We start from the raw sequence: 61227 nt of genomic DNA on the forward strand, positions 1-61227 counted from the left end.
GGGAAGCGCAATGGGCGGAGCCATGGGCGGGGCGATAGGGGCTACGGGGGGAGTCGCAGAGTGGAGCGGGGGAAGGTGGGCGGCGCTGGCCCCGTGGAAAACAAGACCCCTGTTCCTGTTTTCCGGGACTCTATTAGGGGTATGGAGAGTTTAGGGCTTTAGAGACTCGTAAATGGGGAAATTCTGAAAGATGATGCTTTTTGACTGAAGGAAGAAATGAGTTGTTATAAGTTGCTAACCTATTATGTATTTGAATATTATGTAGGATGAGCTTGAATAGTAACTTTTAGCCAACCTGTGCCTGGATACGTAGGCTTAACTAAGGACTTTTAACAAGGCCGTAGTTAGAAAGAATGGGAAAGAATGTGACTGCATCTAACTAAGCCAGGTAACAGGGACTAGCGCAATGATAAGATCAAGAAGAACCAGCTAGGATCAGATGTAACCTTGAAGAGGTGCCCAAGGAGTCTAAGAGCATGTGCGAGAAGGAGAGTTGAAAGTTCAGCTGTGAGGAAGACCTTTTGCCTTCGTGCAGAGACCCCTGAAGGAAACCCCCAGAGGGCAGAGTGCATGCTTACGAAAATAAATTTTGGGAACTGATTATAATAAACACACCTGTTCCCGGAAAAAATGATGAATATGTATGCTTTGACTGTGTATTGCCTTTCTGAATTGGACTGGAAGTTGCATGCATGTTAGGTGGAGCAGTTCCCTGCATGCATGGCATCGCACTGAAGAATACCTTACTTAATCAAATCACCATTGATTATTGAGTGTTTTTTCATGGCGTCAGTATCACAGAGGGGTTGAGGTGGGAAGGAACCTCTGGAGGTACCTAGGTCCAACTGTGCTTAACCAGGGCCACTGAGAGCCAGTTGCCCAGGAACATTTCCCTGTGGTTTTTTAATATCACCAAGGACACAGGGCACCACTTCTCTGGGCAACCTGTGCCAGTGCTCAGTCAGTCTCATAGTAAAAAAGTGTTTCCAGCTGTTCAGACAAAGCCTCCTGTGTTTCAGTTTGTGGCTTTAGCCGCCGGTCCTGTCATTCGGCACCACTGGGAAGACTCTGACTTTGTCCTTGTAGCACTCTCCCTTCAGCTATTTTTAAGATCCCACTCAGCTTTCTCTTTTCCTGGTTGAATAGTCCCAGCGCTCAGCCTTTCCTCACAGGAGAGGTGCACTAGTCAAGGATGCAAAGGTGTGGCCTCACCAGTGCTGAGCAGAGGGGAAGGATCACCTCTCTCAGGCTGCTACTTGCTTGATGCAGCCCAGATACCATTCACTTCCTTTGTGGCAAGGGCCTATAGCTGGCTTATGTTCAGCTTGGTGTCCACCAGGACTCCCAGGTTCTTTTTGGACAAGGTGCTTTCTAGCTGAGTGAGCTCCGGCTTATACTAGTGCATGGGGTTGTTCTGCCCCAGGTGCGGGTCTTAGCACCTTTGTTGGAATTGATGAGGTCCCTCTGGCTGGCAGCACAACCCCCTTGTGTATCAAGCACTCCTCTCAGTTTGGTATCATCCAAAAACTTGCTGAGATTATGTTCTGCCCCATCATCCAGGTCACTAATGAAGATGTTAAACAGGACCGGATCCAGTACTGACCCCTGGGTCGCTACTGTCCTCCAACAAAACTTAGTGCCACTGGTCACTCCTCTGTGGCCCTGGCCGTTCAGACAGGTCTCAGTCCAGCTCTCTGCTCATCCAGGCCCTACGTCAACTGCTTCTCTGTGAGGATCTTATGGGAGACAGTCAAAGGCCCTCTCACTGATGTAAGAACTGGCAAAAGCGTGTTGGGGTTGTTCAGAGTTTTTAGGCTGTACAAGAACAAAGTAACAAGCTGCGCAGAACAGTGACTCATTGGTGCTGTAGTTGTGTGGGTGCCAGGGCACAAAAATTGTGTGCTGTACAGTCGTTTAGAGGCGTGGTAAAACTTAGCTTAAAGGTTGCAGAATGGGCTATGTAAGTCTTGCTGTTTTCATGATTATTATCTAAATTAGAAACATTTCAGTATGATAGTTTTTATACAAAACTAACCTCTTTCGCTAACATATAGGCTTCATGATCTTGAACCTAAATATTTTGAGCAGTGACATTCATGGACTGTCCCAAGTCATTAAAACCCTACTACAAAGACATCACTCTCTCTGTGACAGATGCCTTATTTTGTTATGCCAATGTATCTTGTCACTTTGTGGCCTGCCAGGTCAGAATTTTGTTGACAACTGACTCTGGAAATCACTCTATACACACCATTTAACATGTCACAGTTTGTGGGCTTTCATTTTTTTTGGGATATTCAAAGACAGGCGTGTGTATGCAATACCTAAGTAAACAGGGACTAAACATCACAATTACATTTACCTATATGCCTGAAGCTCTGCCTGGTGTAAATGACAGCTATCTAATCACCCACAAATAATCTCAAAGGTCTTTTCAGTGACTATCTGTCTGCCATCCATAGTCTTCAGCAATCACAGCACTGAGCAGCAGAACATTGAGTCATTTGCCTTGTTTGGGATGCTTTGAGACACTGTGGAGGTAATCATATAAAACCTCTCATAGCACTACAGTTCATCTAGACTGTCAGGTAGATTTAAAACAAAAGTCTAGTAATGCATTTTCCTGAGTGAACGGGTCATGTGGGATACCCTGGGAAATGCCCCTGCCTTTCAGCACCAGCTTCTTACAGTTCCTCGGTGTTACATGAGAGATGCATCAAGATCCAGTAACCAGACAGGGCAGGACCATTTATGCAGCTTCATGCAATGCCTGGGGCATACGTGCAAAGCACAGCCTGGCAGGGAAAATACTTGTGCAGTAAGTGTGGGCAGTAATTAGTAATGGAGTTTGTGACATCCAGGTGCTGCAGTTTGTACAAGTGTTAAAAAATGATGGGTTCTCAGAGAGGCAGACAAGAGCTATGTGCAGCTGTACTGGTTGTGAGACCAGGTGCAGCCAAATATTAAGTGGGTTTTGGGGTTTTCATGGATTCCGAGTTGAATTTTGAGCTGGTTTCTTGCTTCCTGGCCGGTCACCAGGAGATAAATCTTTGAGGTACCACAGCTTGTCCTGTCCGGCCATCAACAGCTGTGGGGACTGGTGGTGGCTGGGTGGCAAGCAGGTGTCGGGGCCAGCAAACTGCATCACAGAATCTTCAGAGAGGCTGCAGAGTCAACATTCCCATAGATGCAGGGCTTTGGGGGCTCCTGCCAGGCATATCACTGAGAAAGGATCTACATTACCTTTGTCTCTTCTGTGAGGACCCAGGCCTGCAGCCCCCAGGACCTTGCCCAGTGGCACCTGAAAAGCCTCTGGGCATTGGAGTCATAGAATCATTAAAGCTGGAAAAGACCTCTAAGATCATAGACTCCAACCGTCAGTCCAACACCACCATGCCTACCAACCATCTCCCAAAGCACGACATCTACACGCTTTTTGAACATTTCCAGGGATGGAGACTCCACCACTGCCCTGGGCAGCCTGGTCCAGTGCTTCACCACTGAAATACATTTTTCCTAATATCCAATTTAAAACTCCCCTGATGCAACCTATGGCTATTTCCTCTTGTCTGATGAGAAGAGACCAGCACCCACCTTGCTACAACCTCCTTTCAGGCAGCTGTAGAGAGCCACAAAGCCTCCATTCAGCCTCCTCTGGACGGAAGATCCTCAGCAACCTCAGCGGCTCCCATAACCCCTGTGCTCCAGACCCTTCCCCAGCTTTCATCGCCCTCCTCTGGATGCTCATCCTTCTTGCAGCGAGGGAGTAACACACAACACACACAAAAACCCCACACCCACGCACACAAACACCCACAACACACTCACATCCACTCTCACACACTCACTCTCAGTCACAGTCATACAAACACACCCCCACACTACACACGCTCATTCGCTCTTGCTCACACCCCACTCACATACACACACCGGCACACACATTCACTACACACACTCACTCTCACCACACACCGCACACGCACGCACTCACTCTCTCACAACACACTCAAACACTGTCGTGCACACTCACCACACAAACTCTCACACCACTCACACCCCCCACGCTCACTCTCACACTAACTCGCACTCACACACAGACACACACACACCCCGCCCTGCCTGCGGCTGCGCCTTACGGGCGGTCGGCGCGCGCCGGCCCGTGATGCACCGCGGCGGGGCGCGTGGCCGGGCCCGCGCACTCGCAGCCGCCGCCGTGTTCGAAGTTGGAGTCGCGCGCGATGCGGCGCTGAGGAGGCCGCGCCGCCGCCGCTGCCACCCCTGAGGCCGCTGCCACCCCTGAGGCCGCTGCCACCCGGCCCCGCTCGCTCCCGCCATGTCTGCCGGCTTCTCCTTCGGCGCGGGGACCCTGGGCTCCGCGGCTGCCGCCGCCGCCGCCGGGACCGGAGGAGGGGGCGGAGGCTTTTCCTTCGGAGCCGCCGCGCCGAGGTAACACTGCCGCTTCCTCTCGTGCTCGGGTCCCGCGTGGGGGGCGGGCTTGGCCCGAAGGCCTTCGGGGCGCGGGGCGAGCGGGGCCGCGGCCCTTCCTGCCGCGGCCCGTATGTGGGTACCGGCGCGGGGATCGGCCCGGTGGTGAGGGGAGCTGCTCCGCTAGCGCTGCCTTGGGCTTCGTGGGAGCAGCGGCTCGGCTGTTTCTAACGTTCCGAAAGGAGAACGTGGGTGGTGCGTGCCCAGGTTTCAACCCTCAGCCTGGGTTACAGCCCAAATGTTTAAAGTTCGAATGTGAAATTGCTTTTCTTTTCTCCGAGTTGCAACCTGATCCTTTCTGACGCAGATAGTAAAAAAATCTTAAAACTGTTTGGATTGGAAGGGAACTTAAAGACCATCCAGTTCCAACATCCACCATGGGCAGGGACACCTCCCACTGGATCAGGTTGCCCAAGGACCCATCCAACCTGGCCTTGAACACCTCCAGGCATGGAGCATCCATGGCTTCCCTGGACAACCTATGCCAGTGCCTCACCGCTTTCATGGTGAAGAAATTCTTCCTTATGTCTAATGTAAATCTGCCTCTCTGCAGTTTATACCCATTGGCTCTAGTCGTATCACTGCAAACCTTTGTGAACAGTCCCTCCCCAGCTTTCTTGTAGGCCCCTTTCAGGTACTGGAAGGTTGCTAAACCATAGAATGGGCTGGGTTGAAAGAGACCTTAAAGATGTCCAGTTCCAACCCTCTGCCATGGGCAGGGCCACCTCCCACTAGACCTGGTTGCTATATTTGTGATTTCAAAGTAGTGGTTGTTTATACACTGTTGATATCTATTTTTACATGTGTATATATTAAGTAATTGATATATAGAATCATAGAGTGGTTTGAGTTGGAAGTCACCTTAAAGATCATATAGTTCCAACCTGCCTGCTATGCGCAGGGGCACTTTCCACTGGATCTGGTTGCTCAAAGCCTTCTCCAATCTGCTCTTGAATACTTCCAGGAGTGGGGCATCCATGACTTCTCTGGGCAACCTGTTCCAGTTCCTTGCCGCTCTCATAGTAAAAAACTTCTTCCTAAAAATAACCTTGCATTTGGTGTGTAGTGTCTTGCAGTAAAAGTTTTGCCATGCTTTGTGCATGTGACCTGCAGCAGGCACTTTACTAAGGACATTATTAGTATTTAGGTTTCTCAGGTAAGTCTTTTTTTACTGCTGGAGGGGGGGTTCCCCTTTTTTTTTTCCTTTGCAGATAACTTTACTAGCAGAGATTGTTTCTTTTTTTCCTGACCCCTGTTGAAGAGTAGGGCTGTTGTAGTGGAGCTTTGTATCAGATTTTTTCCCAAATCTGATCAAAGTTGACCACTGTAACGTAAGCTAGATGGGCATGGTGAACTACTCAGGGGAAGTTCACCTAAAGCAGATGCTGGAAGGTACTTACACTGCTAATTTCCAACAATTCTGACAGCTAAGGGAGAAGGAACAATATCTGTATCTGAAAGAATATCTCTGGATTTAGGCTATTTAGGCAGTATTGCTTTTTAGAAGAACAAGTTTTCTGAGTCTGTTCTGTTACTCTTAATTTTGTGGTCATAACACATCGATGACATTCTTGTGTTGTCTGTGTTTGGTTTTTGGTTTGAGTGGTTGTGTTGTGTTGGTTTTTTTTTTTTTTTTTACCCTAACAGCGATGCTTATATGGAGTTGGCAAAACTTAAGTTTCTTTTGCCTCATACCTGTCTAATGCAGGTTGCCTGTGATTCAAATGAGCAGGTTAAAATAGTATTACTTTATTCAAAACATTTTTCTGAAGGTACTGCCTGAAACAAGGGAAACTTTTCTCTTGTTTATCTGCACTTGTTGAAAACCGGCAATTGAACACAAATAGTTTTGTTTGGCTTTTTTTGCTGTTCTACCTGGCTTTTTAATCTCTTAAATCTCTTCTATAAGAAGAAACTGTTCTTCTGAGCTGCATCTAAGACAGTATTGCCAGGTGTTGGGAGAAAAGGGACTTTATTGTATAGTCCAAGCATACATATTATTGGTCAGTTTGGCCAGCCAAAGGTGATATTCTGGTGAGCGAAAGCCTGTGTGATAGGCACCGTTAGCCATTCAGGAACTTACACTCCTTCTTTTTGTTAATAAGCGTTCTTTGCAGTATTCTTTAGCCGAGTGCAATGCTTTGTTCTTCATATAAAACTCCAGTGACCTGAGCTTCTCTTCTTTCTGTCTTTAGGGAGTAGATAGTCCTGGCACATGCTTTCTCCTGCTGGTGAGAAGGCTGCATTGCTGTATTTCTGTGGTTTGATTTCTTTCTCTCTTAAAAAACAAACAAACAAAATGCCACTTTATTTTATTTTGGGGTTATGTTTGGGTATTTTTTTTTTTATTTTGTCCTGTAGTGCTGAACTGCGTATTTTGTACATTAGCTTTCTTCTACTAGAATGTGAAACACGAAAAATCTTCGTAGAAGAATAATCTTTGTACTGGAAAAAAGATGATGAATATAAACTCCTCACTAGTGAGAGAAGCACTATGTTGTATGTTTAAGTTTACAAGCAGTTAGGTTGTGGTGCTGTCGTTGACATTTTGAGAGTAAAGAAGGTTTAAATGCTTTGGCCTCTGTGGAATTGGACAGTAAGTGGGCCCTTCTAATCTTCTTGGCCACTCTGCTTCCTGAATTGCTACTTTAAGAGTAACTCACACCTAGATTTTGAAATTGCAGCCAACTTTTGCTGGGCTTGCCATTATCAGTTTTGTAGATGTTTATTTAGACTAGACATAAGGAGGAATTTCTTCACCACGAGAGTGTTGAGGCACTGGCACAGGTTGCCCAGGGAAGTTGTGGCTGCCCCATCCCTGGAGGGGTTCAAGGCCAGGTTGGATGGGGCCTTGGGCACCCTGATCTAGTGGGAGGTGTCCCTGCCCATGGTGGAGGGGTGGAACTGGATGATCTTTAAGGTCCCTTCCAACCCAAACTGTTCTATGATATTTTGAAGACTTTTAATGTAAAAGCTAATTCTACCTAATTATCCTTTGCTTTTTTTTAAGGATTTACTTTTGTGTTCAATTTGTTACGCCTAGGAGTTGCTTTCATACAAAAAGAGAGGACATAAGGGAACAGAGAATACTGAACACGTGAAACATAAAATACATCTTGGCAACTGTTACCTTGAAGCCTAAATTCCATTTCATTTCACTGCAACTGTTGTACTTATGCAAAATGTTAAGTCACAGAAAACATACCTAGTTTCCGAAAAAGGCTCGCAGACAGGAGCAAGAATTTACTACAAGTAAATTACTCTCCTGATCTTTTGTCAATTTAATAACAATTTTGAAAATCATGCTCACTTGGCTGCTAGTACCTCTAATTTCACTGGTTAGAGAGAATAATGGTTATTATATTCCCCTATGTTTCGTACAATAATTTAATGTGTCGTCTGCTAAATGTAAAGTTAAATGCAAAGTAACAGTAGTTATCCAAAATAAAAAAGGCTTAATTTTCCTGGTGATGACAAATCTTTGATTCTGTCTTTCTTCTGCTTCGTCAGTGAAAATAGCTCTTGGAAGTTTATTTCTGTAACTTTCTGGCAAGTATACAGTCAGAAAAGAAAGTATGTTAGGTAGGAATCCTCTGTGGTTTGCATCTGTGGGAAGGATAGCATTTTGGTTAGAAAAAATTAATGCCTCGGTGTGTTTTGGTGGTAAGGTAGGATGAAGTTGTGCTGCTGGTGTGAATGGTTGTGTGTCTCTAGTTACGTTTTAGGATTAAACAAACTAATGTTGGTTGAGGTTCACTTGCAGTCTGCTTTGGAAAGATGTCCTTGCAAGTTTGTTGTCACCTTTGTGCTGCCTCTAGCGTTTGTTCTCCCATTTTAGTTGTTCAGGGAGAATAATTAGGCAGAACTGATGTGATGATCTAATAAAGAAAAGTTCAGATTTCCCACTGGTCTAACAAGATGTATTGGCTCTGCAAGGAGTTGAACAAGTGCTGGAGTTGGTGTCAGGGAAGCAGCTGGAGTTAGGAAGCTGTAGAAGAGACAGGCTTCCTCATTCTCTGCAGCGATAGTGAGCTTGGACTCTGTCCAGCTTCATTGTGTAGTTTGGGGGAATGAATGTTGGAGTGGGAAAGAAACTGAAATAAGGGAGGGGTAGGTTTTTAATTTGAAAAATAATTACTGCTAATGGTCTTATTTTGTAATAGCTCAACAGGAGGACTTAATTTTGGAACTCTGGGCTCTTCCACTGCTACAGCAACTACATCAGCTCCTTCAGTGGGCTTTGGAACGGGACTTTTTGGATCAAAATCGACTACTGGCTTTACGCTAGGAGGCACCAGTACAGGTAGAAAAAACTATTGTACAGCAGAAATTTGGATCAACAGTGAAGAAATAAATAATGTGTACACAAAGATAGGGTCATCGTAATTTGCTTACTTGTTTTATAGTAATTCTGTAGCTCATAATATTACGTAGTTTTGTAAAAAGACTTCATTGAACAGTTTAGAAGGTCATTCATAGAGAATTGTGCAGTATTAATGCTACAGAAACACAAATGCCAGAAAAATGTGCCAAGTCCTGTGTGTAAGTTCTATAGTTTGAATCCTCTTAGAAATCTTAACTCTTCATCCGGGATAGTAAAAGTTATCGTTTAAGATGGAGGTATATTTTGATTTGAAAAATATTTTAAAATATTGTGAGATTGTTAGTATTTAGACAGTGATACTTGTAATCCTGTAGTAGTAAACATTTCTTGTTTTGTTTTTAATGTTAGCTATATTTGTATTTTAAATTTATTAGTATTTTCTTAAGGTTTTAATTCAGCCTATGAATGTACGGATTCTCATAGGAGTATCAGAGTGCAAAAGAATAAAACTTTTCTGACTGGAGATACTTTCAGTAATCCTGCAGACATAAAGTAATGAATGTTGCTTCGGCTCCAGTGTTGTTAGACAATATGGTCTTTCTTTTTTTCTTCTTGTATACTTGTATGTGTAGATAGGGGGTGTGCTAAGAACCAATCTACCTGAAATAAATTTAGCAGTATGCTGAGAGCCTGTATTACTGTGTTTGGGTACACTGGGACAATTTTTTTTTAGCTCTCAATTATTCTTTTGATCTTCTACTCAGGTGTTTTTTAAAATATGAAATGGCATAGTACTGTGTTCAAAATAACCTCTATAAATTAACAATGAGGCAGAAAGCTTAAACCAAGACAAAGGATTTTACGATCACTTTGGATTCTCTAATCCTCTTTGTTATACTCTAAATCTGCTGTTTTACATGCTAATGTTAAGTATTGCCATATGTCTGAAAAAAATACTTTATTAATTACTAGTTTCTGTTACCTTCATTGACTTGAGATTACAGACAATTTGCTATACTGGTATGTCAACATCTGCTTCACTGTTAGCAGATTCTTCTAAAGAAAAATTGCGTTTTCTTGATGTCATTTATGCTTTGATTTGTGCTGCTGGTGCTTACAAATACTGTTTTCTGTGTCAGTGTTGTTTTGCTTTCGACATGCTGCAGAAAAAAATGTGTAATAATCTACATACTGTCTCGTAATGTTGTGTTATTTCAGTGTTTTGTTTCCTTTTTTTACTATCATAACTACTCTGTGGTCTTCAACTACTATTCTGTTTGGTTTTATTCTTAAAGCAGGAACAGCAACAACTATTGCTACAGGACTGACACTAGGTAAGGACCTGATTTGGAGTTTAATGCTACAGCGGAAAAAAAAAAACCCAAACCCACAGATCTTTCTTGTTAACGTAGACAGTTCGTGGCCATATATAGCTTTTTCCCCATTACTACTTGCAGTCTAATTTGTAGCCCAGATGCTAAGGTCCTGCAGTTCAGGACCCTGTTACTTGTTCTTAAAAGTTTATTCCATTCCTGTACAACAGTGACAGTGGCCATTGCAAGAAATTAGACTTTGTATTTATGTTCCCTTGAATGTGTTTCATCCTTCAGCAGAGGGAGGTGGTGTACATAATCAAAGAACTCTTCATAGGGAATTTCTTGCCCTCATGAAATCTGTGTGAACAGGTCTAGTAACTACCTCTTTCGGAAGAATAGAGAGGCTTGAACTGAGAAGAGACCTTGGGAATATTTTATTGTTAGTTCTCTGTATCTTTAGTGACTATTGTTCATCTGCATTTAGAAATACAGGAATATGTGGGTATTTGAGAATTTCTAGTCTCTTTTTTTGGCAGTATTTTTTTTGTAGTTACATTTACCAATATTTGGTTCATGAGTTAGATGTTCTTGGTGGAAGCTCCTTTTCTTACTTTTTTTTTTTTTTTTAGAGTGCCACTAGATATAACTTGCTAGTCCATCTTTAAAGCCCATTGGATCACTAGAAATTCTGGAGTAAAAATGCACGTGCAAATGATGTAAACCTTTGAAATTTGTTTGAATGTGCTATGGGGTATTTTACTTAATGCACGTGATCTTGCACACCACGGTGCTCCGATGGCTAAATGGAAGTAGTTCAGAAGAGGCGTATTTAGCATTCGATCTCAAATAGAATGTTCTAAGAGTGATAATTGTTTGGGGTTTCTTTTAGGCACGCCTGCCACCACATCAGCAGCTACCACAGGCTTTAGCTTAGGTTTCAACAAACCTGCAGGTTCCGCTACACCATTTGCTTTACCTGTTACTTCTACCTCATCGGGTGGCCTATCATTATCATCTGCTCTTACATCAACTCCTGCAGCAGGTAGGAAGAGATTTAGGGGTTTGGGGAGGATTGGGGGTGGCTTGATTTTTTTTTTTTAATTTTTTTTTTTTACAAATACAACTTTATGGTAAAACAGTTCTATGCTCTATATTATTTTAGTATTTATATAATGTGTTGGTTCTTTAATAAGAAGGTTCATTTGGACTTAACTGATTCTAAATTTTAGTACCCTAAATCAGACAGATTTTTGGGCAGTGTACTATGTGTTATAGGCAGCATATAATCTAAGTCATTAAAAGTGTAGCAAGAACTGCTTTGTCATGTAAAATTATTATTTTTGTTATTGTTAACCCCCCCTAAAAGTTTGGAGCGTCCCACTTATGCAGTTGAAAATTTTGGAAAATGTCTACCTTTCCTAGATGGCCTGAAATGGTTAACCAGCAGCAGAAACAAGTTTTTTCCAATGAAGTTCTCATACTAGAACACACCTGCCATCATACTTAACTCTGCTAAACTGCACTGTGTGTGATGATAGTTAAGACTGGAGCTCATTTTTCTTAACCCTAGGAGTCTGCGCTTGAGCTCAGCTATCTGTGCCCTCTGTGCTGTGTCCCTTTATGCCTGTGGTCTTTTCTCTAGTCAGTTCTTCCCTATCCTACTAGAAGCTGGGATGCTTAATTCCAGAAAGAAGGGTCAAGCTACCAAGTAAATGTTTTTATATCATCTGTTTTGTGTAAAATATTTTAAAATTGTCATAAAACATTCACATTTCAGCACTTGAATATAGAAAGTCATTAGCTCTTGTTAGATCCATGTTACGCTGTAAAAACAAGTCAGTGCCAGATTCTAGATTCTCTAGTGCTTGGGGGAACTTTAAAAATTTTTATGTAGTTCTGGGTAAATATGGACTAATGAAGATTATGATATTGTAGAATAAAATACTGTATCATTCAAATGTCTCTATGGCTTTGTTTGGAAGATCTCTGGGAAATAAAAACAATGACGAAGTTTATTTTCTGATTATGATCAAGTTGCTGTTCAGAACTTTCATTTATTTCGGATTGTCTATGGATATTTTTGACTGCAGTGTTTGCATGAAGCTGTTTTGCTTCCTCTGCAGGAACTACAGGCTTTACATTAAATTTGGGTGGTACGACTGCTCCAACTACAACTGCCTCCACAGGCCTTTCCTTAGGAGGAGCCTTAGCAGGTTTAGGAGGTTCGCTGTTCCAGAATACAAGCACAGCAGCAACAGGTGAATGTTATTTTGGTTTTTTCCTCCTTCTGTCTTGAAAAAATGACAATTAATATGTGATTATATAAATTCATAATATAAGGTTTAGTTTATATAAAATCTTAACACTGTGAAAGTAATTTTCAACAGCGTTACAATTAAGACACTATTATTCTCCATGGACAATAAAAATGGAATCTGAAGTCATTGGCTTCTTTCTCATTCTTAAATTCACTTGTACTTAATGCTTTCTTTTAAATGAAAATGCAAGGAAATGTTTGTCATTGCCATAGTTGACTCAAGGAAGTTGATAGTAAGTGGTAGGGCAACAATATGCAAATATCTCCTTTAACTATGGAGAAGTTGAAAGCTCCTTATTTTGGTGCCTTTTGTCTGAATAAAATCTGTTAGTATTGTCATTTCATGGCTTCCTGTTTTTTTGAGCTCTAGGGGAAAAATTTGTTGTGCTGTGTTGTAATCTCAGTAACACTGCTCTTAAATTCTTAATGAAACAAAGATAGATAAGATGTAAACTATCTAATTAGCTACCTAGTTATGTGACAAAATTACATAAACATTTGTGCACAGCTGTATGAAACTTCATGCAATCTATTTTCTTCATTTTGCTTATTTTTTAATCCAAATGTAGCAAATGGACACAAACTGCAAGCAAGATTGTTTGTGCTTTTAGTTTAAAATAAGTTTTAAGTGTCCACATATTAAGTGCAGAAATTCTGTTCTGGTTTCCTGTAGGGCTTGGGCAGAATGCTTTGAGTTTAACTTTGGGGACAACTGCAACTCCTTCAACTACTGCCAATGAAGGTCTCGGTGGCATTGATTTTAGTAGTTCTTCAGACAAAAAGAGTAAGTTTGTTTTAAAATATTCGTAATGTTTTTTTTAATTGAGAAAATTATCAGAACACTACAGCAAAGACACTGTTTAATTGTTAGGAGCATGGAATTAAAGCTGACAACTCAAATTAGTTTAATTCTTGGGTATTGTGCTTTTTATAAAAGAAAAAGATTTTGGTTGCAAATGAAATTTAATGTAAATTTCTTTGCTTAAAATAAGTCACTATCATAATGAAGGCTAGGTTGAACGGGGCCTTGGGCAGCCTGATTTAGTGGGATGTCCCTGCCCGTGGCAGAGGGATTGGAACTGGATGATCTTTAAACTCCCTTCCAACCCTAACTGTTCTAAGATTCTATGATTCTATGATTCTATAATTAAAAACTGGGACTCCAGCCTTTTGGGAGTGAGGACACATGGGGGGCTGTTTGCTGAGAACCCATGGCAGATTTCTAACCAGTTGTGTGTCGCATTCCCACTAGAGGGGGGAGCAGAGCCATATTTTAAGTACTTCATTGAAAATACAAAAAGTACTCATTTGAAACCAGTGTTCTCTAACTGTAACGGATCTTAAATTTGGTTTATTTTTCTGAAAGCCTGCGCATTGAAAATGACATTTTCTCAGCTGTTGTCCTGCAATGCTGCATTTCTGGTCTTGCGTAATTCTAGCTGATATGTTCTGTCAGTTCTTAAAAACCAGTTATGAAAACTTTTCCTCAGTGAGTGCTTTGAAGTATTTACGTTAAGAATATTGAGCATTGGCATATAGAAACATAAATGTGTTTTGGTTTTATACTTCCAAAGTGAGCTTAACTAAATCTCATTCTAAAATGTGCATTTTTCTCAGAGGAATCAATGCTGGTTATATAATCTCTTGATTCAGGACCCAAATTTAAAATGAGGTATACCAATACCTAAAAGAGAAGGAAATACAGAAACCCAATAAAACCGTCCTTACAGAGTGACAAAAGTTGTGGAGAGTGTTCTTTGTAGTTGTAGGAGAGATGGTGTATTGGCTGTCCAAACTGGAGTGCTCTGCATGATGTTGATTAATTGAAACTTATTTCAGTTTATTATTGAAATTTATTATTGAAACTGGGAGTTACAGAAGAGGTCCGATTCCTTGTTTCTTACAGGATTTCCATTACTATAGTGTACAGGTATCTTAAAATGAGGACCAAAGAAATACAGACTCAAAATCTACTTCGGTCTGATGTTTCTCAGCATTGTTTTGCAGAGGTTTTAGGATGGAAACTTGAAAGAGTACCTGAAATCCCTGTATGTTGCATGGAGTTGGAGTATCACTGTCGGGATGATGAGCAGAAATCCCGTAGCTAAGCAGTGGGAAATGTCAATGGGGACTGTTTTGAGTTTTTTTATTTTTAATTTAGCTTTTAGTTTAGCAGTGCTTCCCATAACGTTTAGTGGTGGCCTAAGCAGCCCTGAAAAATATCTCTGCCTATGTGCCACTACTCAGTTCTGTCAGTACAGTTGGTCATACTACTATGTGAGGAATTGTGGTAAGGTTTGAGGGTGGTGGGTTTATAATTCTAAAGGTTTTTTCTTTTCATTCATGAAGAAAAGGAAGGAGGAGATGTGGCTACCAAAGAAAAGTACACTAGGAATTCTAGGACAGATAAGGACTAGCACGTGTTCTTTCTTGTGGATGGTTATAAAAAGTGCTTCCTTATGGAGCCTGAAGACTGTCTAGTATTCCTTTAAAATACAGCTGCAAGAAAACAGGCTATTCTTATACATATTTTACTCATGTATTACTTAAAAAAAAGGTAAAAAAATATTAAAAACTGGAGCACTCACTTGCCCAGAAATTAGCAAAAATCTTTATCTTTTACTTTGTAAGTATTTTTCAGACCTACATCAAAATAATTGGCTGGAGGGAGAAAGCAAAGTATATTTAGTTTTCTGCCTAATTTTTAGGTTGATGGCAGAGAAGGGAGTTCTAAATTCTAGGGTTTATCCCTTTACCCCAACCTCTCCCCAGTCTTGTGTAGGTTTTTTTTTTTTTTTTTTTCACAAAAGGTATGGGCATGGTTGTGAGGATCCAGGCTCTTTAATGCACTAGGTTACAGAGTCTGCAGACAACTTAAGTAGATTTTGCCTCTAAAAGTAGCAGCTCCTCCTGACAGGAGGACTGGATTGTGCAGCTTTATTTTTATAGTACTAGCATTAGCTGCGTAGCTGCTTTCTGCCTTGGTGGCACTGAGAGGGAGATGAGGGTGTGAACTGTATCAGGCTGAGGATGATGAAGCCTGCTTCTTGGGCTTTCTGAACATTCTTCCTAGCAGATAGCTATCATATGGGATTCAGTCACTGTCTCTGTTATGCATGATGTTGTTTACAGCTCTGTTTTATTATTCAGAAGCATTTTGCATCTTGATCCACAGATGTGTAGTTTGGAGTGTGTAGGTGGCAGGTAAACAGTAACATCTGTTCTGTAAAACCTCTATTCTTGTGCAACTGCCGTTGTTTATACATTTGTAGTGACTTGTATAGTGACACAGATGTTTTGCATTACTCTGTGTGCCAAGAAATAACACCTTAACTGTTGAGTCATTGTTCTTGAAAAGATATTTATCTGTGAAAGGGGAGTGAATTAAAACCTTCTTTCTTTTATGGCTAGCCTAGTCTGTTCCTCTTATCAAGAGAAATCAAGCAGATTGTAGTCATTAGTTCTTCCCTAAAATCTTGTTACAGTTGTGTTGTTTGTTCTTCGAAACTTTTTTCCTCACCTACAGTTTTTATTTTCTAGGTGACAAAGCAGGAACAAGACCAGAGTAAGTGTCAGATTTTCTTTGCATTCTGTCTTCTTAGAAAACAGCTAAACTAAATATGTTGGCTTTTATACTGCTTTAATCTTAAATGTAAATAACCAGCTTGTGCAATATCGCCAGTTTAGTAATGATGGTTCATAATTTTAAACACTGCTTTTCCCATCAAATGCAACACCTATAGCTTATCTGCATCTGCCATAGATAATGTGGTCTGAAAAATGGTTTCTGCAAATCTGTCCAATGCTTACACCACGGGCCTGGGCCCTGGCATAGTATCTATGTGCATTAATACAAGTCACTCCTAGTTGCAACATACATACAATCGGTATGAAATTCTGCAGTCACTTGCATGTTTTCATGATATTTAGTACTCATGCAAAAATATTGGGCAGTATTAAAGTTCCATCTAAACATGCATTGTCTCTTGTAGAGATAGCAAAGCACTAAAGGATGAAAATCTACCTCCGGTAATCTGTCAAGATGTAGAAAATCTACAGTAAGTAGTGCTTTTTTTTTATAATAGTTGATTAGCTAAAGTGTTGTATGCTGTCTATGCTCTGTGACAAAAACAGCCTACTGCAGGCTGCATGCAGGATAACTTACTAGCCCAGAGCCTTTTGGCAGGTTAACCTTGGGAACAGAATAGACTGGTAGTTCTAGTAACTGAAAGCTTTGGCTTTTTTTAGCTTTGCTTTTCCATACGTTTATGCAAATGGGCGTGCCCAACAAGTAGAGTTGTAGAATCTCATCCATCTCTCCCTGACAGTATTAAGCTCGTTGTGTGTGCGTAGCAACTATTGAACCTTATGTCTATAATGTATTGTGGATCTCTTGGAATAGAGGGAACTGCAAAAGAGCCTTCCCCTCAGGCAGGAAGGAGGCAGGTTGTGGGCTAGTCAAAGAGTCTGTGTGTCAGTGTATTTGTGAGTTCAAAGTAGTAGTCATTGATGCATTGTTGATATCTATTTTATATGTATATATATGAAATAATTGATATATAGAATCATAGAATGGTTTGAGTTGGAAGGGGCCTTAAAGATCATCTAATTCCAACACCTCTGCCATGGGCAGTGACACCTCTCACTAGATCAGGCTGCCTAAGGCTGCATCCAGCCTGGCCTTGAACACTTCCAGGGATGGGGCATCCGCAGCTTCCCTGGGCGACCTGCTCCAGTGCCTCACTACGCTCATGGTGAAGAAATTCTTCCTTATGTCTAATCTAAATCTGCCTCTCTCTCGTTTATTGTCGCTAGTCCTATCGTGGCATGCCTTTATGTATACCTTAGTTTGTTAGGGTTCAGCATGACATGCTTAAATACTTGCTATTGGAGTTTAGGGTTTTTAGTGTTTTTTAATTCAATACCAAGAATTCATATGATACTAGACTACATAGTAATTTTACTGTTCAGTACCTGATTTTGGAAAAAATATTTTAATAGCTATTTCATGTGACCAAGAGGTAAACACTTGGGTACTTCAGGTTCAATATATTGTTTCTTTCCTTCCCACCCCCATTTTCCCTTCCACAGGAAATTTGTGAAAGAGCAAAAACAAGTTCAGGAAGAAATTAGTAGAATGTCCTCTAAAGCAATGCTTAAAGTGCAAGAAGACATTAAAGCTTTGAAACAACTTCTGTCTGTAGTTGCCAGTGGATTACAGAGAAACACTCTTAATATTGACAAGCTGAAAGTGGAAACTGCACAGGTATAGTTTAATGTAAATTTTATGTCGAGTTGTATGTTGATTATTTCATGTAGGGTAACTAGCCTTCTTTATCGGTCAAGTTAACATGTGTCCAAACTAAAATGGTTGTAAACAGAGTAAAAAATTGAATCCCTTTTAATGTATTTGAAGTTACTGGGAGAAACTGAAACTGATGTCAATATTTTCAGATAAGTGCAACAGCAATAAAATGACATTTTTCCGGGAAAGCATTCCTACATAGCAAAGGCAGCACAAGGGAATGTGTGCCCACTTTAGTTAGGTTTCAGTTATGTATCCAGCTGCTAGTGAAGATGTATTTGTAACAATATGCCAAACTCTGGAGCAGTCCAGTTGCAAGTATGTTTTCTTCTGATTACTTTAAAAAAAAAAATTTAAAAAATTGCCTCCCAACATTTCAGGGAACAGAATATCTTAACGAGCACTCCACTCTGCATCTTAACTGTGCAACCAGTTTGAGCTCAGGTTTTGGTGCAAATGCTTTTCAAATTAAGTTCTGTACTGCTTTTTATTTCATCTGACATGTCAAGGGTGCTTGCTATATAAATAAACACATTTTATTCTAAAGTAAAAATGTTGATTTTTCTGTATCTGGTGATACCAAAAGGAAATGCGCTATACTTATGCCTTGCCAACAGTTTTCTGTGAAAACAAAAACTTGTTACTGGTACACTCGGATATCTGTAAATGATGTGGTTAAGAATAATCACAGAATGAGGCATGGAGAAATTCTTGATGGTAGAGTTATTAGAAAGTATTAAACAAGTGTATGCTGTAATTATAATTCATAAAAAAATCATTTCCATAGAAAGAGGTATTTTTTGACCTAGTTAATTTTTTTAAGAGGCAAAAAAATCCTTTTTGCACTGTTTCTTCTTTTAGATGTGTTACTTTGTTGCACTTGATTGTGGGTTTTTTTTTCCCTGTAGTCCTCAATAACTGTAACCGGATTTCTGAAGTACAATAGAAATTAGATCTTATCTCTGACGTTTAAGCATAGTATTTTGTCAGCTTCTGAGAGTTCAGTGTGCTTTCCGTATGTACTTCTGTTTGTTCCTTCCCCAGACTTCTGCTGGTATTTGCAGTTCTCCAGCTTTCTGGCAGCCTGTTCTTAGAAGATTTTCTGTTCAGATTCTATCATGTTGTTAACTTAAACATATGAACAAAATATTCATGTGAATGAACAGTACAGTTGTTGCTATATTTGTTTTTGAACACTTGATACAGAACCTTATCTTTTATTTTTCCCTGTTTGTTTAGGAACTAAAGAATGCAGAAATAGCTTTACGAACACAGAAAACTCCTCCTGGTCTCCAGCATGAAAATACAGCCCCAGCAGAGTGAGTTACTGTTATTCATAAAGATAGCCAGTATTCTAACTTATAGAAGACTCTGGGGACGCCTTATTGTAGCCTTTGAATACTTAGAAGGGACTTGTAAGAAGTATGGGGACAGACTCTTTGGTAGGGCCTGTAGCAACAGGACAAGGGGAAATTGTTTTAAACGAGAAGACGGTAGGTTCAGACTAGATGTAAGGAAGAAATTTTTTACAATGAGGGTGAGGGTAGTGAAACTGCAACAGGCTACCTAAGGAAGGTGGTAGATGCCCATCCCTGGAAGCAGCCAGGGTCAGGCTGGATGGGGCTCTGAGCAACCTGATCTGGTTGAAAATGTCCCTGCTAACTGCAGGAGGCTTTGACTAGATGACCTTTAGGAGTCCCTTCCAACCCAAGCTATTTTATGGTTCTGTGAACTTCGTAATTTGACTTTTTTCTGCTTCTTAAAACATTTTTACTGAAAGCTTCATAAAACCCAGTGTTTTATTTCTACAGTTATTTTATCTTTATCTCATAAACATGACAAATACAGTTTTTAATTTCCTCTCATGAATAAAAGGACATCGAGAATGTCATAGAACATAACTGTTGGAATTCATTAAATAAAAACTGGCCACTAGCATAGATCAGATTAAACTTCCCTAGTTTGTCACTGTTTTTTTAACGTACGATTTCACTGTTTTACTCTTCTAGCTACTTCAGAATCTTGGTTGAGCAGTTTGAAGTACAGCTGCAGCAATACAGGCAACAAATAGAAGAACTGGAAAATCATCTTGCTACTCAAGCGAATAATTCACACATAACTCCACAAGGTAAATGCTTCAATTTTAACGTTTAGTACATAAAAATTAAGAAATCTTAAAAGAAACTTAATTGATCTCCTATTTTGTTATTGGCTCTTCTTTAATGTACAGAAATAAGTGTTCAGATATATTCTGCAGTTGCTCAATGTAGAGGTTTGAAATTAAAAGATTAAATTAATCGAGTTTCTTGAGCTTTTTAAGAGGGATCCAGTTCCTGAGGTGTAATTTGTAAGCCTGGTTTGTTTTGCTATCCACTATATCCACCTCCTTTCCTTCAACGTCTTGCTGTTACAAGGCTGATGTTTGTCACCTTCTGTCTTGCACCGGGCTGTCTGACCAGACCAATATGGGTGTCTGCTCTGTCAGCCTAGATCAAAATGGGTACTTTTCCTTAGTTTGGAGCCTGGTATTGCCTTCAGTTCTCAGACCAACTGAGAAAATTTAGTCTTGTTTGCTGCCACATCATTTAATCTTGGGAGAATCTCTCTAATCAGAGAATACTGGCTTGTGGACAGTCTTCTGGATGATTACCGCTCCTGTGATCATAGACATTTTTATCTTTTAGGCCATCTTAAGTACAGGTCCTGCAATAAGCAGTGATATGAAGTGCATGTCTTTTTGTGTTAACTGATAGTTGATCGTCTTGCCATCACTGGATGGTACCTAGACTGTGGACCTCCTAGTTCAAAAAGAGAACTGTCTAGACCAGTATGGAAGTTCTGCTGAATCTTGAGGGCCCTTTGTCTTTCCATGTGATCTTCTTGTGCCTCCACAGATTTTACTCAGTATTTTCAGCAGTTTCTGCTATAATCTAAGGATTCTTAGTTTGCATGGACAAGGCTCAATCTGTTGTGCCAGCATGCTCAGACTGTCAGCAAATAATCTCATCTCATCAACGCTGTCTTTCATATGTAGCCTTTACCATACAGGAAACCGTAAACCAGAATGTCTTAAACTTTGAAATTACTGTTATTTCATATCCATGAATTGCCTCCAGACTCTTTGGAAACCTGTGGCTAGACTTCCTAGATACCACTGCCTCAACAACCCCACTGATTGGTGTGAAATATATTCCCCAGCTTTCTTTTTTAGAAAGAAATGCAAATTATAATGGAGAAATTCCCCTGTGGAGAGGCAGAGCTTTTCAGTACAAGAAGCATTGCTAGTTCTGTGCATCGATAGCTACCATTTGCGTTTCAGTGGGTTATATGCATCCTTCAGAGGAAACACAGAAGCTCATCTTTTCACAGAGAAAGACCAGTTCAGGAATTTTCTGTCCTCCATCTAGGTATATTTTTCTGAAAGAAGCACTGAAACAGCATTTTTTTGTCAGCTGATGTCTCATTTTGTGAACACCTTTGAGATTTCCCCTTTAATCCTAAAATTTTGCATGAGTTGGGTCACTTCACTGCAAACACTTTTTCCTGAAGGAAGTAGGATATCCTAAGTCCAAGATTTCATTTAGGCAAGAAGCTCCACATTGTGTTTTTCTGTTCATGATATTCCTGTGAATAGAGCTAGAATAAGAGTACCTGTGATGCTTGTTAATCATATTTTTAAAATTTAAGTAAAGCTTCCATTCTGCTGCTCTTTGGCAAAATCAACTGAACACTTAACTGTACTTTAAGTCAGAAAGAATGGAAAATGTATAGAAATGCAAGAAAATCTCATTCACCTATATTTTTGTAAAAAACAATGAGGTAAAATGTTCCTGTGTAATTAGATGAAATTAGACTAAAAAAATTTTTTTAGCTTTGCTAAGTGATAGAATCATAGGGAACAAATTACCATGTGTATAAGAATGTATCTGAGAAAAGTGCATGTCTTAAATAGTTTGAAACCCTTTCAAAAAGTAGTCCTTGGGTGACTTGTGTGTCACCCAAGTGCTCTCAGATTCTGTGTTTTCTAGACAAACATTTGCATAAGAACAAGTTAAATGTTTCTGTACTTCGTGCTGGATGGGTTTTGGATGAGCTTGCTGTAGTATAAACACTAAATCTTTTCTGCTGGTAGTAAGATTGTCACTTAATATTTTGTGTGCTTTTTGCAGACTTGTCTATGGCTATGCAGAAAATCTATCAAACATTTGTAGCTTTAGCTGCACAACTTCAATCAATACATGAAAACGTAAAGGTATGTTGTTTTGTGCTCCTGTGTATATAGTGGTTAGTTTGAGGGTTTTTTTCCTGTTAGATTAACTGCCTTTAAAAATTTTTTAACTGTCCTGGAGAAGTGCTTTGATTTTAAAAAAGTAGCTTTATAGCTTAATTCTTATTTGAATTATTTCCTTACAGCAGTGATAGCAACTGACCACAATCATTTAGGTTATTAAATGTTTTCCTTTTAACTCATTTTCCTTTTCAATTGTTGATCAGTTTTTTAAATGTCTGTCTTGGAGCTCATACTTGTATGTTTTGCTTTTTGCCCAATGACTTCTTTATTTTGAGCAAAGATGATCTAAATTTTCTCTTAGTCAAAGATGACAGAAAAAAGTAGGTATTAGTATGTAAGATTTTTCAACATATCAAAGAATTCTAGAAAATCATATTCTGGCTTACTAAATTTTGCTCAACCTGGTTTTCATGGAAAGTCATATGTATAGAAAAGACTGCTGTGGAAAAAATGCTAATATATCAAAGGTCCAACCTAGACTTGCTTTTTTCCTCATGGACTCAAAATTGAATTGTCCATTTACAATTCTGGACATATTGACAAAACATCAATGTTCCTCAATGCGTAATTTTGTCTTGAGATCATTAGAACTTTTCTTGGTTGAAAACAAACACTTGGAGGAGAGTGTTTGGGATCGTAGAATCATTAAGATTGGAAAAGACCCCGTATGATCATAAAGTCCAGCCATCAGCCCAATGCTACTGTGCCTACTAAACCGTGTCCCAAAGTGTGACATCTACATGTATTTGAAATATCTCAAGGGATGGTGACTCTACCACTTCCCTGGGCCACCTGTGCTGGTGCTTGGCCATTCTTTCAGGAAATAAATTTTTCCTAATATTAAACTAAATCTCCCCAGCACAACTTGAAGCATTTTCCTCTCATCCTATCACTTCTTATTTGGGAGAAGAGACCAGCACCCGCCTTGTTACAACCTCCATTCAGGTGGTTGTAGAGAGCAATGAGGTCTCTGCTCAGCCTTCTCTTCTCCAGGCTAAACATCTCCAGTTCCCTCAACTGCTCCTCAAAAGACTTGGTTTTGCTATGTGACTCCCTTAATGGGAATAGCTCTGGCAAATCCTAATGCTTGTTTCCTTCTCACAGCTGCTTCTGTGCAGTATTGCTAGTTCCCTAAACATCAGACTTCTTACTTTTCCTGTATAAAAGTTCAGCAATACTTGCATGTACTGGATTCTTTGAATTGTATTGCTTCCATCAGGATTCTTTGCTTCCTCATCATGGATATTAACTGGATTACAGCTACCTGCCATCAGATATTTGTGTTGCACCTGGTTTTGGTACCAAATGTAGACTATAACAGCTTCTTGATAATTTCAGTGAAATTACGCAATAAGTATCCCTAATGTGTTCTGGGCTCTACTGAGATCTGATTGTAGCCCAAACTCATGCAGATCTTTGAAAGCTTTTTTGTTCTTCAATATGAAGAGCTGGATTAGTATGCAGGTGTAAGCAATAGTATCTTCCTTACCTCATCAGCGTGACTGAATAGAAGGACTTGACTTTAGCTTAAGAATTATCCTATTGCCTGAAACTAAGGGGTTGGCCTGAGGATTTTTCTTTCTTTTGGGGAATTTGAGATCTAGCGGGTAGACATGAAGGCTGATACTTTGGAAGACGCTATAACTAAAGCTTAAAAAAAAAATCAGAAAAATGAATGTACTGCTTAAGTGGATCTGGTTTAGTTTACCAATTTGGAGATGCTAGGAGAGAGTAGCAGTTTTGAATCCGATCTCTGCCTTATTTGATTGCTGTGATATGATTTGTGAAAACAGAGCTTTGACTGCAATTCTTTCCTTTGGCTGAAGTAGGCTTTCTGGTTTGCACATACATTTTGGTTCACAGGTCTGAAGTTGTAGAAAGATGTGGTCTGAAACTAGGTTGTTCTAATGTTGGTGTTTTAAACAAATGTTACTTATAACTCCATGTCTCTTTATCCTTATTAAGTTAAGGTTTTATGTCGAATACATTGAACTAAATTGGCTTCCCCCCCCCCCCCTTCAGATGCTCAAAGACCAATACCTTGGCTACAGGAAAACCTTTCTGGGAGATGCCATGGATGTATTTGAGGCAAGACGAACAGAAGCTAAGAAGTGGCAGAGCGCGCCACGTGTTACCACTGGACCGACCCCTTTCAGCAACATACCAAATGCAGCAGCCGTTGCGATGGCTGCAACACTTACTCAGCAGCAACAGCCTGCTACAGGTCTGAGTGCATTCAAGTTATAGATAATTAGTGTTAACAACAATAGTACATTTGTGTAAAATTTTCTATGAAGTCTTCCTTTGTGTTAGACTAAAAATCTAAACGTTGTGATGAGCAAAGTTACTGATGCATAGCTGGTAGAAACAAAGCAGGGTAGACTTAGCAATAATTATTCAAACAGATACTTAATCTTGTGAATTTCCTTGTATAAGTGATATTTACTGTATTGTTCTAATTTAGCCCTTGGAATGTGAGTCTTCACTCTTAAGTAACATCTCTGAATACGTGTAGCCTCTTTCCAGAACTGTATGGTTATAGTAAATTATTTCAAAGCAGTGAGGAGAGAATATCTAAATGCATATTACCTTTTTTATGTAAAACTAATAATGCATTTTTATAATATAGCACTTTGGAACTGTAAAATGAGAAATGCTGTAGAACAGGAAGGATAGAGGAGCAAAAAAATCTACAGAATAGAAAGATAGATGCCTGGCTTATTTTATAGACAACTCCTTTGTCAGTGTGAGGTTGGAGCAGGTTTTGCTGGCCATTCAGAAAATAGTGAATCAGTGGTTCTGTGTGTGCATGAGCGTGAGGGAAGACTAAACCAGAAGAAATGCATGACCCACTGCTAATGAAGAATGGATGTGTGTGGTAAAGGGTATAACTTAACGCGAATTACTTGACATTGTTATACTAACCAGCACTTCTCAGAGAGTAATTCTGAAATGTAGAGAACTTAATTTATCTTTAAACAGAAAATAAGATAAATTCCATAAAATTTTACTTGAACATGGATATACCTATGTCAGTAAATGATGAATAGCATAGTTCATTTCATTCTACCGTTGATTTTCTAAAATGTTGTTTACCTTAGGTATACTGAAAGTCAGAGTAACGCCTGTTCATTCTCTTGTCTTAAACTACTCAAAACATGGCTGCTGTTATGAGGGACCTATGGAGCCAACTACCTTAAATCTGACAGGCTATTAGGCTGTCCTTGCCTTCTCCATAATAGGAAAATATGTGCTTCCAGCTTTCCAGCCCAGCAAGGAGATAGGTTTAAAATATTTTTATTTTAAAAATACTTCTATATGCCAAAATATTTTTAACACGAAAAAAAATGAAGCCTTTCTGAAATATTTCTCTTCTAAATTTCCATCACAGAGCACGGTCTTGCTGTTGGAAATTCTGTTGAAGTGACATCTGTGAAAGAGTCTGGTTTTAAATAGAAAGCATGAGATGATGTAATGTCACACGTCAGGGGTTTTAACACAGAAGTGTGGCCTGCACAGCCTAATGTTGCTGAAATAGCTCCCTTGCCCTTCATCTTTCTCCTTGTCTTATGGGTTTCTCTAAATACTCTCCACGATCATTACAGGATTAGTTGTGTATGAAAGTCATAGACTTGGGATGTCACACGTCAGTTATAACTACACTCTTATGAACTGCCGGGAGGGATTTGAACTTCCTCTTCCTAGCCCAGATTCAAGAGAACTGCTAATAACTTCAGTAAATTGATGCCACTTATGGCATGACTGTGAGCATTCGCTTAGGAGTGAAGTAAGGGGGGAGGCAGAATTGACCTGTACCAACACAACCTGAGGTAAGGTGACTTTACACCTTGAGGTATGTTATAATGTTTTGTAGCGATAGGAACAAATGGGACTGGGGTAGATTGGGGGTGGTTTTGGTTTTTTTTTGGGGGGGGGGGCTAGTTTTTTTGGCGGAGTATTTCAAAAGCCAAAAATTTGCCAATTACAGGAGTGATGCAGATAGAACAAAGCCATTAACTTAAATCAAACAGGCAAACAAAAGTAGACAAAAATTTGTTTGCTATTTATTCAGTTGGAATAATGCCACTTTCCATGCAGTTCACTTGAGGACCTGGAGAAATAGCAGTTTGCTGTGTTGAGTGGCACCTCAAGAGTACGTAACTCATAAAATAGGTTTAGGTGGAACTTGAATTATCTTTTCTGTTCCTCTATCTCAAAGTAAGATTAGTCAGGCCTGAACTATTCCAGAGAGATCTTAGTCTTAAGCTTGCTTGAAAGGAAAATTTCACAGCTTTCCTAAATTACTGACTTCAATGTGTGACTTTTCCTAGCAACTTTCCTGAAACTCCTTAGCCTCAGAATATGGCTACTACTTCTTAGCTCTCTCTTGGTGGAAAAGAAGGGTCTATTCTTTCAGTTTTGCAGGAGTCTTTAAATATTTAAATATTAAAATGCCTCTTCTTAATTTCCTTTTTCTTGTTTGAGTTTTCAGATGGCCATTTGCTGCAGTAAAACTGCAAATGTTTGCAGATTTTAACTTGCGTTATGTTATGAATTCCACAAGCTATCTGCTAGAAGTTAGAATCTTTTTTTTTTTTTTTTTTTTAAGATCTAGATCCTGCAGTGGGATAGGTGAGGGATAGTAGAACGTTACGAGATAATTTTAGGAAATGAAGTGTATGTAAAGCAGGAGGGAGTGTCTGTGTAGTGCCTGCCTTACTGCTGCTGTTCCTGAAGATGAAAATAAAAAATTCATCTGGGCTTTGAAGCTTTTTGACTAAAATCTAATATGTGGTACTCTATCACCGAGGGATCAGGATGGTTAGTTTCTTTTTGTAAAAAAAGTTAATGTTTACATGGTTAAGTCTCTTTCACGAGAATAATTTAGAGTTAGTTACTGTTCTTTCTCTGAAAAAGATAAATAATGTATTTAAGATTTGCGTTTGGAAGTCAAAGGTTTAATAGCCACATATAAGCTGTGGGATCAGGAAATGTTTCCCCAGTTCCTGGGTGTAGATATGCACTCTCTTTATGTTCTCTCTGTATGCCAAGACATATCTAGCTTCCAGTGAAATAAAGCCAGTGTATCCTGGCCATATGGAAGAAAGGGAACAAATATACGTCCCACTGTTTTTCCGGGATGGATAATCAGGAGATGAGGACTGTGGTGCGCAAACTGAAGCACAATTTTTGTGCATTTTTTTGAAGCTAGAGTTATTAAAGTCATGCTTAAGTCTTGTCTGCATACAACCTTTTCCCCTAATTTATCACTTTTGCTCTGAGTGCAGCTTTATTGGTAGTAGTGGGGCTGATTGTGCTTTTGTTCAGCAGCAGCTAGAGTTTTAACCACTGCCTTGCCTGTGCCTTTCCTGAGCAATCTTGAACAGTGTGGAAGTTGAAATGATGGTGACTAGTCTACCTGTTATTATTGATGGGACTAAAGTAAAATGTTGTAATGGTAATTAAAGCCTAGTGAAGGAAGTGCTGTAAATGCATGAGGCTGAAACTGATGTATATGTGGTAGGACTAAGCTGTCTTAAAGAAATGCTGTTCTTCAAGCTCACCTTTCCTTCTCTAAACTGAAATGAAGTACTTCCCACAAACCCCACCACTGCCCATTGACAGCTTAGCTACTCTCTCCTTAACTGGTGAAGTGCAGAGTTAGTCAAAGCATTGTCAAGCTTTTAGCATAATCTATAATGTTTTCACTTGACTCGGTGTGAGATCAAAGTGCTAACAGGAAAGGATTCTGAGATCTTTGTAGCACTGAAAATTTTTATTGTGTAACTTGATATTAACCTTGGTTAATGTTAGTCAGTGTATTACTTTGTCAGAATTAGGTCTAAGTTGTGACACTAAATTTGATCACTGTTAGGACTAGCTGTGATTTTAAAAAATTGCAGAAAGTCGCTTTAGGAAAACTGGCTGATCTATCCTGGACTCACTGTAGTAGGTCCTATTCATTAAAGTGAAATGCTCTCCAGGGCAAATATATCAAGTTGTAAAATGTTAAAATACTTGTTATAAACAATTTGTCTCGTAACTATAATAGCCGGAAGTGCCAATTTTTTTTTTTTTTTTGCTAGTACTTTTGGCATCAAAATCTTTAGTAGTTTTTTGCTATTGAAAAATCATGTTTACTTAAAAGAACTATTGAAAGTCATGATGCCTTCAGAACATTATGGTACAAAATCAGAAAATATTATTTGCTGTTGCTCAATAAAAAGCTTGTTAGTCTAAGGCATAAGATCCTGTTTTATGTAATCTGAGGTCTTTCAGAATAGTTTTTTTTACTAGCTCTAAAAAGCATGTTGCATTTGGGAGAAAAAAAAGCGTGGCCTGGAGGACTGTAGTGTTTTGTTTTAAGGTCTTCCACTAACAGTGCCTCCTCCTGAGATAGAAACCTGTGTACTTGAGAAGGAACTGGATATGTGGGTTTGGGTTCTTCTTTTAGTTTATTAGATGACTGACTTGTGTAGGGTTTTTTGTTTCTTTTAGTGTTAACAGTTTTCATATTTTTAAAGAGCTGCTAGGTAGATATATCAGTATTTAAACTGGATGTAAAGAAGTTTAGTTTGAAATTTATGTGAAAATTTGTAACTACAACACCTAATATACTTCTTTTAGTTGAGAAAAATAGCTTGGATTTCCGAATTATTCCCTGCTAAGCAGAGACTGAAAGCTAACAACTTTAGTTGCCCGTAAAATTTAGTTTAACACTACTTTGAATATACAGATGTCATTCAGCTTGGATCACATAAGGATTTTGTGTTCCTTGCAAAAATGTTACTTTTCAATATACAGTGCCTTTCACTTGACTCAAAATTATTTTCCGTTTAAATCTTCAAATACTGAAATGATTTTAAAAGCTTGAAATATTTACATTTTTAAATGCTAGATTAATATTAGTCACAGGGAACTTTGTAGTATGAAGGAATAAATTTTGAATGAAACTAAGTCCAAATGTGATAATGGTTTAGGAAAGATACTGAAATCATCTGAGCTTTATAGTAATAATTGAATAAGTCATCACTTCCACAGAATATAGTACATTATGTATGAATTATGGAGAAGGCTATCTTGAGGAATGCTGTGAACATCTGGATTAAGGGTTTGGCACTGTGTTTTATCTTCAACAGTTAAACGTTTTAACTAGTGCACTGAAAACTGTTCAAAAAGACAGGAATATAATTGTACTGTGAAAATTGTCAAAATATATTAATTATTTATCAGAGTTAATTATTTTAAAATGTGTTAATAGTGGGCTAGCAAGTTGATTATTCCCTAAGGTTATAAAAAAAAAAGGAACCAAGGCTGTACATCTTATTTTGGGAGACTGAAAATGTTTTTTGACAGTCCTGCATCTTAGTTTGAATATGCAGGGAAAGTACTGTCAAGTTTTTTAGTTATGGGGCAAACTCTGACTCTGAAATTTTGAATGTATCTAATTCATTAAGGTACACAAAACTGTGCCTTTTGTAAATGTTTATTTAAACAGGTGGTTTGACTAGTTTACCTTATTGAATGATGTTATGTAGCAGAGCTTAACAGAATTCAGTTATCACTTGTGTGGAAAAGAATTGAATTGTCATGTTACTGTGTAATTGACTTGCTTAAAAATGAACAATAAATTTAATAAAATAAAGTCATTGTCTTGTTTTTTATCTTAGTGTTCTGTTTAAATTTGGAATACTTGAGTAGTTATGAAGATTCCTATTCATTAATTAAATTAACGTTTGGTAGTATAGTTTTAGTTACATTAGTGCCAGTTCTTATATTTTTAATTTGCAGGTGTTCCCTTAATGTATTTCCATTACTACAGGTAGCAAAATGTTGTTACCTGTGTGTTCGCTCAGGGCTTTGGTTAGTGCTTTAGAGTTAAAGGTGAGACTGGTTAACTTTTAAAAATACTAAATGATGTTAGGTTATTAGCTTTGACTAGTTTCACCTAATTACAATTAGTGGTTTAGGATTTTATGAGGTGGCAGGCAGTTAAGTGAGGAATTTTGAGTCTGGGATCTTAATGGAATTTGTTGAAAGCAGTGATGTTCACATTATCAAATATTTGAATAAATAAAGGACCTCTTTACTATGAAAGAGTAAGGCAAGTTTGTTCTCATTTTTTTTGTACCAGGGCCACAGCCATCTCTGGGAGTTAGTTTTGGAACGCCATTCGGCTCAGGTATTGGCACTGGCTTGCAATCAAGTGGCTTAGGTTCTTCAAGCCTTGGAGGTACACTTTAACTTTTCTAATCTTTCATTGAATTATTATACCGCACATCTGAATCTCTTGCAAACCTTTAACTCCACTAAGAGGATAATCTCTTTCAGGGAAGGACCTTACAACTTGGTGGTCTCCACTTTCCAAACGTCTTCATGCCTTGCAGAAGGAGTTGCTAAGGCTAATACTAAGCCTAATAAGTCATTGTAGTGAAAACCCAGGATAAAGTAATCACATAGAAGTTATATTCTTAAAGCTAGGGAGTGCATCAAGTACATCCTTCTGTAACTACAACTAGACTTAATGTTACATATGTCAAAGTTAGATACTTGAGACACTGGATCATGCTGTAGCTAATAAGTTGAATTTCTTCAACTTTACATACAACTGTTGACTTTGGAGACCCATTTCTGCTTGGACTAAGATAAGAATAAATGTTAAATTACTGCAGTTTATGGATCCTGCTTGCTGAAACATGTTTGCTGTCACTGAGTCTCTCAGTGCTGAGGTGGAAAAAAATCCTCAAGCTGAAAAAGCAACATTTGAAAGTGTGGGAAAAATACCTCAAATGTTAGCAGTGCTGGTGGGGGATATATTCTGAGAGGACACATGACTGTGAAAGAGTTGGTGGCAATAAAATAATATAATTCATGTAGACATTTTTCATTTAAATGTAATGAATTATCATTACTAGAACTACAAGTAGAATCTAAGTGACTGGTAGAATGTAGTATAGTCTGCATGTAAGTTTCCTATGCAGTTCAGGGGTTCCTACAGTGCAAGTCAAAAGACCAGTGTGCTCTGAAGCTTTTGTGTGAGACCTGCAAAGAAAATTGTTACATCTGCTGAGCACAAACATGTTGTGTGTTTCCTTGTTATATCCTCTCCTCTCTGCAGCCTCAGTCCACATCCCTACATTTTGCCTCTAAGCAAAACGTGTGAATCAGTGTTGTAATGTATTTAAAGTAATTAAACATCACTCAATATTGGAAAAATTTACTTGAATGCGGTATCAGTTTTACCTTACATATGCATCTTCTAGTAGTCTTGTATTCTTTTTTTTGCTAGTTCTTTCCTTAAGAAGGCATTTCCTTAAATTTTCTCTTCTGTATTAATTTGCAAAATTTTCATCTTTTGATAAACCAAGAAGACTATCTGATAGAGGCCAATGCAGAGCAATAAAGGAATACATGCAGAATTGCAGGTGTGCTTTTTTGAAGCAAATCAGCAGGATGAATACTTAAAAACCCTCTAAGATAAAGTAAAAACCAATTCTTAACAGGACAGTTTTTGTGTTTACTCTTGAAACGCCATTTTAATTGGGAAAACTTGATCCTTCTCCATGATAAATATTCTGTGAGTTTTGTTGGTGATATACTTAAACTCAAAGCCTCTGTTTATCAGATATGTAGCATATAGACCCTATGCTCTTTATAAGTATTTGCAGACATCCTGCCTGACCTTTGGTAATTCATTTCAAACTAGATAGTACAAAAGAGTTTAAGTGATACAGTCTTACACTCAAATGATACTCTGATTTAAAAATTGCAGAAGACTGGAGAACACTGCTTCAGGTAGTATCTTCGATCATTGTTATTTTTAAAATCTAAAAAATATTTCTCTACAGGAATAGTAAAGGCTCAGTTTGCAGTAAAATACAAGTTTCCCTGACACCTGAAAATTAAGATGGGGGCATAATTTCCTCATGTTCTCTTTTTTTTTTTTTCTTGAAAATCTCTTGTGGCAGCCAATTCAGAGAATAGATTTCTCTTACCATTCCTTTTCTCTGTCTTAACTGGCAAATATTACTTTTCCTTTGATGTGACCTCAAAGTAATAAGACAATTTGAAATTTATATTATTACAAAATTATCAGAATTATTTTTATTACAGCTATATGTTTATGGCTGCTCTTTATATGATGATTTTTCCGATTAAGTACTTGGAAATTCTGTTCCCGTTCTGTATTTAACCTGTCTTGTGGTTTCCTAGATAAAGCTGATCCCCAATGACCTGGAGGAGGGCATGGCTCTAAGATAAGCCAAATGTTAACTCAAGAAAATGTTTGCTCTGTTTTAAGCATAGAGATTTTTTTCTTCTTGAATTGTGGATGAAAATTGTGATTTTCTGTAATAGAAATTATATAACCTGTGTCTGAGTTTTCTTAGCTTTAGCCCATTTGATTAGAGTTTTCTTGCCAATTTGACAGCAATTCAATGATGATAGTTTAGTTCACCTGTTTTTGTAGCTATTCCTTTACTCAATTTTGTATTTTGAGGGAAATATTTTTCTCCAGTGCTTTCCTGTTTGCACTGTTTTCTTAACGTGGTGCTGTGTTGAGAATAAAGTATTCTTGAGGCAATAATCCTAGGAATACTTGTTTACCAAATAATACTTAAGAGTTATGTTTGGTTTTAGAATACTTGCCCAAATCCTATGTGTATTTAATTGCTGTGTCTGTAATTTTTTTGTTGTATGTCTTTACTATTATTCTATTAGGATTTGGAAGTAGCTCTGCCTTTGGAAGTAGTGCCCCAGGAGCATCGTCATTTGGGTTTGGAACTACAAGTAAACCATCAGGAAGTCTAAGTGCAGGTTGGTTTGTTACTCTTGAATTCAAGTTTATCTTAAAGCACAACTGGTATAACTGAACTGCTGCACTCAGTCTACACAAACTACTGAAACAAATGTACTTAAAGTTGCATGAGTATATAACCATTAAAGTAACTGGTTACTTGCTAAATACAGATTTTCAGAGAAGCTTTTAGGTTCTGTTAAAGACCTCCTAGGTAGACAATACTGAGTGAGCATTAATATTTTCTGTTTGATGGTGTCTGTCTAATTAAGAGTAGAAGCAGGAGATCAGATGTATCGGATGGATTGGTTGCAATTACTACAGTAAATGCTGTTTCTACTGGAATGCATAGGCTTTACAGTTACTGAGCTATTGATATTAGTGCTTAAATTTGTGACAAATATATCAGCAATTTGATTTCCTGTGTTTACAAGTAAAATTATAATTATTTTTAAGGAAACCTTCTAGAAACTGCTTATCTGCTTATCCTTTCTATTTGACTAGTAAGTTATAGGTACTGTATCTCTGTGTGTATCCATAATTCATTCTCTTAGCTGCCATGAAAATATTTCTGTGGCAATTTAACTACTCAGCACTCATTTCGCTTCTTTGGTTTCATTTTGTTGATGGTGAGAAAATGAAAATGTGGATGTAATTGCCTCTTAACTCAGATGTCTGAGCTCTTAGTCACTTCTACAGCTTGCATCTCTAGTTACTTTTTAAACAGTTTATTTTTGAGGCAAATAGCTTACTATAGTCCTCTTACAGACTTTCCTCAATGACACGTTTAAAGAGTATCATATCTCTTTGGATTGGCTTTTGGTAGCATGTTTCTTTTTTAGAAGCAACATGTTTTCTTAGCTGTTATTAACACAAACATAGCAAATGACTGGTATATATTTGTAAGTGCCTGGTACATTATTTTGAACCAGTGTTGTGTTAGTTGCTGTGCTTTTCATTTTGTTTTGGTTTTTCCCTTGGTTAATGTTGGGTTATGGTGTCACATTGGGCCTGTAAAGTACATTGAGCTTTGTACTATAATGAGGAAATGGCTCTGTAACATTCATGAATGTATAGCACCCTAGTAAATTCTTGGTAGAACATCTCTGATTTTGTATATGCAGTGTTTAAGCATCAACTTTATTTTGCACAGTTTTTAATATCAGAAACAAGTGAAAACTTACACTGCTTACAATTTCATCTTGTAGTTTATTTTGCCAGAGCCTGCATTGTAATATTTGTGTAAGTAGTATTACAATATTTCAAGCTGCTAAGTTACAAAGTACATAATTTAATTTTTAGTATTTTTAAAATATAATTAGAACACTAGTTACACGCATCAGTTGTCCACTACTAATGATTTGGGAGGGTAAACACACACACTGTTTTTGTGAAAACTGCAATACTGCATATGCTTTCCGGAGCTGAGTTGAGAATTAGTGTTAGGGACTTATTTTTATTGAGGAATAGCAGCCTCAGTACCCAGGATAAGATAGTTAAGAGGGATCGTGGCTGGACCTGTTCATTCTGCTGAATAGTGGACCCAAGTATAATCCATGTCTAACTATTGGCAGATTTTAGATGCAAAAGCTCTAATAAATTGGTCAAAGCTGTGCTGGTGATCCCTTTTGACCTAGTACACCTGTCATGGTGTGGGGGATGAGGGCAGGAATAGATTGCCTTTGAGATCTACTGAACCACTCTCTCTCTGTGGTCTTAAAAGAAACTACATTTGTGGGGAGGTGTTTACATTGTGTTCGGCTTACCTATCTAAAGGGCTGACGGAAGTAGCGATGCAAAAGCCCAATGAATAAAGTGTACTCCAAAGTCCTTCAGAGAGGTGCTAAGTTTGTGCCCTGAAAGGGCAGGTTGTCATCTACTCTCTGAAAATAATTGTTTACACATAAGTAATGCTAATTTAAGCCAAGAAATAGTTGATCATGTTGTAGCTATGGTTCAAGAATTTGTGACTCTTCCCTCTAGAACTGAGCTATTCCATGACAGATTCTTTCCATGCAACAGGAATAAGACTTAATGTGTACCTTGTTCAAGTTTTTTTCCTGAAGATTTTCCATTTGAGTATTCTGCTTTAGGGTTTGGTTTACTTGTTAGAAGAGAACTTCATGCCATGGCCTTGCTATGCTGCCATGACCAAACAAAGCCATTTAGATTAATTTCCCTTCTGCCTTTCTGTGCTTTTGTGGCTGCTGTAAGTGGTACTTCTAACGTAACAGTTATGACTTTTCAAGTTATATCTACATTAACAAGCGTGTTCTCAGTCTTCTATCACGCAGTTTATGCATCTCTTTCTTATTCTTCACTTTATTCAAGTAAAGCTTAGACTGCCTTCTCTGCACACATCAAAATAATCCCTGCATCTCGAAGCAGCTATGTGGGGAACAATTTACCCTTGCCTACTGAACTCCTGACACTATAGATCACGTACAGCTTTATTATGAGTGGCATTCATTGTGTTTTCTATAGGAGGCAGTGCTTGCCTGTTATCTCGGGTAATACTTGAAATAAAAAGGTAACTTAACAAGAACCAGTTCGGTTATTAAAGATTTTTTCATTCATGAGACTCCCTGATGAAGAACAAGATTATTCTTCTAAAAATTATACCTAGTGTTCAGTTAGCAGGGAAATGGAGGAATAATTGCATCTATTCCACCCCTTACATCCTAGGATGAGAGACTAATTAGTCCACAAAATTTAGACAAGACCGAAATGAATAATATAATTAGTCACACTTTAGATCTACATGCTCATTACATTGGCAGTGGATTGTGCACAGGCAACTGCACGTTGAAGGACTGCAGTTACTGCAATGTAGATAATGGGGAATTTCCTTGAGAAGTTGATGTGATTTATAACCCAGGTCCTGACACTGCAGGAGAAAGAGTTTCGTCTTATATTTTGAAGTAGTTCTTGATCCAAAGTATCAGTAACAAGTGAGAGAACAGAAGAGACAAGGCTTCTGAGAGCCACTTTAGGATTCTGATGAGGCAACCGGTTGTGGTTTTATTTCTGTGCTTTAAAGGTACTTAGGCATTGAGTTCAGGATACTGATGGGATCAAAGGTTTGCTTTAACTGTCTACTTGAGAACTAACAAAACTGTGTTAAATAATGCATATTGAGATTATACCCTTTTTTGCTTGTGAACCAGTCTCATTTTTTCATATTTTAATTGTTTACAGATTTTCCTGTGCAACTTCTCTGAAACTATTTGTTAAAAACTTAACGTGCTTATGTCATACTTGTTATTTTGTGTGATTGGTTACATTATTTGGTTTATTGAGAGGAAAAAAAATGGAGTTATGAAGTTCTGTTTAACTAATTTAGGAAGTTTCTGGCTTTTTCTAATAGTATTCGTTGTTATCCAAGTTGATTGCATAACAATTTCACAAAAAAAGTAAAATGAGTTGGTGTTATTGTTGCTGAAAACAAGGCAGATTTTCTTGTTTTATAGCTGAGCCAAATATTCAATTTGTTTACCTTTATAGAAGAGGGTGGAGGAGTTAAAGTAGCACAATTGATGAAGTGCTTAGGGACATGGTTTAGGGAGTGTTAGGAATGGTTGGACTCGATGATCCAATGGGTCCTTTCCAACCTTGTGATTCTGTGAATTTGCTCCCCTAGTCGTTCAGTGTTTCCAAAGCTTTGCTATCAGTGCTGCTTTTTGGTTTAAGTCATATAGGGTGTTTTTAAACGCCAAGAATTGGGCAGTGATTTTGAGCTTTTTCTGCCTCCCGTTCCAGACGTGGTCTGTGCCACATACGTTTACAAAGACAGATGGTAGCCTCATCAGCAGGGCACAGGGCGGCAAGTCCAGCTCCACCTTTGCCGTTTACCTGCTGTAAGTGAGGAGAGCAGGCCATGCTCCACATGTACTTCTGCCTTCCTTCCCACCCTGCATATGCTTTATGTATTTAGGCTGAGAACTTGAGGAGTTGTAGTTCTCTTGTACGGTTTCAATGGTACTTCTGGTTTCTACTGTTGTATGGATGGATAATGGTATAATAGACTTGTGATTTAGAACAAAATTGTTTAAGCTCATTGAGGTAGACTGTGCTAGTGATGTAGTATCTAAGTTGACACAGCAAGTCCAAGTCTCTTAGCATGTGGCATACTGTTGTAGATCCACGGCAGCATGAAGTATTACAAACATTGGTAACAAAGTGGCTGGTGTTCATACCGCCAAGAAAAACAAACTTGCCGTCCTGATATAACTGACATTTTAAAATATTTTTCCCTCCCTCATAAGGCTTTGGCAGCTCGACTACATCTGGGTTTAACTTCAGCAATCCCGGCATCACAGCATCAGCTGGCCTGACATTCGGGGTGTCTAATCCTGCATCTGCAGGCTTTGGGACAGGAGGGCAACTTCTTCAGCTGAAGAAACCTCCAGCCGGAAACAAGCGAGGAAAAAGATAGGCACCCCTTTTAGGGAAGGGGAAGTGAATCAACTTTGTTCATCTGAAAAGTCTATTTTTCTAGATTGATGCATTAATTAAATTGCATCCCAGGAGATTTGTAAAAAATTTTGCTACTTTTCCCTAATCTGAAATAAAAAGATAAGTCATATTGAACAGCTATTTTCTTGTGAATAGAAACCTGTTTCTGTATTTTTATTTTTGGCCCTAGTTTTAGAAATGTTCTATACTGCATTATTATTGAAGAATCTTGTAAAACCATCTATATAACCTGATGTTAGTAGCAGAATATTTTTTTGTTAATAAGCTTTATACCATATGAATATATGCATATTTGTTTTTTGTACAGATAAAATATATTCTAGTACAAATACTAGAGTTCATATCTTCTGTTCCTGGATATGGCCTTTAATCTACTTCAGGGTGTTTTTGTGTATATGGATGTAAATATATACAGTACAGCGCACACATCTGTGTGTATGTATGTGTATATATATGTGTAAAATACAGATGTGCAAACCTTGCCCTGTAGACAGTTTTCTTTGTGTGTGCTGTTTCTCCACGTTGCCCTGTGGTCCCATATCTTGGTGTTCCCAGGAGTTTCAAATAGTGGGTCCCAGGTGATATCATCATTGCTTCTTATGTTTTGTTTAAGACCAGCTGAAATACTATGTTTACTATTTCATGAGGTTTGGTAAATAGTGGTTAGTAGCTGGATTTTTTTTTAACCTTTTTTGACCCATTTAGCAGCCAACTCTAAAGAAGAATCTGAAATTTTAACACTGACATTTCATAGATAATGATCCCAAACTGATTGATTTTGGTTTTCCTTCTGAGCTGAACAGTAGTACATGGCAGGATTTCAGCTGAAAGCTCAGGGTGCCACAAGATCTGTGTGCAAGCAGAGAGTTGTTGGGCTGGATGAGTGTTCTCTGGAATTAGAGAAGAAAGGATATGCTATTCTAATGAAAACCTAAATTAGGTGTTCCAAAATGGAGTTGATTCACTAGCTTCTCATCTGTGCTACTACTGCCATTTTGGCTACTACTGCCAAAAGCAGTTACGTATCTGCTTTCAATACAATACAACAATAAGTTGCTGCTAAAGAACAGAGGAGGAAAGTGATGTAATTTGAAGGGTAAACAGTAGTTTATGAATCTTGCATATTACAACATCAGCGCTTCTTGTGCTGCATCTCAAATTCGGTGTGTACTAGAAACAGCTGGGAAAATATCTTGAGGTACTGCTTATATGAGAACTAATAGATCAATTGAATACTTGCAAATCAACATACAGATTGAAGTGTGAACATAGAACTTTGGAGCCAAATTGCTTTTTAGGTAGGTGGTTTTTTATACAACATGCATCAAATGAATACAACATGCATCAAATGAATATTCACAATCATTTTCAAAAAAGCACCTTTTTTGGTAAGCAGTTGCAGTGCATAAGACTTTTCTGGTACCAGGTCATTTGTTTTCTGTTGTTGAAGTGTTATTACCATTTTGTATGTTTTGGAAATGTTGACTGCATTCAGCAGTGTTTTGCTCTTTGACAGGTGTTCAGTTTGTCACTTAATCTGATAACCTTAAGGGAAACCGAGCGCAGAATTCTTCACTTTTGTACTTGTATGTTATTGCATCTTTGTGTGCAGTCTCTTAGCAAGGGATATAACCTGGGTTTATATGTCTCAGAAAAATAAAGCTTACAGTTTATTTTGGTTTCAACCTTTTTTTAAATTTTTATTGAGCTGCAGTCAAAACTAATGTTTATATTCCTCTGTTAATGCTTTTTTTTTTTAAATAGTTAATATGTTAAACCACTGGATTCTCTTGTAATGTATTAATTTGTGAAACTAATTCTAAATGTGTACTGTTTGTCCATCTGTGCAACTTACCGTTGTGCAAACAATAAAACAGTAATGCTGTGATCCTTGTAATATGTTTGCATATTTGAAAGATCATTTCCTGCAATTCTCATATCTTACAGGAGAAACAGGTGTCATCATAGAATCATAGAATAGTTTGAGTTGGAAGGTCCAGTTCCAACTCCCCTACCATGGGCAGGGACACCTCCCACATGCCCAGGCTGCCCAAGGCCCAAGGCCCCATCCAACCTGGCTTTGGATCCCCTCCAGGGATGGGGCAGCCAGCTTCCCTGGGCAATCTGTGCCAGTGCCTCACCACCCTCATGGTGAAGAAATTCCTCCTTATGTCTAACCTAAATCTGCCCCTCTCCAGTTTATACCCATTGCCCCTAGTCCTATCACTACAAGCCTTTATAAACAGTCCCTCCCCAGCTTTCTTGTAGCCCCTTTCAGGTACTGGAAGGTTGCTGTAAGATCTCCTCTGAGCCTTCTCTTCTCCAGGCTGAACAAGCCCAGCTTTCTCAGCCTGTCCTAGTAGGGAAGGTGCTCCAGCCCTCTGATTATTTTGTAGCCCTCCTCTGGACCCATTCCAACAGCTCCATCTCCTTCTTATGTTGAGGATTCCAGAACCAGACACAGTAGTGTCCAGGTGGCGTCTAAAAGAGAGGAATAGTGGGGCAGAATCCCCTCCCTCGCCCTGCTGGCCACTGGTCCCAGTACGGACCCCTGAGGGACACCACTGATCACAGATCTCCATCTGGACTTTGAGCCATCAACCATGACTCTCTGAATGCAACCATTCAACCAGTCTTATCCACCCAACAGTCCACCCATCAAATCCGTATCTCTCCAATTTAGAGAGAAGGATGTTGTGTGGGGCCGTGTCAAAGGTTTTACAGAAGTCCAGGTAGATCGCATCCATTGGTTTTCCCCTGTCCAGTGCTGCAGTTACCCCATCATAGAAAGCCACTAGGTTGGTCAGACTGGATTTGCCCCGGTGAAGCCATGCTGGCTGCCGTTAATGACATCCCCATTCTCTATGTGCTTTACCATGGCTTCTAGGAGGATCTGTTCCATGATCTTCCCAGGCACAGAGGTTAGGCTGACAAGTTGGTAGTTCCCAGGGTTGTCTTGTCTACCCTTTTTAAAAATGGGCACAACATTCCCCTTTTTCCAGTCACCAGAGACTTCTCCGGACTGTCATGACTTTTCGAATATCATGCAGGGTGGCTTGGCAACCACATCAGCCAATTCCCTCAGGACTCTGGGATGCATCTCATCAGGTCCCATAGACTTATAAATGTTCAGGTTCCTCAGGTGTTCGCGAACCTGATCCTCCTCTACAGTGGAAGGGGCTTTACTCCTCTGGTCCCCATCTTGTTGTCCCATAACCCAGGAGGGGTGAGGAGGATGGTTGTCAGTGAAGACTGAGGCAAAAAAGTTGTTGAGTGCCTCAGCCTTCTTGTCTGTTGATACGAGATCACCATTTTTGTTCATCAGTGGGGGTACGTTCTCTTTAACCTTCCTCTTCTAACTAACGTACCTGTAGAAGTCCTTCTTGTTAGTCTTCACTTCCCTTGTCAAGTTCGGCTCCAGCTGCACTTTGGCCTTCCTGACCTTATCCCTATACAACCAGACAGCATCCTTTTACACTTCGCAGGTTCCCTGTCCCTGCTTGCACTGCCTGTGCAGTTCCCTCTTGTTCTTGAATTTGATCAGCAGGTCTCAACTCAGCCACACTGGTCTCTTCCCTTTCCTGCCCGATTTCCTACATCTGGGGACCGAGCGCTCTAGCGCTTTATGGAAAGCATACTTAAAGATTTGCCAGCTCCGTTTTGCTCCATTCGCCCTGAGGACCACGTCTCAGGGGGTCCTACCGAGTGACTCCTTGAAGAGCTGGAAGTCTGCTTTCCTGAAATTTAGGGTTCTGACTGTACTCCTTACTCGCCCCATAACCCTCTGGACCTGGAACTCCACCAGGGTGTGATCACTGCAGCCCAGGCTGCCTCCGATCCTGATGTCACTGACAAGTTCACTTGTATTAGTGACCATCAGGTCCAGTACTGCATCTTCTCGGGTGGGTGTCTCTATCAGCTGGACTAAGAAATTATCTTCAACACACTCCAGGAGTCTCCTGGATTGCCTACAGCTTGCTGTGCTACTTTTCCAGCGTATGTCAGGGTGGTTGAAGTCCTTGAGTAGGATGAGACCTTGCGAGCATGAAGCCTGCTGTAGCTGGAGGAAGAAGGCTTTATCAGTTGGGTCTCCTTGATCAGGTGGCCTGTAGCATACACCAATAAGGTTTCCATTGGTTCCTCTGTCTTTTATTCTGACCCCCAAGCTTTCAACCTGTTAGTGGCTGCTCTTCAACAACAGCTCTTCGCATTCTATCCCTCTCCTGAGGTAGAGGGCAATGCCTCCACCCCTCCTTCCTGGTCTGTCCCTTCTGAACAGCCTGTAGCCATCAATAGCCACACTGCAGTCATGGGATTTGTCCCACCAGGTTTCTGTGATGGCAACTAGTTCATGGCTTTCTAGCAGCACATTAGCTTCCAGCTCCTCCTGCTTGTTACCCAAGCTTCGTGCATTTGTATAGAGGCACTTCAGCTGGGCTACCGGTCATACCACCTTCCTAGTGGACCATTTATTACCTGTAAGGTGTTTTGGAGAGGTATCCTCCCTGACACCTGCTACCTCACGAGCCTCTCACTCATCTCCACAGGACTTCAGCTGCATCACAGCATCCCCAGCACACCCCTGGACAGCAGGTGGAGAGTCCATATCAATACCCCATCCCTCCAACCATTGTCTGTCCTCCAACCACTTGGCACAGGCTAGCCTGATGTTATCCCCCTTCCCCTTCAAATCTAGTTTAAACCCCTGCCAATGAGCACTGCAAGCTCCTGGTTAAAGACCCTCTTCCCCCTTAGAGAAAGGTGGCTCCCATCCAATACCTGTAGTCCTGGTGCCGTGTAGGCCATCCCATTGTCAAAAAACCCAAAGTTATTGCAGCGACACCAGACATGGAACCATGTATTTATTGACTGGACCTGTCTGAGCCTTACAATGCCACCACCCGTAACTGGAAGGAGGGAAGAAAAAAATCACCTGGGCCCCATATTTCCTCAGTAGCCTTCTCAGGTTCCTGAAACCTCTTTTAATCTTCCTTAGGCTTCATACTGCAGTTTCATCCCCTCCCACATGGAGCAGCAGTAACGTGTAACAGTCTGTAGAGCTCACCAGGTTGGGAAGTTTGCTGGCCACATCCCTTACCCAGGTTCCTGGGAGGCAGCAGACGTCTTGGTGAGCGGTATCTGCTCGACATATTGGACCCTCTGTCCCCTTCAATAGAGAGTCTCCTACAACTATGACTCTCCTATCTGCCCTCATGGCAGTTGTGGTAATACAGCTTCTGTGCTGTTTTGGTCTCTGCCCTTGCTCTGACGTAGGTGCATCATCCTCCAGTTTTTCCTCCAGTCAGTCCTCCACATCAGGAGCCTCAAATCTGTTGTGGAGTGACATCTGAGGTGGTGTGGCAAGGAGGGGGTTGGTTTTCTGCCCCATTGGTCGACTGGCTTCCACTCACTACTTCCTTTTGAGCCCTTGTCTACAACCTAATGGAGAGAAGATACCAGATCCCTTTGATCCTGGGCTTCTTCCTGTGGCTGATTCTGCCCCTGTATCCTGGAGCTCAGGTTGTGGTTCCAGCAGTCTATCTCTAGCTCACTCTCCCTGATGCTCCTCAACCTCTCTATTTCCTCTTCCAGCTCTGCTACCAGGCTGAGGAGGTAGTCCACCCGCTCACATCTTACGCAGCCATTGCCCTTGCTGCCCTCTGTTTCCAGAGCAAGCTGCTGGTACTCTGTGCAGCCCGAGACATGGATGGCTGTGTGCTTTCCTGGGAGCTCAGTGTGGGCTTCTGGCACGTGTGGAAGATGCAACCACTTGCCAGGTGGACACCTTGGCTGGGCCCCCTTTCACCGACCGAGCTCACCTCTTGAGCACTGATGCTGTGCCCTTCCTGCACACACTGCCTTCGCGAACTGATCTCGCAAACTCTTCGAGCCCACCCCTCTGATGAGCCTGCCCCTGTTCGAGACTGTTCAAATCTCCCGCGGCTTGTTCCCAGACCATCTCCCTCTTGTGAGCCATCACGTACAAGCCTTTGCTTCCAGGAGCCCAGACCTGCCCACTGGGCTCCCTCCAGGGTTCCTGAGCTTCCCCTGCTCTGGCAAGTGGCCCTTCGCCTCGATCTAGTGTCCGGCTGCAGCACTTACCATGTCTCTGCCGAACAACGTCATAGTCTAATATATGTAGAATTGTTTTTCCTGGAATTTACATAGTGCAAAATTATTCTTGCTAAAGTTGCAGCCTTGATCTCTGGATTGGAAGGGGGTGGTGAAGGGACGTGCTGTATTGTGGGTTTGTCAAGAATATCTACACGGTGCGCTGTGTGAACCCAAATCGTGCTGTAACGCAACGCAACGCAGGACTCGGTATGGCTTTGTAAATTGGAAAGCAGTCTGAGCCTCCTGGGTACCAGGGTTCTGCTCCTTTTCATATTAAGTCAGCAATTAGGTCCTTAATGTAGCCTAAGTGAGAAATGATTATGTAATAGAATAATCACATGCTGGAGTACAAAGTAAAGTCAAAAATGGGACTTGAAATAATCCTATTCCCAGAACATTACTTGGGTAGTTGAATTTAGCTGTGATTTTCAGGAATCAGCATAGTTTACACTGTTTCAAATGATTCCCTCTACACCCTCATTTAAAGACACATAATACAATTAGAGTGAAAAACAGATACACTCAAGGTGTGGCTTGGTTTTCTACAAGGCAGGTTAAGAAGCTGACCTGTACTTCAATTCCATGAAGTGAAATCAAGTCTGGATTATTTGTTCTGTAAAGAAAGAAAAACGTGTACCTGAGGAAGGTTGAAGTCATATATGCAGGATGTGATTCTCTATGGGTTTGTACCTTGTTGTGCAGCTCTGGTGTAAACTTACTTGTGTGACCTCTTTCTTTTGCTGGTAGTCACTTGTTTCTTCACTGTTCTCCCTACAATAAACACTGCAGGAGGTAGGATGGCATTATGGCTTGCATGGCTTGTTCTGTCAACCTCCTCTTGGTCCAGTTCTCAATTTTCTTAGTGTTCCCATTTGTGTCTGCTCCTGACAAGTTGCGTAGCAAGACAGCTACACTTATTTACTGCTGTCTCGCAGACTGGGAGGGGGATGAAATAAGGTGGAGTTGGATAGAGTTTATGCATCTTCCTCACCGCAGGAAATCCAAATCCAGCTATACCCCTTATCTATGGATTTATAACATAACTGCATTTTGAACCTCAATTATTTATAGCATCATTTTTTAAATTAAAATAAAGTTGAGGAATACAGATTTAGTGGCCTCCCCCCACCTTTGACATCAGTGGTAATTCTTTATTTTTTTCCAGTCTGCTGCTCACATTAATAGTAGAAATAAGTCAGTCATGTCAGCTTTTATTTGTTACTGGTTCTGATACCTTGAATGTCTCAGCAGAAGATACAAAAGAAGCACCTCATAGACTCTTAGTAAGAAATTAAGAATAACTGTGGATTAACTCTATAGCAAAAGGAATTTAAAAAAAAAATTAAAAGTAAGGGAGTCCTGTTGGCATTCCTATAGCTCTGTTGGAGAATGCTGCTTTCACCAGGTGGCAGGAGGGTGCTGGTTACACAGTGCCACTGGAAAGCCCTGGTTTCTGTCATGCAGTACCTTTTGTTCCAGGTCATTCACATTTTCTTACTTTTTTTTTTTTGTGCTTACAGGCTGTGCTTCAGAGGTGGTGATCTCAGTCACAAAAGAAAACTAGGACGATGAGGTTTTGATCAGACACAGCAGTGCAGTAAAAAGGGAAAGAAACATAGACATGGCAAGTACTCAAAATAAAGTATTCAAAACAAAACTATGACATGCAACTTGAAATTCCAAAAAATAGTATGTAGTCTTATAAGAGAGGAAGGGGATAAGTTCTCAAGGGAAAAACAATAGTGACAGGCAGCTTAAGTAGCATCCCAGTTGGATGAAGCCTTGGGGGGAATATGCAAGGACTATTCACATTTGGATAGTTAAGGTAGTTTATTATTGTTAAGTATCTAAGTAGAAGCTACTCTGAACTGGAAGAAAATAACCTAAAACCTCTAATCCTGTTAGCAGTGTTACCATTCCCTGGCTGTTTGGACTACCTTTATTTCTTTATCAACACGCACATAAAGGAATCATGAACATAAATGCTTTTGTTTTTCATCCAGGATAAGGTAGAGGCAAATGGGATAAAGGAGTTGTACTGAAAAGCAGCCTACTCTTCAAAAAAAGGCTTGGGATGGGTGGGCCCAAATGCTAAATGGATGCAGTAGCAGTGAGCAGTTAGGCCAGCTCTGCCCTAGTCCTCAGTAGCTTGGGGACGCCTCTCCATTTCTGCTGGAGATGGGTGGAGGAGTGATGGTGAGCATAGCTGTATCTTACCAATTGCTTTTGCTGTTTTGTGTACCCGTGCTTGGCACAGCTCTCCAGCGTGCTGCTGCTTTTATCCTTAGCAGCAATGCTGAAGGCAGAGGGAGTGGTTCTGATTTAGCACCAGGTCAAATTGACAGAGGTGATAGCAAAAAGACTGTGCTAGCCTTAGTGCTGTGGAAATGAGTCTTAGCAATGCACATCATATCAGTTTCAAATGGGAACAGTCTTTTTTAATTTTACCTTTTATTTTGGCTGCCGACTGAGGGAACTTGTAGCTGTCTGAAGGACCTCGCTGCATCTTGCATCACCATTGCTTACCCTCACGGTAGCAGTGTGTGTTTAAACTACAAGAATAGCTTTCAGTGAGCAGGCAGGTGTTTGCATACCTCCTGCAGCCAAACCAGAAGCAAGCCTTATCCGTGTGGAGTGTGAGCCCTGCTTTGGCTGTTAGCTAAGCTTAAGCAGTACAGACCATAATGGTGGTCTACTTGATCCTGCAGCAGCCAAGTGAAGTTGATAATGAGCTCTGCTCTGAGAGTAAAGAGGGAAGCCTTTAAGATTGTTAATGTTGGCTTCAGGTGTGGTAATGCTCTGTCAGTGCCAATAGCAACCTCCTGATTTTATCAGAGATGTGCAGAAGTGGCTGGAACTTCAGGGAGGCTCTGGCAGCTCATCCAGATTACTCAGGGCAGAACAAGAATTACTATAATGAAGATGTATGTCTATTGCAAATGCCTATTAGCTTAAATTTATGCCTTATTTGTAACAATATTTAGCTTTAAATGCTTTTCTGAGTATTTCGTCCTGTTACACTTGAAGTGTCACCTTCCTCTTCGCCTCTCCCCATGCTGTATTTCTAGCAGTGTTGCAGCCAGTTCAGCTGTTATTTGTTGCTCTGTCATGGTGATACCCACACTAGGGTGGTAATGGTGTTTGCTTCAGAGCTGCTGAGAAGTACCAGGGCAAAGGGATTCTTGGATAAGGCCGTGGGCTCAGGCAGATAGATGGTGATAGCATTCCAGCAGTGACAGAAATAGTAACATTAAAAACCAGACACGATTGCAGAGCAGTGGATTTATCATTTAAATTTAACCCTGAGAATAGAAGGGGGATTCAAATCCAAAACCTCATTGCTAGGTTATATCATCTTGAAGGTAAGTTGTATTTGATATGTACTATGATAGCAAATAAAATAGCAATGATGCAAGCAGATACAGTCTTTTTTACTGCTTTTGTAAAGAGTATAAAAAATGTCCTGATCTAGAAAATATTCTTATTAACATTCGTAATTTTCTGCACGAAGTTGCTGCTTCTTGCTTATCTGCACTAATAATCCCTACGTCAAATTGAAAACTGCAAATTGAGTTGTAGTTTAAATCCCATTGAACCATATCAAGAAGAGAAACACCTTTTTACTGTCTGAAGCTCGTTAATCTTACTGTACAGGTAGCAATCTGGACTACAGCTGCATAGTGATGCTGCTCTCACTATACAGTGCCTAAACCCTTGTCTTGTGCTCTGGCATTAGGAGGTGAGCAACAGTAAAATTCTATTTCTCTTTCTGCATTCGATAAAACACTCATGGTTTATGCTCTGTGCAGCGTAAACTGGAGAGTGAACGTGGAAAATTCCTGTACTTTGGTTTTTTTCTTCTTTTCAATTGAAATAACTTCATAATAATGATGCCTTGTCAAATTTGCCAGTCTCACTGGGAGGGCAGGCTGTGAAAAGATGGATTTAGTCCATAATAAGTAATTCTTCCTCTCTTCTTCTCTGAGGAGGGGAAAAAAGGCTAAAATTCTTTTCTTTCTGCAAGTGGCTCTAGTGGTTGGTTACAGCAGAAATAATTTGATTAGGAAACGACACCCATTGAATCTGAAGATGTGCACATCAGCTTCGTGTCTTTTATACTGTAACTGCAATCTGTTGTGTCTGTGGTAAGTGGGAGCTACAAAAATCAATATACTAAGACTTCTGGGAGAAGAGCTTGACAGTTATATTGATCACAGTCGAGTAGTTGGACAACACTAGCAAGCTCCCTGAAGCCCCAGTTCGGCAGGGCTGTGTGCTCCCCTCAGCTTGCATCCCTTAACCCCGTTATCCAGACAGTGGTGCGTTTTGGAGCCAGCCATGTGATACCAGAGGTGTCTGCATTGGCCGTGATAACGTGGTGCCGGTGCTGATGTCTGGTGTCACTTCAGTGAGCACTGATAGCAGCAGCCAAATCTTTGTGTATTGATGTGCTTGGTGCTGGTGCAGCTGACAGCCCGGCCCTTGAGGAGTGTGTGGACTTCATATCATTTCATTTGAGGTTATTTTTACAGTCCTTTGACTCTTTCTCTGAGATTTTTTTTTTCCTTGGGACATCTTGTTCTAATTATTTTCCAGGAAATGAGAGCCAATAAAGTCTTCTTGCTTTGGATACACATGTATTTTAAAGTGTAGATATTCAAATATGGTCCCTAAGCAGAAATAAAAAAGTCTGGCTTATGCAAGTGATACCACAATGGGAGTAGCAGTTTGGGCCTTTAAATATACTGATGGTATTTAAATAAATACTTACCTCAGGTATAGCTACACTAGTGTAAAAGGTAGTAATAACCAGGGCAGGAAGAGAGGGAAACTCTAATAAGTCAAGTTCATATATTCTGGTGACTATCTTCATCTAGGAAATTACTTTAGTACAGCCTGTCAGTAGGGACACTGCTTGTGATTACAACAATTCTTTTTATAAAACCTGTAGTAACGGTGTTTTAATAATGCTACCCTTCCCGTTAACTTCACATGGGGGCAGCAAGGTATTGCTTTATCGGCAGGAAATACAGTTTGATCTGAGAACTGACTTTGCCAGGATGGATATACAAGATGCAGGGATTCCTGACTCCAAAGTAATTTGTTTATAGGTTTAAATAAACCAAAACAGCAGAACAGTTTTTTAAATAGCTAAACCCCTACATACTCAGTTTGGCTTTCAGGTGGGAATTGATTCCATTATTTTATGTTACCAAGAAGAGGAATTTCTACTGATGAAGTGTTAAGCTGCAATATGTAAGTATACAAACTGCAATAAAATCCAGCTCTTGTGGTAAGCGTGGCCTGGCTTTTACATGCCACATAATCTAAATGATAGTACTGTGACCAAGAATCCTAGCTTTTTTCTGGGGGAAGACTTCAGGTTATGATTTTTAATTTACAACCCTGGTTTGAGATGTTGTGGACACAATCGCGGAGCCAAAGTATTTCCTGGATCCAGATTTTCAAGGTTTCCGATAAGGTTGCAAAATTGTTTGAGTGATGATGTAATGGTAGATACACTGGCTAAACATAATGAGAAAGGCACATAAATGCCTGTTTGGCATACAGGGCTGGGCACAATGAAAAGCAGGTAATCTCACTTGTAGCCGAGTCATTAGGCTACCAAGAATGAAACAGAATATACAAAAAAGGAAGAGAATAAAGCATCCACCCACCATCTACAGTTTATCTCCGATGAGTTGAAAAGAGGATAGGAGTTTTGCTGCCATTTGCACAGGTCTCTTACCACCAAGAGAATGTAGCAAGTTGCAGAGCATGAGTTGGAAATACAATGGGGAAAGGAAAACATCCCTAACAGCCAGAGCTACGTATACACCCACAGGAGTTCATAGCAGCTGACAGAGTCATGTTGCAGGGTTTTCCTTTTCCTAGCTCTAAAGATATTCCAACCAAAACAGACAGAGATGTAGAATAAGATGACAGATCTGTGCTCCTTCCTTCTGTCTTGGAAAGTTTGTAAGATGGACACCCAACCAAGAAAGGCTGTTTCTTTCTTATTATTGTTACAGCTTCTCCCAATTTGTCCTTTCTCTTCCCTCCCTCCTATCCAACGTGCACCGACTCAGCCAGCCCCGACAAATGTTTGTGGTACCTCACTGTGATCAGTTCAGCAGCTCAGACTCGGTGGGGTGTCCTTGTTTTTTCCCCTGCTGAACTGGGAGCTGTTAAGGGCTAAAGACATGCTGTTGTATTCTCCTTCTTTTCTTGCCTTTTCTACTTCGGATGTCTTTTTTTTTAAAGTAGAAACAGTTGTATTTGCAAGGAGCTCTGTCAAATGAGGCCTGCAAACCTAAGGAAAGCAAAGTGCTATGCTGTGAAGGCACATAAATGCTTCTGAAAAATTCCCATCTGTAGAGGGACTGTATCAGTAAAACAGCAAAAATGCTTTTGTTATAGTAAGGAGAATATCAGTCAAGGCAGTGATGGAATGAATTTACAAGGCAAAAAGATACGTGTCTTACACAGTCATTGAAGCATACAGGAATGATTATCCTGCAGCAGCTTTGCCTGTGAGCATCAGCATCCCAGTCCAGCACTGCCAACACAACCTCTGGATGCTGGATCGCATCAAAGCTCTAACGTGCTGTAAATGCACTTTTCCCCAGCGCGGCTGCACAGGCAGTTTGCAGTCCAGAGTGTTAAAAATTATACAGAAAATGCAGTTTCAGACATCTAACAAGAGTAATTTTACCTCTTATTTTCCCCACTCTAAGTGAGCAGATTTTTCATGAATGACAGAACAGCAAACGAATTCTTCAAATACAAATTCTGTAATGAAACCTCTTATTCCCTTTCCTGCAGTCATGCATTAGACTTGAGAAGGGCAAAGACCATTTCTACTGAGCCAAAAGCCTAAGAAAACTATACCTGGTAGTATTAGTACAAATTCAGACTCTTTTAGAAAAAAAATAAAGTTGAAGGAGATAGTAGAGATTTATAGACTGTGTGGTCATTATTGAATATCTCTAGGCTTCGAAAAGCTTTGCCCAGTCTAACATTTATATATATATATGATGTTTAATTTACTTCTAAAAGCTGCAAGACGCTCAGTATGATGGGACCCAGTGAGGCTGGTGTCCTACAGGATCTGGGGCCTTAGAGATAGGTTCGGTTTACATTGGAATAGACTGAGCTGATGTTATGAGATTGCTAGACACAGGAGTGACTGAAAAAGTTGCACAGTAGAAAAGACTGTTGTTGTGCTCATGTATTTTCACATATTTTGGCTTTAGGGCTTTTTTGTGTGCTTTAAATCATACAGCTGTTACCTGATCAGCTTGTAAAGACAGCTTTAAAAAAACCCACCTGCTAATTAGTTTATTGTTAAATGAGTTCTAAAGCACTTTGCAAAATGCCAAGCTTAAGTTTTACAAAAGTGCAATGAGGTGTGCTATTATCTCTGCTTTTACCCAGACAAGTTAAGACAAATTCTGAGCTTGAATACATAGAGTACCTGTTACAGACAATCTCTGCAAGGGATCAGGTGTTGGTATGTTGTTGTGATGAAGGTTCCTAACTGGGAATACCTATGGGTTAGATAAGTAAAAAGTAGACTGTCTTCTAACAAGCTGTTATTGCTCTTGAGAGATCCACCTTGCTGAGTATCAGTGGAACCATCAACTCCAAGAATGGGACTGGGAAAGTATATTGCTTGCTGCATATAAAAGCATCAAGACTCTGCTTTTCTTATTATGAAAATGTCTATTCTACCCTGATGCGAAGAAAATGTTGCAGGAAGACTTCTGTGAATGAAAGCGTTTAAGAGCTGCCATGATGTCACTGGGGGCTGCCAGACAGGTCACGGACCAGAGCTCATGGTTTTAACTCCTTCCTCAGCCACTTCCCCTCCTGCCCTGCGCCTCGAGGCTGCCCCGCAGTGCGGGGTGTGTTGGGCGATGAGAGCTCTAGGTGATGTGGGGTGTTTGTATGAAATCTGTCATTGGTCACGACTGCCCATGGGGTGCTCTTCACCCCAAACCAAACACGTGAGAGCTGTCAGCTCTGGGTAACTGCTAGTCAGGATTTCAGATGGAGCATGCAAGTTTCTTCTCGTTAATCCAACCAAGTTGATACAGGCGATGCAGAACCTGTCCCACTACAATCCCACTTCTCATCTTGATAACTATGAGCTTTTCCAAAGGTCGGCTCCTCTGGGTTACTAATCCTCCTTGGGGTAAGGTGTGAGATGTGTGGGAACCACCTCCGCATCCTGCCCTTGCCGTGGCGTGGCTCTGGGACACGGCTGGGAAACAACTTTCTGGGAGCAGCAGCGAAGCCAAGGGGGCAAAATGCAATTACCTGGGCTGTAATTTGACCAGAATATGCTACTCCAGACTAATACCTCTGTGAAAGCCTGCAGCTGTCTAAGAGCGACTGAAAAGAGTGAGAACAAAAGAGGGAGAGCAAAACGGAGGGGGAAGGATTGCTATGTTATTAGTGAAAGACTGTAATTTAACTGAAGAATAAAAGCTTGCAAAAATGAGTGAAATAAACATAACTGTCCAGCCACCTTCCTTGTAGAGAAATGATTTAGCAGCAGATCTAAAACCACTGACAGTATAAGAGCTACCCACCTGCTTTTTTTTTTTTTCATTGAAAGAAGTTGGTTTTACTTGATCTACTGTCCTGGAAGCAGAAGCACTGGTTGGTAATAGCGAGTTGTGTCTAATCTCTCCATAAAAGTCAAGCTTTGCACTCAAGCAGCTTGGACCCGTTTGAAGGAGCATCCTTGCGCCGTCCTGAGCTGCCACTGCCTGGTGAGGAGCTGGAAGGTAAAAAACCGGCGTCCGTTCGGAGCGGCGGCGCCTGTCCCTGCGCTCGGGGCAGCGGGGCCGCCTGGGGGGACGGCTGCACCTCCCGCCCTGCTGCCCCTCCATCCCCTCTGCCTGCCTCAAACACCACTGCCTCCTTCCCTCCCCCCTGTTCCCCACCCATCCTTTCTGCCCCGTCTCCATCCCTGCTGCCCCACATCCCCATTCCCTCTGCTCTCCCCCCCATACTCTGCCCCCCTCCCTCTGCCCTCTCCCATCCCCTCTGCCCCCTGTTCAATTCCCCTGTTCCTTCTCCATCCTCTCTGCCTCCCCATCCCCCCTGCCCTCTCTCATTCCCTCTGCTTCCCTCCATCCGCTCTGCTCCCCTCCCATCCCCTCTGCTTCCTCTCCATCCCCGCTGCCCCCTCCATCCCCTCTGTCTCTCCTCCCTCTGCCCCCTCCCACCTCCTCTGCCCTCTCCCCATCCCCTCTGCTCCCCTCCGTACCCCCTCCATACCTGCTGCCCTCCATTCCCGTCCCCTCTGCTCTCTTCCATCCTCCCTGCCCCCCATCCACTCCGCTGACCCCTCCATCCCCTTTGCCCGCCGCTCCCCTCCACCCCCCGCCTCCCTTTCCCCCCCCTCCCCCGGGAGGGCCGCTCCGTCGGGCGGGGCGGGGCCGCGCACGCGCGCCGCTGCCCGCGGTCTCTATAAGCGGGGGGCGCCGCGGCTGCTCCCTCCAGCGGCGCCGGACGGGGCGCACGGCGGCTGCTCCGCGGCGCCCCCGGGGCGGGCGGAGGGTTCGCCCATGGGCTCGGTCAGGGCGTAGCGAGCGGCGGCGCCCCACCCACCCCCCCGGCACCGGGCATGCGGCGGCGGCGGCAGCCCGCGCGTGGCGGCGGCTCCGCGCCCCGAGGCTGCGGGCGGCGGCGCGGCTTGGGGCGGCTCTGAGGGCGCCCCCGGTCATGCGGCGCTGGGTGCTGCTGGCCGCGCTGGGCTGGCTGCTGCCGGCGGGGGCCGCGGCCAGCGGCGAGTACTGCCACGGCTGGCTGGACGCGCAGGGCGGCTGGCGGGACGGCTTCCAGTGCCCCGAGCGCTTCGACGGCGGCGACGCCACCATCTGCTGCGGCAGCTGCGCCCTCCGCTACTGCTGCGCCAGCCCCGAGGCGCGCCTCGACCAGGGCGCCTGCGACAACGACCGCCGGCTCGGCGGCGCCGGAGACCCCGCCCGCCCCGGCAAAGACGGCCCCGACGGCGCGGCAGGTGAGCGGCACCGCGCGTCCCGCGGGCTCCCGGGCGTCCCGCCGGCTCCCCCGCGCCCGGGTCGTCCCCGTCCGTCCGTCCCCCCCCCCAGCATCCCCGCTGGCTCCCCTGCATCGGGCTCTCCCCCCGCATCCCCGCGGGCTCCCGAGCATCCCCTCCGGCTCCCATGTGTCCTGCTCCGCCCGGCATCCCCCCCGGCTCCCCCGCATCCCACCCACTCCCTCCACTTGGCGCCGTTTCCCCGTCGTGGGGCGCAGTGGATAGAGCCGAGCCCTTCTGGGACAGCCAAACGGGGATCCGCGCTAAGGTGCTGCTTTCCCCCCCCTCGCTGTTATTTGAAAGTCCAGCCTTGTCATCTTTAAAAGTAGGTGGCGGCGCTTTCTGACGGCCTGGAGCGAGCGTGCGGCTCTGGCACCGCTCTGGACCGTCTCCTCGAGCCCTGTTTGTGCCCCCGATTAAAATGGAAGAACGGAATGAAACGACCCGTTTGAGCCGGGAAAAAAAAATCCTCAGTAACGTGGCATTTCAATATGATTTCTATCGGGTCCCTTCTCTGGTTGTTTTTGTTCTTCCAGCTCAAATCCCCCTCCTTGGGATGGGTTTTTGCAAGGTTGAATTTCAAGGCTAAACTCCTGTCTTTCTGCTGCTGGTTTAAAAAATGCCTCGGTGGCTTCCCAGCACCCTTGTTGCCATCCCCAAATGCTGAAAACGCTAGAAGTTGCCTGAAGTGATGTTATAATTAGGACAGATTTACTCTTGGAAAACTGTCGTGTTACGGTTGGTACAAGTGTGTGCACCTGCTAAGGAGGCCCTGTAGTGCAGAAAGAGAATTTTTTGCAAGCCTTTTGTCTAAAAAGTGGTAAAATTATGGAGGAAATGGGAGAAACGTGTCCTTTTGGCTAATAACTTGCTCCATGCAATCAGATACCCTGACTTGAGTTGGATGTAACCAACCCCGTTTGCATTCTAAGAACAGGACGTTTTTCTTAGCAGTTAATTTTCTTAGCGATTAATATTTACTGCTCAGGGAGTTTGGGAGCCGTTGCCCTGCACTGGCGCCGGTTACAACTCGCAGGAGTGGCAGCTACATCCCTGCCCACGGTGCAACGTCAGCTGTGTCGGTGTTGGTCAGGCAGGGCTCCACAGCTCGCAGGGTTCCATGACAATGATGAAGCCTAGGTGTGTTGTTGGGAGCATTCACTTGTGAAGGGAGGCACCTTCCCTTCCTTATTCCTGGATACGTCTATACAGATTTCTTACTGAGGCAGAGAAAATGGCTTTTTCCCTGAGCATGCAGAGCAACCGAGCCCAGGTCCTTCTAAGGACTGTTTACCAACTGCCTTGTCGGGCTCCCAACCCCACTGCTGAAGCATCCATGGCCTGTACTTTCTGTTCTCACCTTTTGCCTGCCCTAACTCCTGCCCTGATGCCCCTTCTTTAAGCCCCACAAGGAGGGATGGTCCCCCTCTGCTGGTAGTGGAACTTTGGAGTGTGGTGGTGTCACCCCACTACCTACCCTGTGGTTTCTCCCTAACCCAGCAGATGCAGCCATTCACTCATCCCTGGGGCTGTGGGGTGACAGAGCCCCCTGACTGTCACCCCATTTGCTACCTGGCTGTCACCCTGCCCCAAGGGTGACAGTAGACAGAGAGGACTGGCAATGGCGAGGGATGCAATGCAGCACCAGGGTCTGACTGCCCATACGCTTGAGCTCTGAGCAGGGATCCTGCCCCCAAAGTATCTCCCTATGGCGCTGTTCAAACCCAGCCTTCTCCTGCCTAACTTTTCTAGAACAGGGTGTATTGGAGACAAGGTCTGGTGAGATGTGGAGTGATGGTTGATGTGGAATAAAGCACCATCATCGGGAGCGAGGCATGAGCTGTAGGCTTTCCTCCCTTCTGATAACTTCAAAGATTCTTTTGGAAACTCCAGCCATGGGTTTCAGCAGCCTTTTTCATCTTTTCCGTGTAAAATGCTTGGCTGCACACACAACTTTTAGTGCTCAACCTATGCTGGGGGGGAGGTGGGTTCAGCTGAGGAGGGATGGGACCTTCTGGCATAGCTGCTTAGTTTTGTCCTTGTCCCCCAATGATGATGTTTTCCTTGCTCTTGCAGTGCCCATCTACGTGCCATTCCTTATTGTTGGATCTGTATTTGTCGCCTTCATCATCTTGGGGTCGCTGGTGGCAGCTTGCTGCTGCAGATGCCTGCGGCCCAAGCAGGAGCCCCAGCAGAGCCGAGCCCCGGGGGGCACCCGCCTTATGGAGACTATCCCCATGATCCCAAGTGCCAGCACCTCCCGGGGTTCCTCTTCCCGCCAGTCGAGCACTGCTGCCAGCTCCAGCTCCAGTGCCAACTCGGGAGCCAGAGCACCCCCGACCAGGTCCCAGACCAACTGCTGTTTGCCAGAAGGGACCATGAATAATGTCTACGTCAACATGCCAACGAACTTCTCGGTGCTGAACTGCCAGCAGGCGACCCAGATTGTGCCACATCAGGGGCAGTACCTGCACCCCCAGTACGTGGGCTACGCTGTGCAGCACGACTCGATGCCGCTGACCCCGGTGCCCCCCTTCCTTGACGGTTTGCAGAGCGGCTACAGGCAGATCCAGTCTCCCTACCCACACACCAACAGCGAACAGAAGATGTACCCAGCTGTGACTGTGTAGCGCTGACACCTTCCTCCTCCTCCCCACCCGACAGATTTTAATATCTAAACTGAACAGAGGAGAAATATTTCCTCGGAATGAAGCTCCCAGAACATCACTTGTAAATAATTTTGAAAAGCTCATGCATGTCAGACAGTGTTTATAAACCATTTATTTTCATCGGGGTCCGTTGCCAGAAACTGTAGGATGATATCTCTGAATTAACGTTGCCAGATACGCTCTCATTCCAGTGCATGATTTACAGCAGCAAAGGATTACGCTGAAAATGCATGTGCATTTCAGATCACTGTACTTGAGAGATAAATGCCGGAGCCATTAAGTGCCCTTCAGGTATGACATGGTCAGAAGTATTTGCCTAATGTAATTTGTAGAAAGAGTTTTGTTACACTGTACAAGACTACAGTACTTAAGAAACCTCTTTTCTCCTCTCCCAGCTCCTTAATGATGTTTCCCACTGCTTTACAGACAATCACAACCGAGAGCGGAACTGTGCAATGCTGGGTGCTGGTACCAGCCCCCTTGGTTTCTTACACACTCCCAGTTTGGGATGGAATGCCTTGAAAGGCTTGGTCCTGCAGAGACCAATTTTCTTTCTCCCTGGTGTTTATGTAGGAATTAGAGTGTGAATTATTCGGCTCTTCCTTCCAGTGCACTTGGAACCCTTCTTGATTTGGTTTTGCCTCAATATCAGAACCCAATAGTGGTTTGCACAGACTTTCATCTTTGTGAACTTTTTACTGAAAGCAGAGTATGAGGTGCTTGCTGTTCCTGACGCTCGGCAAAGCTATTGGTACAGCGGTGGCATGTGAGCTGCAACTGCCTTTGCAGAGAATGCTGTACTGTGATTCCAAACACGCTTGATTTAACCTCACTTCCCGTGAAACAGTAAACCCGTGTGAATGTGCATGAAGTTGTCAGACTGAAACCCTGCTTGCAATTGAGTCTGACCATAGGAAAATGGGCTTTGTCCCTCTGCCGGCCTGCTCCGGGTCCCCAGCCTTGCTCCCTGGGAGGATCATACAAAGCCACCCCAACCAGGGCAGGGAGGGACTGGCAGAGCTTTGAAACACGTCCCCTTTTCTCCTTTACTTGAGGGCCGGAGGAGTAGAAAGGCGCAGGGCTGTATATAAGCAAGGTTAAAGGCCTGACCAAAGGATGGAGGTGCTTGTGGCTCCCTGTGATGCCATAGGGTCTCAGGGAGAAGTCACAATGCCAGTGGCGGGGGATGACACAGCTCCAGACTGGAGCTGCTGGCTCTGTCTTGCTTTGCTGGGAAAAATACCTCTCCAGGCTGAAGAGGCAAGAGCATGCTGGGAATAATCAGACCTTGCTAACTGTAATATATCACCCAGGATGCAAGAAACTGCTTAAGGCTGGTTTTGTCTCTTAAATATAGTTGCGGCATTTCCATCCATTTATTCTTCAGCCAAAACACCAGGACAGAGGACTGAGGGCACATACCAAAACTGGGCAATTACTGTAAGCAGACCAGAGCTGATGAAAGGTTTCTTATTGTCTGATACTGTATCAGTATGTAGCAATAACTGCAATACTACTATTTTTTTGTATGTCTGTTTTTAAATGATGCACAAGTGCAGAAGCCATGCCAAATCCAACGGTTTACTCATAAACATGCCACACACAGGCAGTCTGCAGTGGGCAGAAATGGTTTGACCACTGACACAGGGAAATGAATAGGTAATTTATCCCAGATCTGCTCTTCCTGGCTGTGATCGCTCATTCAGTATGTGGGACCTGGGCAGAAAAGTTGGTTTACGAGACACAGCTTCCCCTCCAGCCAGGCTGGGTGTCTGGGCAAGGCAGCAACCAGCTGCTGGAGGTGGTGGGTGACTGCTCTGCTCTGCCTGCACAGCTCAGTGCTCGGGGAATCTTTAAAGGCAGTAGGTGCACCAGAGCTGGGTGCTGCCCGGCTTTTGAAGGACCCAGTGTGCACTTGGGTCTTGGAGATCGAGGTTTCTACCTGCCCACATTGCAGCTTGGTCACGCTGACATTCCAAAGCTGAGGTGGCATCAGGTGAGAGGCTTGGCTGCCTTCAGCAGCTGGTGGCTTCAGCAGGAGCTGAAGGTGCTTGGCCCCAGTTGAGACCTGGCCTGTCACTGCATGGCCAGACAACGAGCTCATCCCTGTATTCCTGATCTTTCCCAGCTGTGAACCAAGTCCGCTTCCACCCCCACCCCACCAGCATGCACTGCCTGCCTTGCACACGCCCTGGCAAGGACACCTCCTCTGACCTATGAAATTCAGGTGAAGTTCTTTGTATATTGTTTACTTTTTTTTTTTTTAAAAAAAAAGAATAAGTTAAATTTAAGTCTGTAGAAATTAATTTACAACTGAAAGCAGAAAAAACTGCATTGTAATGAGAGGAAGTTTGTGAGCTGTGGTGGGGTTTTTTTTAATGTCATGTACAATAATGTAAAACCAATGTTACCATTTGATATAGCTTTTACATCTCTGAAAGGGCACTTGCTTTAAAGTGCTTCTTACCAATGGAAAAAAAAAAGCCCCCTTTGTTTCCTAATAAATACTTTATGGTGTGACTTTGCTATTTATTTGCTTTGTTACAGTTTTTGTCTTCAATTAATGCTTGACTTCCCTTTGCCTACAAGACCATCTCTGACCAGGCTGGTTCTCCACACTCCGGCAAAAAGCAAAGTTAGGATTTTTGACTCTGTTGTTAAAGAATAACGGTTGCAACAACTTACATGGCTGTGCCACAGCTGTGCCCTTGTGGGGCATGGCTGTGGGAGCTGTTCGGAGGGAAGGAGAGCAGGGAGTGAGCAGCGGGTGAGCTGGAGACCCCTCATGTTCCAGCGGTTGCAGGGATGGTTGGGGAGCAGGAGCAGGATGGGCAGAGCCTATGGTCCTGTCAGGCTCCCCCTTTCCAAATAATGCTGAATATTTGGCAGCAATTGGCATTTTCAGAGGATTTTGGTTTCAGTTGGATTCACAGTTACCCTCACTAAGCGGCCATGCTGCGTGCATCTCCTTCTGCCCAGGCACCCTTCTGACTTGAGCAAATTCTGTCCTTGTAAGTCAGACGAAAAAACAAACCTGTGTTGTTCCAGAAGACATAACTCAGTCTGCAACAGGGCCCCTTCGCTTTCCTGGTGTTTTCTTCCTCCAGACACTGGTGATGCCAGCTCTGGCACTGTTGCTGCTGCCCTGTGAGGCCAAGCAGGTGAGCGGCTGGGGGAGTGGAAAGGGCATGTTTATCACTCAAATAAATAGGAAAGGACAGTCTGGGAAAAAATGTAGCCTTGGTCGGGCTGTGCATAGCGTGTCCCAGAATGTCCCAGCTTCCTGGCATCTTGGGGAGGCAAAGGAGCAGGGCTGGAAGCAGAAAGCTGGTAGGGAAGGAGGAGAGGTCAGCCATAGCTTAGAGCAGCTGTGCTGCAGTGATGAGCACTTTGCAGCAGGAGAGGCCAATAGTTTGCATCAAAGCTTTTTCTCAAATTTTTATATGTGGTTCGTTGATTTTTTTGGTTTGTGGTTTTGTTTTTTTTTTTTTTTTACTTTACAAGTTTTCTCTTTGTAGACTAGGGAAGGGTTTTCTCTGCTGCATGCAGTGACAATGGATGGCATGAGGAAAGACAGTGTGGAAACTTGCTGATAAACTTGGAGCAAGCACAAATGGTGATTAGGAAAATGATGCATTTCTGTTCCTTATTATAGGCTACAGTGCCAGGTGAATCATCACAGAATCATAGAATGGATTGGGTTGGAAAGGACCCTAAAGATCATCCAGTTCCTATGCCCTTGTCATGGGCAGGGACACCTCAGACTAGGGCAGGTTGGTCAAAACCCCATCCAACCTGGTCTTGAACACTTCCAGGGAGGGGACATCCATAACTTCTCTGGGCAACCTGTGCCAGTGCCTCACCACCCTCACAGTAAAATATTTCTTCCTTGTATCTAATTTAAATCTCCCCTCTTTCAGCTTAAAACCTCATCCTACCACTACACTCCCTGATAAAGAGCCCCTCCCAGGTGTTCTTGTAGACTCCCTTTAAGTACTGGAAGGCTGCTATAAGGTCTCCCTGGAGACTTCTTGGAGTCTTGAAGTCAGGGTCTATTGGGTTGTGAAGCAGAAGGACTAGTCCCACATATAATACAATAACTGGAAAACCCCAGTGCAGTGCTGCCGCATAGCACTGTGTGCAGGGATGGGCTTGGGTCAGGGACCAGGATGGGCATGACGGCTCTTAGGTCTGACCAAAGGTCCTTTTCCATAGGAGAGACAGTCTTCCCATTTTCTTTATAATGCAAGGATTATAAAAAACTCACAACCACGCTTATAGACCTGCTGCAAAGCCTGTAAATACATTTTTAGCCTTATATGGCTGTAAGAATCATTGGAGCCACTCCTGCAGGCACTTCACCCACCCTGCAGCCCTGGCCGAGCGCTCCCCACGGAGTCTTTGGGGTGGGTTGTGCAGCTCTGTGAGGGATGACGCACAGCACAGGAAAGCCACGCTGAGAGGCTGTGCGCGTTTTTGTTCGCTCAGTTTCATCCCATTCCTCACTCCCATCTTCTCACCCTGCTCTAAATAATTCTTCTTTTCCCTGCTGTTTACACCCCTTAGATTTATGTTCTCACTCAAAATTTAAAGTTCATGTGTACATTTTTGGTGCCTGTGTCTGAGTACATTGCTACCTACTTAAGGCACTAAACCGTTCAGTACTGTGCCGTGCCAGAAATGGTGCGTTCCGTAAAGAGATGGTGGGGAGAGGCCAGCAAAACACATACAGGCTGGGCTGGCTCTGGTTTGCCCATAGCAGACACCGATGCACTGCTGGTGTCCTTAGAAGGGGACTGTGGGCACAGTGGTACTGCCAAGGCAGCTGCAGGCAATCCCACCAGGTCAGAGAGCAGAGCAAGACGGGGCCAAGCTGACCCATGGTGCCCAAAGCACTTGGCATGCAGGGAAACAGCACGAAACCATCACCAGCAACAACCTCCTCACAACGTGCACATGGAGAACCACTTTGAAAGGTCTTACCTATTAGCTGGGCATGATCAGAGGGCAAAGCCCATTTCCTCTCTGTCAGCAAGAGGTTTGCATGCCCTCGTACAGCT

At 42.1% G+C, this 61227-nt stretch overlaps 2 protein-coding genes across 5 annotated transcripts; both read left to right on the top strand.

Annotated features, from left to right (window-relative positions):
• Positions 1 to 4150: 4150 nt before the first annotated feature.
• Positions 4151 to 39205, top strand: NUP58 (nucleoporin 58). 4 transcript variants are annotated; one of them, XM_054076008.1, is made up of 16 exons: positions 4154 to 4446; positions 8649 to 8788; positions 10108 to 10143; positions 11015 to 11167; positions 12249 to 12383; positions 13116 to 13226; positions 15983 to 16007; positions 16435 to 16500; positions 17534 to 17708; positions 18987 to 19066; positions 19757 to 19875; positions 21917 to 21999; positions 24061 to 24262; positions 30173 to 30271; positions 32758 to 32853; positions 37099 to 39204. In XM_054076008.1, the coding sequence occupies exons 1-16, from the start codon at positions 4334 to 4336 to the stop codon at positions 37266 to 37268; spliced, it is 1803 nt and encodes a 600-aa protein (XP_053931983.1). In that variant the 5' UTR covers positions 4154 to 4333; the 3' UTR covers positions 37269 to 39204. The 4 variants fall into 4 exon arrangements, with proteins under 4 accessions (XP_053931999.1, XP_053931990.1, XP_053931983.1 ...); XM_054075999.1 differs by having other exon boundaries at positions 4156 to 4446; positions 10105 to 10143; positions 37099 to 39203; XM_054076024.1 differs by lacking the exon at positions 30173 to 30271 and having other exon boundaries at positions 4151 to 4446; positions 37099 to 39205.
• Positions 39206 to 52952: 13747 nt separating this feature from the next.
• On the top strand, positions 52953 to 58699 carry SHISA2 (shisa family member 2). The gene is made up of 2 exons (XM_054055660.1): positions 52953 to 53459; positions 55575 to 58699. The coding sequence occupies exons 1-2, from the start codon at positions 53162 to 53164 to the stop codon at positions 56126 to 56128; spliced, it is 852 nt and encodes a 283-aa protein (XP_053911635.1). The 5' UTR covers positions 52953 to 53161; the 3' UTR covers positions 56129 to 58699.
• Positions 58700 to 61227: the final 2528 nt, after the last annotated feature.

Source organism: Cuculus canorus, chromosome 1 (assembly GCF_017976375.1).
Source record: "Cuculus canorus isolate bCucCan1 chromosome 1, bCucCan1.pri, whole genome shotgun sequence".
Lineage (NCBI taxonomy): Eukaryota > Metazoa > Chordata > Aves > Cuculiformes > Cuculidae > Cuculus > Cuculus canorus.

Excerpts from the sequence above, each read along its gene's own strand:
- NUP58 (XM_054075999.1), top strand. The coding sequence starts at position 4,334 with ATGTCTGCCGGCTTCTCCTTCGGCGCGGGGACCCTGGGCTCCGCGGCT. Across the intron at positions 10,144-11,014 it reads TGCTACAGGACTGACACTAG|GCACGCCTGCCACCACATCA; the intron begins GTAAGGACCTGA and ends GGTTTCTTTTAG. Across the intron at positions 22,000-24,060 it reads CAATACATGAAAACGTAAAG|ATGCTCAAAGACCAATACCT; the intron begins GTATGTTGTTTT and ends CCCCCCCTTCAG.
- SHISA2 (XM_054055660.1), top strand. The coding sequence starts at position 53,162 with ATGCGGCGCTGGGTGCTGCTGGCCGCGCTGGGCTGGCTGCTGCCGGCG. Across the intron at positions 53,460-55,574 it reads CGGCCCCGACGGCGCGGCAG|TGCCCATCTACGTGCCATTC; the intron begins GTGAGCGGCACC and ends TTGCTCTTGCAG.